The following is a 72089-nucleotide window of genomic DNA, read 5'->3' as shown; positions in this document are numbered from 1 at the left end:
TAGTGAGATATGTTTGTATAGCTTAACGAATAGCACGCTAGCTTACGAGATAGAGAAATGAGTCTAAGAGTTGTTTATAGGCGATTTTTCATGCTACTTTCGCAAATACTAAAATGATTCGCAATCTCCGATTTAGAAACACAAGTAGTTAAATACAATAAGAAACAGAACAAAATTTAAACGATTCACAGAAGGATGGCACACATGTCTTCGCTTCTTTCGGTTAACTGACGACAGTGCAAAGTTAAAATAAAAAAGAAATTGCCCATATTAAAACAGCGGACTCCATACTCTGCGATAAACAGTAGGAAAGTGAGCGAAGGTTAATGCTACTAGTAGAGTGTCATTGTGGGGTCTGACGGGAGCTTCGTTGAAATAAGCATCAGCATTGCTGGAATTGACGACATTAACATTAACTTCCTCGGAAACGCTGACACCAGCACCCGGCGTTCGGAGTATGACATCATTCTCGCAATTTCCTCCCCCTCCTCCTCACCCCTACTGCGAATGGCATTTTGCGGAAACGGCAAGGGCCTGACGGCACCAATGACATGCAAACTCGATCCCCCATCCTTTGAGCAACTTTACTTTATTATAGTTAAATTTGTGCACTGTCAATTAGCGTCTGTAGGTTCATCCAGAATTAAGCGCAACCATGAGCAGCAGCAGGGGTCAGCTGGGAAGAAGAACACTATCAGCAAGTATTAATTTGTCTTTAATTATTATTATTAGTAGTAGTAGTAGTAGTATTATTATTGTGTATGTTTTCACTATACTTAGGGCTTTGTTATTGTTACAGATGAGAGCACGCAGTAGTTCCTGCCTGAACCACAGCAGCAGCAACAGCTGTCACTGTCCAAAGGATGTCTTCCAGATCTTTCTGACCTCATATCATTCGCCTATGTCACAGCACAACCGCAGCAGCAACATACCATAAGTTTATTTTTGTTGTATCAGTGTAATTTCTTTCGCCATGAAAGTTATTGTAGGGTGGAAGCACATTAGAACATGCTCTTTGTAGAATTTCTTTTGTTTACTTACAAACACACACACACACATTATCATTAAAATAGACTTTAAATCTTATATAGAGTACTTTTCTAATAATTATTCTTTTTTTCAAAAAGAGAATACTTATATGCTCTGATACATCACACTTATGCAATTCATTGTTTTTAATACAAGATTAGCTGAATGTGTATGCAGAGATACATCATACTAATGCTAGGATAAAGAGTTAGATATACCATATTTACATGGCTAACAGAAAGGGAATGCTGAGATACATCCACATCTACATGAATACTCTGCAATTCACATTTAAGTGCTTGGCAGAGGGTTCATCGAACCACAATCATACTATCTCTCTACTATTCCACTCCCGAACAGCGAGCGGGAAAACGAACACCTAAACCTTTCTGTTCGAGCTCTGATTTCTCTTATTTTATTTTGATGATCATTCCTACGTATGTAGGTTGGGTTCAACAAAATATTTTCGCATTCGGAAGAGAAAGTTGGTGACTGAAATTTCGTAAAAAGGTCTCGCCGCGACGAAAAACGTCTATGCTGTAATCACTTCCATCCCAACTCGTGTATCATATCTGCCACACTCTCTCCCCTATAACGCGATAATACAAAACGAGCTGCCCTTTTTTGCACCCTTTCGATGTCCTCCGTCAATCCCACCTGGTAAGGATCCCACACCGCGCAGCAATATTCTAACAGAGGACGAACGAGTGTAGTGTAAGCTGTCTCTTTAGTGGACTTGTTGCATCTTCTAAGTGTCCTGCCAATGAAACGCAACCTGTGCCTCGCCTTCCCGACAATATTATCTATGTGGTCCTTCCAACTGAAGTTGTTCGTAATTTTAACACCCAGGTACTTAGTTGAATTGACAGCCTTGAGAATTGTGCTATTTATCGAGTAATCGAATTCCAACGGATTTCTTTTGGAACTCATGTGGATCATCTCACACTTTTCGTTATTTAGCGTCAACTGCGACGTGCCACACCATACAGCAATCTTTTCTAAATCGCTTTGCAGCTGATACTGGTCTTCGGATGACCTTACTAGACGGTAAATTACAGCATCATCTGTGAACAGTCTAAGAGAACTGCTCAGATTGTCACCCAGGTCATTTATATAGATCAGGAACAGTAGAGGCGCCAGGACGCTTCCCTGGGGAACACCTGATATCACTTCAGTTTTACTCGATGATTTGCCGTCTATTACTACGAACTGCGACCTTCCTGACAGGAAATCACGAATCCAGTCGCACAACTGAGACGATACCCCATAGCTCCGCAGCTTGATTAGAAGTCGCTTGTGAGGAACGGTGTCAAAAGCTTTCCTGAAATCTAGAAATACGGAATCAACTTGAGATCCCCTGTCGATAGCGGCCATTACTTCGTGCGAATAAAGAGCTAGCTGCGTTGCACAAGAGCGATGTTTTCTGAAGCCATGCTTGTACGAATACCACCACTGTTGATGTCTATGTACAATACCTGCAGTGCATGGAGACAGCAGCCACATGTGAAGAAGAGCGAAATGCGCATACTCATATTCAGACTCATATACACTATGTGATGAAAAGTATCCGTACACCTGTCTGAAAATGACTTACAAGTTCGTGGCGCCCTTCATCGGTAATGCTGGAATTCAATACCGTGTTGGCCCAGACTTAGCCTTGATGACACCTTCCACACTCGGAGGCATATGTTCAATCAGGTGCTGGAAGGTTTCTTGGGGAATGGCAGCCACAGCCCATTCTTCACGGAGTGCTGCACTGAGGAGAGGTATCAATGTCGGTCGGTGAGGCCTGGCACGAAGTCGGCGTTCCAAAAGGTCCCAAAGGTGTTCTGTAGGGTTCAGGACAGGACTCTGTGCAGGCCAGTTCATTACAGGGATATTATTGTCGTTTAACCACTCCGCCACAGGCCGTGCATTATGAACAGGTGCTCGATCGTGTTGAAAGATGCAATCGCCATCCCCGAATTGCTCTTCAATAGTGGGAAGCAAGAAGGTGCTTAAAACATCAGTGTAGGCCTGTGCTGTGATCGGGCCACGCGAAACAACCAGGGGTGCGAGCCCCCTCCATGAAAAACACGACCACACCATAACACCACCGCCTCCGAATTTTACTGTTGGCACTACACACGCTGGCAGATGATGTTCACCGGACATTCACCATACCCACCCCCTACCTTCTGATCGCCACATTGTGTACCGTGCTTCGTCACTCCACACAGAGCGTTTCCACTTTTCAATCGTCCAAGGTTTGCGCTCCTTACACCGTACCGGTGTTTAAAATGGTTGAAATGGCTCTGAGCGCTATGGGACTTAACTGCTGAGGTCATCAGTCCCTTAGAACGTTGAACTACTTAAACCTAACTAACCTAAGGACATCACACACATCCATGCCCGAGGCAGCATTCGAACCTGCGAGCGTAGCGGCCGCGTGGTTCCAAACTGTAGCGCCTAGAACCGCTCGGCCACTCCGGCAGGCGTACCGGCGTGATGTGTGGCTTATGAGCAGTCACTCGACCATGAAATCCAAGTTTTCTCATTTCCCGTCTAACTGTCGAAGTACTTGCAGTGGATCCTGATGCAGTTTGGAATTCCTGTGTGATGGAGTGGATAAATGTCTGCATGTTACACATTTCGACCCTCTTCAACTGTCGGCGGTCTCTGTCAGTCAATAGACAAGGTCGGTCTGTGCTGTACTTGGCACCTTCACGATTCCACTTCACTATCACATTGGAAGCAGTGGACCTAGGGATGTTTAGGTGTGTGGAAATCTCGCGCACAGATGTGTGACGGAAGTGACACCCAATCACCTGACTACGTTCGAAGTCCGTGAATTACGTGGAGAACCCCATTCTGCTCTCACACGATGTCTGATGACTACTGAGGTCGCTGATATGGAGTACCTGGCAGTAGGTGGCAGCACAATGCACCTAATATGAAAAACGTATGTTCTTGGGGGTGTCTGGATACTTTTTATCACATAGTGTATACAAATACACACAGGGTGCACTATAGAAGTGATATATATACAATTTGCAAACTCCCACAGTGTGCAATCATTCACATACACACAACTATGACAAGTGCCTCATATGTCTATTCGACACACACAGAAGTATACTCACAAACAAACAGAAACACACTCGATCAGTCCTGAGTGAATGTTTTGAGAACCAGTGAGTTCTGATCCCATTCACACAGATGAAATGCTTATTGTCATGGTGTGAAAGACCAACTTTCGGATGCAGTTCAGTATGCTATTCATTATCTCATAACTGAAAGACTACTTGGCACCCCGTATGTGGAGACACATTAGCACCGTGCAGCCCTTCTTACAGTGCTAGATCGTAAGAATCTGTTAGCTCTCACCATGCACACTGAAACCTTCCCGTTTAATATTGGATGAACGTTTGCTTGCTGACTGAACGCTGCGTCTCTTAAAATCTTTTAACTGCTGCTCTGTCAAGACTACCTGCTGATTATTACGACGAAACATAAAATGTGTTGTCGCCGTGGCCCTCAGTCGTTACCTGAAATTATTAAGACTGATTCTTACCTTTAATTATTTATACTGGATCGCCATCTGACTGCTACAGCAAACTGTGGAATGAATATACTTACTTCTCTTTAACATAATTATAAGCTGCTGGTGGAGTTTCATAATACTTTGTGACTGGAATTCTTTAAGTTGAAGTTAATTTAGATTTGATAAAAGCTGAAGCTCAGTTTAGACTTTTCTTTTAAGATAACAATAAATTCCGTAAAGCATTTACGTGAATGATTTTGGGATAGAAAATTCTTAATGCATTTAATCTGTTAGAAGTTAACTATATTCTGAGAACGATCTTGACAAACAATTACAAGGGGTATAGTTCTTTACAAAAATTCTTAAAAAGTAGCGTTGCGCTACATACCTAATTTTCCATCAAAATTACATAACTATATTCTGAGAACGATCTTGACAAACAATTACAAGGGGCATAGTTCTTTACAAAAATTCTTAAAAACTAGCATTGCGCTACATATAGCGAGTGGCTGGCGAGCACACCGCTTCTTTCAAAGTGTTAATTCATACCTCGCTTACAGCGACCTCCTCTCATGTCTCGCTAGCTACGACTGCCTCGTCTCACATCTTACTCGCAACTGCTCGCTTCCAACGCTCAATGCTACAAAAGTGCGGTCTCGCCGCCAACAATGGTTTTTGGTGCAGACAATCCCTGCTACCATTACAGATGTATTACTGCGCGCTGTTTCCCGCTCTTTCTCAAAATGTATCTATGCGCGGTTTCCCGCTCTTTCTCAATAATACACAATGCAATTTAATTAACAAAACAATTTAAATAAGAAACAGTTCAGATAATTACATGCTAAAACAGTTTAAATACGCCTATTACATAATTACATATGCCGCTACTCGGCTTTCTTAAAATTTTACTACGTTGTTGAGTCATATGGACTCAACATAAGTATAAAATTTGATTATAGAAAATAGTTTGAACAAAGTGTATACACAAATGCTGTCATACGAAATGATTTGTCTATCTCTAATAAAGAGAATATGTAAATAGAAAGGGTTTTAGTAGGAATTGTACATCAAGTAAAATTTGGTTCCCTTAAATTTAACAACAAGAATAAGAGTAAATGTGAAAATCAATATACAGATCATATGAAGCAATTGAAAGTTTACATTATGAAACATTTAATTCAAATTGGCATCTCTTAGTACCACAATTAAGGAAGGTACAAAAGGAATTGGATAGCATGGTCAAAGCACTGGCAACTGTCTGTGAATGCACTCAAAAGTCTGTTCCTTTCCCTCACATAGCACAACACCAGGTTTCGCCATGTGGTTCCATCATCGCCTTGCTCCATAGTTTTAGTGTACCCAAACACTAAGTACGTCGTCGAATAGCCTGAGTTGCCGCAGCCACATCAGGATTAAGTTCCATCTCCAATGGTCCATTAAGGTTGGTGGTGTGCATCTTGGTATGCAAACACCTTGTCGAGAACATCATTGGTTGAAGTCACGTGTTTCACAATTCACTGATTCTGTGCTCAATAACCATGGGGATGCACAGGAATTAAGGTACGGGTAAAATTGTTTTGGCAATGGGTTCACGGACATTGTTGGTACCATAATTTGACTACCAAATAATTTTCCCTATGACAAAATATGTTGTGTCGTAATTTGTAACAATATGTAGTTTTAATTTAAGAATTCTTCCAGAAAATTATTCCCATATATAAAAGACATAAAAGTTCCTACTTATTCAGTATTTGATAGTATACAGATTTGTTATAGACAAGTACATTATTACTTATTCTGTATTTACATATCTTAGTTTCTTACATCATTAATTATAAATTTTGTTGACAATGACTTTCTTGACTTACTGTCCTAAAATTTTATCTTCCATTCAGGGGTGTAGTCGTCAGTTATGAGTCGTCAAATGTCAGGTCATAATATACAATAAAATTACTGTCATAAAATTATTTAAAGTATTCTTTTGCAGCTGAAAATTAAGGTAAACATTATTCTGGTTAGACATTGTAATGTGTGGTCCCCATCCATAGTGTTGCAATGTGTCACATGCTAGCAAAATTATTTCTTAACATTATACATTTCTTATATACTAACATAACATACACATTCTTCTTCTGCATCTGTGTCAACTCTCTGCATAACCTGTTATAAACATTCAGCATTAATTAACGTCAGCGCACGGCATGACTTATTATAAAACATTCAGTATTAATTATCGTCAGTGCACGGCATGACTTCAATAAACATCTTCTGGTACTTCTCGTCCGCTCCTGGCATGACCTATAAAACACTTTATCATAATATTAACTGCTGCAAAATCACGTCAGCTCCCGGCATGACCTATAAAATTTCTGTAATGACAATTAGCGTCAGCTATCTGCGTGACCTAAAGATTCACATCCTTATTCTAACTAAAACTACGTTTCATTTTGATGACGTGTGACAACAATGCTGCATTCTGGAATAAAGAGTACATGTTAATGTTACCACTAAAATAATTGATTAATGAACGATCTATATTATCAGTTTAGCTATTGCAAAAATCGACATTTTCTTAAGTAATTATGTCACGTTATAAAAAAAAAATTTCTTTCATTTATGAGCTCTCAGTGCACAAATTCATACGTCGTGTCGTTGTCTGCATGTTCTCTTTAAGTTAGGAAATGTTTCTCGTGTTTTTATTTGTCTTGGCTGGCGTAGCATCATTAAGTACTGCTGTGTTCTTTAAGGTACGGTGAAATATTAGCGGCCCGCTGCGTGTCGCGGCTTTGTTTGTTACTGAAGCGCGCTGAAACTACCATTGTTGCATACTTACGTGTCACGCCGTCCTTTCGTCAGCTGAAATGCAAAAATTTAAGTCAAGAAATGTTTCACGTTGGATACATGATGATTCCCTAATGATTTCTTCTTACGTAGCGTTTCCACATGCACTACATTAGCGTGTGGAATATTACGAACTCTGTAAGGGCCTGCATACAGAAGTTCGAATTTACGGCATCTGTGCTTACCTTTGTTGGAAAGAAAATGAGTGCGAATCAGTACTTTGTCGCCAATCTCGTACTTCTGTAGTCGACTTACCTGCTTCTGTTGTTTCTTCCGCCGATCTGCAGCTCTTTTAGTGTTTGCTAATGCTGTGTCTATTATTTCACAATGTCGAAGCCTACGCGTCTTAGGAAAAGTAATTAGTTCGGTATATAATTATGTTAAAGAGAAGTAAGTATATTCATTCCACAGTTTGCTGTAGCAGTCAGATGGCGATCCAGTATAAATATTTAAAGGTAAGAATCAGTCTTAATAATTTCAGGTAACGACTGAGGGCCTCGGCGACAACACATTTTATGTTTCGTCGTAATAATCAGCAGGTAGTCTTGACAGAGCAGCAGTTAAAAGATTTTAAGAGACGCAGCGTTCAGTCAGCAAGCAAACGTTCATCCAATATTAGACGGGAAGGTTTCAACACCCTCAGCCCGTCATTGGGTCATGGAGTGTAGACATTTTGGAAATCAGTCCCACAAATTCCATAATCTGCAAGCCATTTGCCTCATCTTTCATCAAGCTGATAACATTCTTGTTCTATGATATCATGCTGATTGGATCATCAGCTGCTTATCCAGATGTGTAGAATTCCTCAGGCTTGTACCTAATTACGAGGGGTGTTCAATAAGAAACGCAACACGTTTTTATCGGCCAGTTTCGGTAGTAAAAACGCGAAATTTATTTTTACGCGTCATCGAATAGTCCTTCTTCAGTGGCGCTATACATAGCCCTCAAAATGGCTTTGAAGGTATTCATAGGAACTTGCAGAATTTCTAGATTTCCAGACGGCGTCTGACATGGTTCCCCATTGCAGGCTGCTAACGAAGGTACGAGCATATGGAATAAGTTCACAGATATGTGAGTGCCTGGAATACTACTGAAATTGAAGAACCCATTTCGTTCTCCTCGACGGCAAGTGTTCATCAGAGACAAGATATCGTCAGAAGTGCATACATACACTCCTGGAAATGGAAGAAAGAACACATTGACACCGGTGTGTCAGACCCACCATACTTGCTCCGGACACTGCGAGAGAGCTGTACAAGCAATGATCACACGCACGGCACAGCGGACACACCAGAAACCGCGGTGTTGGCCGTCGAATGGCGCTAGCTGCGCAGCATTTGTGCACCGCCGCCGTCAGTGTCAGCCAGTTTGCCGTGGCATACGGAGCTCCATCGCAGTCTTTAACACTGGTAGCATGCCGCGACAGCGTGGACGTGAACCGTATGTGCAGTTGACGGACTTTGAGCGAGGGGGTATAGTGGGCATGCGGGAGGCCGGGTGGAAGTACCGCCGAATTGCTCAACACGTGGGGCGTGAGGTCTCCACAGTACATCGATGTTGTCGCCAGTGGTCGGCGGAAGGTGCATGTGCCCGTCGACCTGGGATCGGACCGCAGCGACGCACAGATGCACGCCAAGACCGTAGGATCCTACGCAGTGCCGTAGGGGACCGCACGCCACTTCCCAGCAAATTAGGGACACTGTTGCTCCTGGGGTATCGGCGAGGACCATTCGCAACCGTCTCCATGAAGCTGGGCTACGGTCCCGCACACCGTTAGGCCGTCTTCCGCTCACGCCCCAACATCGTACATCCCGCCTCCAGTGGTTTCGCGACAGGCGTGAATGGAGGGACGAATGGAGACGTGTCGTCTTCAGCGATGAGAGTCGCTTCTGCCTTGGTGCCAATGATGGTCGTATGCGTGTTTGGCGCCACAATCAGGACTGCATACGACCGAGGCACACAGGGCCAACACCCGGCATCATGGTGTGGGGAGCGATCTCCTACACTGGCCGTACACCTCTGGTGATAGTCGAGGGGACACCGAATAGTGCACGGTACATCCAAACCGTCATCGAACCCATCGTTCTACCATTCCTAGACCAGCAAGGGAACTTGCTGTTCCAACAGGACAATGCACGTCCGCATGTATCCCGTGCCACCCAACGTGCTCTAGAAGGTGTAAGTCAACTACCCTGGCCAGCAAGATCTCCCTGATCTGTCCCCCATTGAGCATGTTTGGGACTGGATGAAGCGTCGTCTCACGCGGTCTGCAGGTCCAGCACGAACGCTCGACCAACTGAGGCGCCAGGTGGAAATGGCATGGCAAGCCGTTCCACAGGACTACATCCAGCATCTCTACGATCGTCTCCATGGGAGAATAGCAGCCTGCATTGCTGCGAAAGGTGGATATACACTGTACTAGTGCCGACATTGTGCATGCTCTGTTGCCTGTGTCTATGTGCCTGTGGTTCTGTCAGTGTTATCATGTGATGTATCTGACCCCAGGAATGTGTCAATAAAGTTTCCCCTTCCTGGGACAATGAATTCACGGTGTTCTTATTTCAATTGCCAGGAGTGTATATTAACGACATAGGAGACCATCTGAGTAGCCCTCTTAGATAGTTTGCAGATGATTCTGTCATTTACCGACTAGTAAAGTCATCAGATGAACAAACCAAATTGCAAAATGATTTAGATAAGATATCTGTATGGTGCGAAATTGCAATTGACCCTGAATAAAGAAAAGTGTGAAGTTATTCACATGAGTATTAAAAGAAATCCGCTAAATTTAGATTTCGCGATAAGCCGCACAATGCTGAAGGCTGTAAATTGAACTAAATGCTTAGGGATTACAATTACAAATAACCTAAATTGGAACGGTCACATAGATAATGTTGTGGATAGAGCAAACCAAATCAAATAGTTCAAATGGCTCTGACCACTATGGGACTTAACATCTATGGTCATCAGTCCCCTTGAACTTAAAACTACTTAAACCTAACTAACCTAAGGACATCACACAACACCCAGTCATCACGAGGCAGAGAAAATTCCTGACCCCGCCGGGAATCGAGCCCGGGAACCCGGGCGCGGGAAGCGAGAACGCTACCGCACGACCACGAGCTGCGGACAGCAAACCAAAGACTGCGATTCATTGGCAGGACACTTAGAAGGTGCAACAGGTCTACTAAAGAGACTACTTCAGATGGTTCAAATGGCTCTGAGCACTATGCGACTTAACATCTGTGGTCATCAGTCGCCTAGAACTTAGAACTAATTGAACCTAACTAACCTAAGGACATCACGCACACCCATGCCCGAGGCAGGATTCGAACCTGTGACCGTAGCACTCGCGCGGTTCCGGACTGAGCGCCTAGAACCGCGAGACCACCGCGGCCGGATAAAGAGACTGCTTACACCACGCTTGTCTGCTCTATTCTGGCTATTCTGGAGTATTGCTGTGTGGTGTATATCCGCATCAGGTGGGACTGACGGATGACATCGAAAAAGTACAAAGAAGGGCAGCTCGTTTTGTTGCGAAATAGGGGAGATAGTGTCGCAGACATGATACGTGAAGCCGGCCGCGGTGGTCTCGCGGTTCTAGGCGCGCAGTCCGGAACCGCGCGACTGCTACGGTCACAGGTTCGAATCCTGCCTCGGGCATGGATGTGTGTGATGTCCCTAGGTTAGTTAGGTTTAAGTAGTTCTAAGTTCTAGGGGACTGATGACCACAGCTGTTAAGTCCCATAGTGCTTAGAGCCATTTGAACCATGATACGTGAATTGGAGTGGCAATCATTAAAAAAAAAAGCATTATTCGGTGCGATGGGATGTTCTCATGAAATTTCAATCGCCAATTTTCTCCTCCGATTGCGACAACATTCAGTTGGCACCCACCTACATAGGGAGAAATGATCATCACGATAAAATAAGAGAAATCAAGGCTCACACTCTCGCGTGCCTTTCGAGAGTGGAAAGGTAGAGAGATAGCTTGAAGGTGGTTCATTGAACCCTCTACCAGGCACTTTATTGCGAATATCAGAGTAATCACGCAGATATAGATGTAGATGACGTGTGCCAGCGGGCGATGGCCATGTGTTCGAGCGCCACCTGTCGATCTGTGAACCGGTATAATCATTCATTCTACGAAGGCAGCGGAAGTGGCCCCGCGTGGGACATAAGCTCCTGACAAATGCCCGTCAACTTGGGTGCCAGCAACTACTGAAAGGTTCTATAAAACTCCATAGGGCGCCAGTAGGAGCCAGGAAATTTGTTCAACGCTCCTTTACCAAAGGTGTCGATAATTTCGTCTTCCTTAATATCGTTCAATAATTCGTTATGTAAGTTCTGTGGAACACTGCCATAAACCAATCTTGAGACTCCTGTCACCGTCATCGAGTGCGAACATTGAGCAGAATAAAGTCGGGCATAATGGTCACAGCCGTCCACAATGATGGTGGCCTGTAACAGCGCCCGTCTTCTCTGTTTACGTTCTCGAGTAAGGTGGTACGTGATGGGTCATTCCGTTGCTAGTCTGTCACGTGTTCAGGCTCTGATGATCGTCCCTTCGAGGTGTCGGCTAATACGGGCCGATCTGTGCCTTCGCACAGTGCACTGCCATCTGTCGTGCGGATGTGGGCGGCAAGGAGGCACATTCGAGAAGGACGGTGAAATGAAAATCGAGGGTGCGCCGCCTCCAAGCGCTGATCTCACGACCATATTGAAAGGGTACAGTACCGCCCGACATTGAAAATAGGTACAACAACGTTTTTTGTAATAATAACTCAGTTTGACTTAATACACCGAAGCCGGATACCAGTGTAAGAAAGAAGGACAATTTATTTATTTAATTGATAACACGTGTACTCCCACAAAATAAATTCCTACATCCAATTTGGTGAGATCTGTGAAATGAATGAATGTATGGTCGTCTGCTAACCGCAGATAGTGAATGTGCAATATATGAGCATCTTTGAGACGGTCCTTTGGTCACCTTTGGTGGAACCAATGAGATGAAATTTACTTGAGCTTTGAGCGTCTGAAATGTGGCTGACCAATGCGGTAGCAAGGTGCGCCCCAACCTCGACGGAGGTGCGAGCAGACCTGAAGAACGGCCATGTTTCAGCACTCTGCCGCTGGATCTTGTGTTGGTAAGACCTGTCTTAGGTGTGCTCCGTAAAGACAAAAGAGTGGAGATAATGGTATGCATGTGGAATACTTAAGAGTAGTTTAGAATAATAATTTCTCTATTTCAGGAACTTTTGTGGGGACAATTAAATGTCAGGCAGGTAATATTAAGAGGATCGTAGTAATCTTCGGAAGTGACCAACGGTCACAATGAAACCACGTGTAGAAATAAGTTGAAATACTTCTTAGTGGTAAAGTTAAGCTGAATAACTGGCGTGTGTACTATAAGTTGGAAATATTTAAGAAATGGCGTGTGCAGGACTTGAAATTAGAGACGAGTACTTCCATGTGGTGAGTACTGTGTGAGTCTGAATCTGTGTATGAGACAAAGGATAAAGAGAAGTACTCGTCCATGGTATCAGTTGAGGACTCGCGTGTGTGACGAATATGTTCTTAATATTACTTTGCGCGTTATGTCAAACTATGTTCAAACTATAATACTCTGAGAGTGAAGCAAGGTGAGTCAGCCGTCTATCCAGCAACGTCACTTGGATTGAATTGCACAGGAAAACGTGCATATAGCCTCCAGAGTTCATAGTAGGAAAGAAAAGTGACGAAGTGGGGCAGTGTCGTGTGAAACTGGGATGAATACTAATTGAAGTGGGAAAGCTGAAAGTGATGTAATTATAACGTTGTGTTTTATTCCATGTTGACAGTGCGGTTTATTTCATGTAATTTAAGTATGTGTGGTTTGCATGTGAGAGTAGCAAGATAGGTTCAAAGACAGTGGGTTATGCATGTTCCTTTTTGTACCGCTCGGTCTGGAGGAAATTTTCGTGATGATGGGTGTGAGAGTCGCATTGTGAGATATTGCAAAAGATCTACCATCCTATCCAGAAAGTGCACTGTAGTGTTAGATGATGACGAGACCATAAGATAGAGAATTACCTATGTAAAGCCATGCCCACTGGGCGGAGTTTCTCACGTGCAATTGTTGTCGAAAATGTAATGGTGTGTTTAGGTTATAGAATTTATCTGAATAAAAAAGATAGTGAAAAGAAAAAGATTGGTGGCCTTTTCGTTCGAATAGTTTGTTGTCATGATCTTCAGAATTTATAAAGTGTGCGCCATTCATATTCAGTGCGATGGCCACGTGTTGATCGAAGCAGTTGGGTAAGAAAGAAATTGTGGTATTGCCAGAGCGTAGTGAGCAATCAGAGTTGTGTAAATTCCTAATAGTCAAATGCGCGTTATCCGTTTCCGTTGTGTAATATTCAAACAGGAGAATAATTTGTAACTTAATTGTGAGTACTAGAGCTCATGTTACTCGATAAATAAGAATGAATCCACTCGCTTGGCAGACCACTCATCTTGCAGGCCTCACTGCTTGATGCCACAGTATGAGCAAGGCATGTGGGTGCCTCTCAATACGTAATCAAGTTTCTCCGTAGAGCAGGCTGGGCTCAGTTTCACCATCAATTGATCGATGCAGGATACGTTGGGAAGCCGCGAACACACGATCTCCATGTGTCCCCTACGGTGCGCAGGCAAACCGGAAAAGCGAGATGAGTGAGGTTTAACTTCGAGGGATGACGGCTGCACCACACCCGTTGGCGACGAAGGGTGACGGTACATATATAGGCCACGTGATCAGAAAAGGCTACTGGCCACATCTCTGCGTTGGTCACTGTCACCGTGAGAGAACAGGAGACGTAAATCCTATCAAGGCAACTAGACGAGTGACTCTCGAAATGAGTGAATCCCAGTCAATTTCCTTGGACATTTGCACATGATCCCATGTATCCACCAGCCGGAAGTCGCTGATGAATGTTCGAGGCACGATTAATGTCGTAGAAGTTGATCTTTGGGTGCCTGGGTGCTACTGAAATCGCCCCCTAACACCAAGTCATCGTGCCTGTCCTGAAAAAGTGGTACTACTCCTTCCGCGAAGAAGAGCGATCGTTCGCGACGGTGATTCCTTCCAGTAAGGGCGTACACACTGATAAACTGGACGCCTAGCTCCATTACGTCTTTCCTCTGCCATCAGGGAGATATCGCACGTCGTCCGCCTTGAGGGCGTCCCTGAGCAGAAGTGTGACAACTGTTAGTTGGCGAGGAATGGGACACATGAGTCTTATAACCATACATACCTGGGAAATAATCGACGAAGGCCTCTTGGAGAAGGACAATGTCAATGTCTGCTGCACTGAGCATGTCTTGGAGCAGTAACAACTTCCTACGTGTCCGAATTGTGTTACCACTGATGGTCGCTAAGCGATAGGTCTGTAGATAGTCTCCTGTAATAGGAGCCGCCGTCAGCGTAACTCTAAATGTTGAGGCTTGCCATCTGTAGGCCGCGTTCGCGCCGTCATCTGCTACTCGGGAGGAGGGGCCTAGATATGTGGGGAGAAACACCTATCCTCATCCACCATAGCGAGCGCAGAATCGTCTTCATTGTCGTCTGCCCAAGGTCCTTAAGTTAACTGTGGCTGCGGTAGAACACCTGTGTCCTGAGTGACCAAGAGAGAATCTGCAGTTGCTTCTGGCTGTGTACAGTTGGCGGGCACTATTCCTCTGATCTGTTTGCCCCAGAGAGTGGAAACGGCTGTAGCGAAGTCAGAGAAAGCCACAGGAGAGGACAACCCTGTGTCATCCATGTTTCGGCCGTCAACCGGAGAAGACGGCAGCAAGAGGTAATCGTTTGAGGATTTACGACTCGCTTTTTATGTTTCCTCGGTCACCTCTGTTTTTGGACGTGTCCGAAAGAGTGTGTGGTTCCCGCACCGCATCCCCCTCAGGGAGTAAAAAAGAGGTCTATACCACGCCAGTGTCGAGTTCCATTCTTTGGTCCGAATCTCTCTGCAGAGTCAATGGGTGACCTCCTTCAGAGTCTGTCAACTCTGTAATGGTGTCCGTCAATCCTGGACGTTCTACGGAAGTGCAGTCTTTCAACAGGACTCTGAGGACTGGGTACGTCTCGAAAGTGATCCATTTTTCGGTTATGTGACTAATTACCCTCTCATATGATTGGAAAGCTGTGGTAACTGCATCCGGCGGCACTTCGAATGGGAGTTCGAAGACACATAATGTGTGCAGTCCTAGTCCTACATGGTCATAGTTAACCGAGCTGATGTCACCATCGGAGTATTTGAATTTGAGAGTGTTCACACTTCTGCTCACAACAGCGTGGCACAACTCGTCATCGACCATCTTGACATAGTCGAGGGGTACTTGTGATGAGTAGGCTGATACCGACGATGTGCTGTGGTGTTATCTGAACTTAGTCACGAATGAAGCGTTCGATTTCAAAGGCTCGTAGTCTTGAGTGGTTGGGCCAGAAGCCAATATACACTACTCGCCATTAAAATTGCTACACTAAGAAGAAATGCAGATGATAAATGGGTATTCATTGGACAAATATATTATACTAGAACTGACATGTGATTACATTTTCAAGCAATTTGGGTGCATAGATCCTGAGAAATCAGTACCCAGAACAACCACCTCTGGCCGTAATAACGGCCTTCAACGTCTGGGCATTGAGTCAAACAGAGCTTGGGTGGCGTGTACAGGTACAGCTGCCCATGCAGCTTCAACACGATATCACAGTTCCTCAAGAGTAGTTACTGGCGTATTGTGATGAGCCAGTTGCTCGGCCACCATTGACCAGACGTTTTCAATTTGTGAGAGATCTGGAGAATGTGCTGGCCAGGGCAGCAGTCGAACATTTCCTGTATCCAGAAAGGCCCATAAAGGACCTGCATTATCCTGCTGAAATGTGGAGTTTCGGAGGGAACGAATGGAGGGTAGAGCCAGGGGTCGTAACACATCTGAAATGTAACGTCCACTGTTCAGAGTGTCGTCAATGCGAACAAGAGGTGACCGAGACGTGTAACCAATGGCACCCCATACCATCATGCCGGGTGAAACACCAGTATGGCGATGACGAATACACGCTCCCAATGTGCGTTCACCGCGATGACGCCAAACACGGATGCGACTATCATGATGCTGTAAACAGAACCTTGATTCATCCGAAAAAAATGACGTTTTGCCATTCGTGCACCCAGGTTCGTCGTTGAGTACACCATCGCAGGCGCTCCTGTCTCTGATGCAGCGTCAAGGGTAACCGCAGCCATGGACTCCGAGCTGATAGTCCATGCTGCTGCAAACGTCGTCGGACTGTTCGTGCAGATGGTTGTTGTCTTTCAAACGTCCCCATCTGTTGACTCAGGGATCGAGACGTGGCTGCACGATCCGTTATAGCCATGCGGATAAGATGCCTGTCATCTCGACTGCTAGTGATCCGAGGCCGTATGGATCCAGCACGGCGTTCCGTATTACCCTCCTGAACCCACCGATTCCATATTCTGCTAACAGTCATTCGATCTCGACCAACGCTAGCAGCAATGTCGCGATACGGTATCCCGCAATCGCGATAGGCTAAAATCCGACCTTTATCAAAGTCGGAAACGTAATGGTACGCATTTCTCCTTACACGAGGCATCAATACAACGTTTCACCAGGCAACGCCGGTCAACTGCTGTTAGTGTATGAGAAATCGGTTGGAAACTTTCCTCATGTCAGCACGTTGTAGGTGTCGCCACCGGCGCCAACCTTGTGTGAATGCTCTTAAAAGCTAATCATTTGCATATCACAGCATCTTCTTCCTGTCGGTTAAATTTCGCGTCTGTAGCTCGTCAACTTCGTGGTGTAACAATTTTAATGTCCAGTAGCGTAGAGAGTATCTTTTCCGTAGGAATGAGCCATACTGTCTCAATGTCAACGGACGCGAGTACTAGCTGCGGCGCCGGACGGAGTGGCCGTGCGGTTCTAGGCGCTACAGTCTGCAGCCAAGCGACCTCTACGGTCGCAGGTTCAAGTCCTGCTACGGGCATGGATGTGTGTGATGTCCTTAGGTTGGTTAGGTTTGATTAGTTCTACGTTCCAGGTGACTGATGACCTCAGAAGTTAAGTCGCATAGTGCTCAGAGCCATTTGAACCACTTGAACTAGCTGCGGCGACGAAGTAAACAAACTAAGCACGCTGGTGACTCTGGAGACGGGACGCAAACAGCACGTCCTCGCCACTCACTTGCCGAAAGCAGATTGCCATTAGATTATCTGAGCTCGACTCACGGCCATTCGGGGACTTTCACATGTCGTCAACCAGGTCTCTATTGCAGTGACTGTGTTATTCCGAGTTAGGAAGCAATGTTTCTTAGGAAATGCATACATTCCCAAGGGAACAGGCGACTACAGTTGCGAATATGGACTACCATCAGCTGCATACACTTCATGTAATTTATGATGGCTGTAGTCGCCACAGTGCGTGTTCCTTGCGACATGCACTCATGTCCGAAGGAGCTCTACATCGTAATTCGGAATAACCCAGGCACTGCAAAATCGCATTTATGCGTGGAAAACGTGCAAAAAACTTATTAAATGAAATGTCTTCCCTTTACAGGAATATACACAATAGATGTACGAGGATGGGATGGAGACATATGGCTGACGATGTATGCAACTTTGAGTCTGCCCATCAGACGTGATCGAAGAGCCAAATGGTAATGCGACTATCGCGATAAGCAGGAAAGCCGGGTTCGAGTCCCGGTACGGCACAAATTTTCATTCGCGTCATTATATTTTACAGCTGATGGTACTCCATATTCGCAGCTGGGGGTATATTTCATATCCTTCTCCTTCAGTGCACTCGCAACAAGCACAGTCCCAAGCCAGGTCATACTGTGTAAAATATTGATATAAGATCTCAAAAAATACGAACAAAGAAGTCAACATCAACTTAGAAAGTACTAGCAGACTCCGCAAAAGAGACAATTACCTGACTGTAACGCCACTGAGGTTGGAATATAAGCAGATTATCACGACAGGAATAAAGAAACACTACAATCAGCTTTGCAGCCATTCTCACTATAGCCTGATCTGCACGCCCTTGAAACAGATACAAATTGCTCTACTGAATATGTATGTACAGGGTGTTTCAAAAATGACCGGTATATTTGAAACGGAAATAAAAACTAAACGAGCAGCGATAGAAATACACCGTTTGTTGCAATATGCTTCGGACAACAGTACATTTTCAGGCAGGTAAACTTTCGAAATTACAGTAGTTACAATTGTCAACAACAGATGGCGCTGCGGTCTGGGAAACTCTATAGTACGATATTTTCCACATATCCACCATGCGTAGCAATAATATGGCGTAGTCTCTGAATGAAATTACCAGAAACCTTTGACAACGTGTCTGGCGGAATGGCTTCACATGCAGATGAGATGTACTGCTTCAGCTGTTCAATTGTTTCTGGATTCTGGCGGTACACCTGGTCTTTCAAGTGTCCCCACAGAAAGAAGTCACAGGGGTTCATCTGGCGAATAGGGAGGCCAATCCACGCCGCCTCCTGTATGTTTCGGATAGCCCAAAGCAATCACACGATCATCGAAATATTCATTCAGGAAATAAAAGACGTCGGCAGTGCGATGTGGCCGGGCACCATCTTGCATAAACCACGAGGTGTTCGCAGTGTCGTCTAAGGCAGTTTGTACAACCACAAATTCACGAAGAATGTCCAGATAGCGTGATGCAGTAATCGTTTCGGATCTGAAAAATGGGCCAATGGTTCCTTTGGAAGAAATGGCGGCCCAGACCAGTACTTTTTGAGGATGCAGGGACGTGGACTGCAACATGGGGCTTTTCGGTTCCCCATATGCGCCAGTTCTGTTTATTGACGAAGCTGTCCAGGTAAAAATAAGCTTCGTCAGTAAACCAAATGCTGCCCACATGCATATCGCCGTCATCAATCCTGTGCACTATATCATTAGCGAATGTCTCTCGTGCAGCAATGGTAGTGGCGTTGAGGGGTTGCCGTGTTTGAATTTTGTATGGATAGAGGTGTAAACTCTGGCGCATGAGACGATACGTGGACGTTGGCGTCATTTGGACCGCAACTGCAACACGGCGAACGGAAACCCGTGGCCGCTGTTGGATCACCTGCTGCACTAGCTGCGCGTTGCCCTCTGTGGTTGCTGTACACGGTCGCCCTACCTTTCCAGCACGTTCATCCGTCACGTTCCCAGTCCATTGAAATTTTTCAAACAGATCCTTTATTGTATCGCTTTTCGGTCCTTTGGTTACATTAAACCTCCGTTGAAAAATTCGTCTTGTTACAACAACACTGTGTTCTAGGCGGTGGAATTCCAACACCAGAAAAATCCTCTGTTCTAAGGAATAAACCATGTTGTCCACAGCACACTTGCACGTTGTGAACAGCACACGCTTACAGCAGAAAGACGACGTACAGAATGGCGCACCCACAGACTGCATTGTCTTCTATATCTTTCACATCACTTGCAGCGACATCTGTTGTTGAAAATTGTAACTACTGTAATTTCGAAAGTTTGTCCGCCTGAAAATGTACTGTTGTCCCAAGCATATTGCAACAAACGGTGTATTTCTATCGCTGCTCGTTTAGTCTTTATTGCCGTTTAAAATATACCGGTCGTTTTTGAAACACCCTGTATCAAGAGTTACTTTTTATTAGAACTCTGCCTATGCAAAAGCTACTACAGGAAATAAATCTGCAGACACCATTTCACTGAGCTAAACAATATGCTCTGTAGTAACACGAGTTCTGGCGGCGGAAATTTACGCGAGGAGGCCGCCTCTCATAAGGATATGTACTATGATTTACGCAAAAACAAAAACCTAGAGTAATTTTCTAAACGCTAGTCGACACAGTAAATAAATATGACATATTTCGTATACAATGGAAAAGAAATTCACTTCTGTACAACTATACTATTCATGACAAACTGCTGGAAACAATATCTACCGCAAAATACCTAGGAGTAATCACCCAGAGCGATGTCAAGTGTAATGACCACATAAAACAAGTACTAGGAGAAGCAGATGCAAGACTAAGATTCATAGGAAGAATCTTAAGGAAATGTAACTCATTTACGAAGGAAGTGTCTTACAAAGCGCTTTTTCGACCGATTCTTGAGGATTATGCACAAATTTGGGATTCTTACCGGGTGGTATTGTTAGAAGAGATAGATAAGATGTATGAAGAGCTGCACGTTTCGTGACGGGACAGTTTAGTCGGCACGAGAGCTTTACCGAGATGCTCAACGGACTTCACTGGCTGACGTTGTGCATCACGGAGAGGTTTACTATTGAAATCTTGAGACAGCAGTTTCCGGGAAGAGTCAGACAACATATTACTTTCTCCCACATACATTTTGCGTAATGATCACGACAAGAAAATTCGAGAAATTAGAGCTAGTACGGTATCTTATCGGCAATCATTATCCCCACCGCCCACTCCCGAGTGGAACAGGGTAGGGGGGATCAGTTGGTTGTAACTGGAGTATCCTCCGCCACACACTGTTAGGTGGGCTGCAGAGTGTGATGTACACGTTGATGGATAAGAAAATGGTAATAAGAAAATTCACTTAAAATATGAGAGGGAAGACAGTCTATGTAGCTTGTCTCCCTTTCCTTTGGGTTTCGTGGTCTTGTTACGTAGCTCCTTAGGTTGCGCTTCGTCATCGGAAAGCTGAGAAGAACCTGCGACGGTAAAGACGGCACTGCCATGACTTACAACCAGAGTCGCACTGTGTGTTTCCTCAGGAATGTAGCCGTGTGGTCTCAGGTGCCTTGCCACGGTTCGGGCGGCTACCCCCGTCGGAGGCCATCAATGTGGAAAAACCACGTCCTTTCTTGGTTCTCATCAGCTTTGGGAATAGAAAGAAGCCGCAGGGGGCCACGTCTGCCGAGGCAACATAATGGTTTTGTTTTCTGCCAAAAAATCACGAACAAGCATTGATACGTGAGCGGGTGCATTATCGTGATGCAATTTCCACGAGTGGAACTGCCACAATTCTAGTCTTTTTTTCGGATTTCTTCACGCAAACAGATCATAACTTCCATGTAGTATTCTTTATTGAGCGCATGGCCACAGGGCAGGAACTCATGACGCACTGCCCCACTGTAATCGAAGGAGCCAGTGAGAAGAACCTTCTCATATGGTCGTATTGTCGGATTTGTTTAGGTCTTGGTCCATCAAGCAGTTTCCATGGGAAGACTGTGCCTTGGTTTCGGCGTCGTACCCGTGTATCCATGTTTCAGCATCTGTTATAACCTCTAGAACTTCTGGGACGTTGCCGACTTCATTCAACGATTTCTGAGCCGTGTCTAAGAGACGACGTTTTTGCTCGAAATTCAACAATTTCGGAACAAACTTTGCTGCTACACGTTTCATGCACAAAGCATCCGATAAAATTTCTTGGCATGGTCCAAAGGATATGCCGAGCTCATCAGGAACCTCTCTTACTGTGATTGGGCGATTTTCCAGACCATTTTTTTTACTTCTTCCACTTTTTTTACTTCGTGCAGGGCGGCCGTCGTCTTCAACATTTTATCTACACTCCTTGAAGCGTTTATACCACTCGTAAAGTCTTGTCTTACTCATAGTACATTCGCTGAAAGCCACAGGCATCATTTCGAATGTGGTGATGCATTTTATTCCATTTTTCAAGCAAAATTTTATGCAAATTCTTTGACCCACGTTTTTCTAAAGCAAAAATTTCCCGAGCACTCGAAAATACGTATATCCTTTTCGATTGTGAACAATAAACCGAATATTCAAAACAGTTGAGAATGCAAACATACTTCAGGTACATGTGTACCAAAAAGATAAAAAAATTGAAAATCGGATTCATGAAGCTGATGAAATTAAAAAATTCACGATACTTTTTGATCACACGTCATACTAAACACACACAGCGGCCGTGGTGGTGGAAGGGAAACCGCTGCCGCATGTACGCTCGCTAACCAACTGACACTCACTGATTGCTATAATTGGTAGTGAAGAGCACGTATTAACAGCAGGCGGGGTGTGCGGAAGCGAATGAATCCTGTGAACTTTGTTAAGTTGCTGCGTGGAAAGCTATGTCGAATTTACACCGTGGACAATGCAGATGTAATTGCAGTTAGCGTGCGTGCTGCAATATATTACTGCGATGTGTGCTGCATGCAGGGAGCATTTCATGGCTGGCTGCCGGCCTGAGACCGAGCGAGGTTGCGCGGTGGGTAGCAAACTGCCCACGCCATCGAGAGGACGACAGTACAAACCCCCGTCTGACAACTCAGATTTAGGTTTATCGTGATTACTCTAAATCGCTCAAGGGAAATGCCTGGGTGGTTACTATGCCGATCTTCTTCCCAATCTTTCTCTAATTCATGCTTGTCCTCGTCTCTAATGACCTCGTTGTCGACGGGACGTTGAACTCTGATCTACATCTACAAACATACTCCGCAAGCCACCGTAAGATGCGTGATGGAAAGTACTCTCTACCACGTGTAATAGTTTCCTTTCCTGTTCCACTAGCAGACAGAACGAGATAGAAACTGCTACGGTCGCAGGTTCGAATCCTGCCTCGGGCCTGGATGTGTGTGATGTCCTTAGGTTAGTTAGGTTTAAGTTGTTCTACTTTCTAGAGAACTGCTGACCTAAGATGTTAAGTCCCATAGTGCTCAGTGCCATTTGAACCATTTTTGAACCTCCGTATGATTCCCAATTTCTCGTATATTATCTTCGTGGTCCTTACTCGATATGTATACTGGCGGCAGTAGGATCATTCAGCAGTCAGTTTGAAGGGCTGGTTCTCTAAATTTTCATGGCAGTTTCTCGAAAAGACTTGGGTGTTGTTCGAACCTATCAGTTCTTTCCTTTTCTGTTCGCTGGTGCACTTCGAGGCACAGCGCTCGCCTGTCCCGTTCCTCGTCTGTGTTGCACAGCGTGCAAGTCGCGGAGCTCGGGTACGATTCTTGTCGTCGTGTATTAAAGAATCTTCAAGGGATAGACCAGGGTGAAGCTCGATTTTGGAACAGATATTCACGATTGTTTTTGGATCAAATTACAAACAAATTACAAAACTGACTTTAGACTCCGGATAGAAAAAACGACCGGTTAAAACGGATAACGAAATTTTAATTCTGAATAACCGGTGTTTTTCGGTACTTGTTACGTCTCGATCATAACAGGCGAGGCCCGCAGGGTAGCCGTACGGTCAGGGGCGCCTTGCCACGGTTCGCGCAGCTCTCCCCGTCGGAGGTTCGAGTCCTTCCTCGGGCATGGGTTTGTGTTGTCCTTAGCGTAAGTTAGTTTAAGTTAGATTAAGTAGTGTGTAAACCTAGGGACCTATGGTTCAAAATGGTTCAAATGGCTCTGAGCACTATGGGACTAAACTGCTGGGATCATTAGTCCCCTAAGAACTACTTAAACCTAACTAACCTAAGGACATCACACACATCCATGCCCGAGGCAGGATTCGAACCTGCGACCGTAGCAGTCCCAGACTGCGCGCCTTGAACCGCGAGACCACTGCGGCTAGGGACCGATGACCTCAGCAGTTTGGTCCCAATGGAATTTAGCACCATAACATGCGTTTTTTATTTTTTACTAATAACGGAGTAAAAAAAGCGAAATATCAATTAGCTATAGCAGCAGGAACAAAAATTTTGTTTTCCAAAAAGTCCTTTTTTAAAAAAAGAGTAATTCTTATTCGTAAAATTTGCCTTGTTTCGAAAACTTGTGTTATTTTAGAAAACGAGGAAAAGCGGTCAATGGTATTTTAATAGCAATGCCGACAGAAACGAGCAAAAAATACACGGAGCAAGAATTGGTACAGCATTGCTGAGACACTAATGTCCCTGCTGACCGAGTGCCGTGGCTTAAGCTACGCGTGTACTAGTAGTGTGCAGGAGTTGCCCCCACCTGATTAGACGGTAATTTCTCCCTTTCGTCGCCAGCCATCCGCTGTCTCACAGAATAGCACCAAACCTAGCCTGGAGACATTTTTAAGAAGTGACGTCGCAATGAAGTACACTCATCAAAAAAACTTTTGCAGCACCTCGGTTCCGAGAGTTCTGGAACCTGTACAGAAAACTGAAATAGAGATCAACATAGACATAATTTTCGCCTTTTTATTGCTCATGAAAAATGTACATTGCATGTTGTGCCACCGGCACCTCTAATACCCAGTAGCACGTCCTCTTCCATTGATGCATGCCTGTATTCCTCGTGGCATACTATCCACAGTTTTATCAAGGCACTGTTGTTCCAGACTGTCCCACTACTTAACGGCTATTTGGAATAGATCCCTCATAGTTAATGGTGGGTCACGTTTTCCATAAATGGCCCTTTTCAATCCATCCCAGGCATGTTCGATAGGGTACATGCCTGGAGAACACTGTAGTCGTGCGATGTCGTTGTCTTGAAGGAAGACATTCACAAGATGTGAACGATGGTGGCGTGAACTGTCGTCCATGAAGATGAATGCGTCGCAAATATGCTGTCGATATGGTTGCACTATCGGTCGGAGGATATCACGTATCTTACTGTCATGACGGCGCCCTACATGATCACCTGCGGCGTACGTCGGCCCCACATAATGCCACCCCAAAACAGCAGGGAATCTCCACCTTGCTGCACTCGATGAACAGTGTGTCTAAAGCGTTCAGCCTGATCGGGTTACCTCCAAACACGTCTCCGACGATTGCCTGGTTGAAGGCATATGCGACACTCACCGGCGAAGAGCACGTGATACGAATTCTGAGCGGTCCATTCAGCATTTTTTTGGGCCCATATGTACGGCGCTGCGTTGTGTCGTTGTTGCAGACAGACCTCGCTATGGATGTCGGGAGTGAATTTGCGCGTCATGCAGCCTATTGCGCACAGTTTTAGTCGTAACACGACGTCCTGTGGCTGCACGAAAAGCATTATTCAACATGGTGGCGTTTTTGTCACGGTTCCTCCGAGCCATATTCCGTAGGTAGCGGGCATCCACTGCAGTAGTAGCCTTTGGGTGGCCTGAGTGAGGCATGTCATCGACAGTTCCTGTCTCTCTGTATCTCCTCCATGTCCGAACAACATCCCTTTGGTTCACACCGAGACGCCTGGACACTTTCTTTGTTGAAAGCTCTTTCTGGCACAAAGGAACAATACGAACGCGATCGAACCGCAGTATTGGCCATCTAGGCATGGTTGAACTACAGACAACACGAGCCATGTAGCTCTCTCTTGGTGGAATGACTGGAACTGATCGGCTGTCGGACCTCCTCCGTCTAATAGGCGCTGCTCATGGATGGTTGTTACATCTTTGGGTGGGTTTAGTGACATCTCTGAACAGTCAAAAGGGACTGTGTCTGTGATAGAACATCCACAGTCAACGTCTGTCTTCAGAAGTTATGGGAACCAGGGTGATGAAAACTTCTTTTGGTGTGTATATGATGTTTTATTTGATGTAAGATATTAAAGAATTGTCTGCAATTTCTATTAAATAAAAAAGTAGGAAGGAAATAACGTTAACAATAAAAATTAAGAACTTAATAATTCATTCACAGTATACAATAAAAATAGAAAGTAGTTGACCTGCTGTGTGCGTCTACATAATACACTCCTGGAAATGGAAAAAAGAACACATAGACACCGGTGTGTCAGATCCACCATACTTGCTCCGGACACTGCGAGAGGGCTGTACAAGCAATGATCACACGCACGGCACAGCGGACACACCAGGAACCGCGGTGTTGGCCGTCGAATGGCGCTAGCTGCGCAGCATTTGTGCACCGCCGCCGTCAGTGTCAGCCAGTTTGCCGTGGCATATGGAGCTCCATCGCAGTCTTTAACACTGGTAGCATGCCGCGACAGCGTGGACGTGAACCGTATGTGCAGTTGACGGACTTTGAGCGAGGGCGTATAGTGGTAGTGGGCATGCGGGAGGCCGGGTGGACGTACCGCCGAATTGCTCAACACGTGGGGCGTGAGGTCTCCACAGTACATCGATGTTGTCGCTAGTGGTCGGCGGAAGGTGCACGTGCCCGTCGACCTGCGACCTGAGACCGGACCGCAGCGACGCACGGATGCACGCCAAGACCGTAGGATCCTACGCAGTGCCGTAGGGGACCGCACCGCCACTTCCCAGCAAATTAGGGACACTGTTGCTCCTGGGGTATCGGCGAGGACCATTCGCAACCGTCTCCATGAAGCTGGGCTATGGTCCCGCACACCGTTAGGCCGTCTTCCGCTCACGCCCCTACATCGTGCAGCCCGCCTCCAGTGGTGTCGCGACAGGCGTGAATGGAGGGACGAATGGAGACGTGTCGTCTTCAGCGATGGGAGTCGCTTCTGCCTTGGTGCCAATGATGGTCGTATGCGTGTTTGGCGCCGTGCAGGTGAGCGCCACAATGAGGACTGCATACGACCGAGGCACACAGGGCCAACACCCGGCATCATGGTGTGGGGAGCGATCTCCTACACTGGCCGTACACCTCTGGTGATCGTCGAGGGGACACTGAATAGTGCACGGTACATCCAAACCGTCATCGAACCCATCGTTCTACCATTCCTAGACCGACAAGGGAACTTGCTGTTAAAACAGGACAATGAACGTCCGCATGTATCCCGTGCCACCCAACGTGCTCTAGAAGGTGTAAGTCAACTACCGTGGCCAGCAAGATCTCCGGATCTGTGCCCCATTGAGCATGTTTGGGACTGGATGAAGCGTCGTCTCACGCGGTCTGCACGTCCAGCACGAACGCTGGTCCAACTGAGGCGCCAGGTGGAAATGGCATGGCAAGCCGTTCCACAGGACTACATCCAGCATCTCTACGATCGTCTCCATGGGAGAATAGCAGCCTGCATTGCTGCGAAAGGTGGATATACACTGCACTAGTGCCGACATTGTGCATGCTCTGTTGCCTGTGTCTATGTGCCTGTGGTTCTGTCAGTGTGATCATGTGATGCATCTGACCCCAGGAATGTGTCAATAAAGTTTCCCCTTCCTGGGACAATGAATTCACGGTGTTCTTATTTCAATTTCCAGGAGTGTATGCCTTTACCTGCTTGTAGCCCCTGAAAACGGAAATTATAATGAAAAATAGAGTTCTTGGTTCTCAGTTTTCAGCCTTTAGCAGTGACTGTTCGCAATGCCCAAATAGTGGTATGAGCCTCGATTATAACACGAAATTTGAGCAGAGTTTCAAAAAATTAGAATGAGTAGGGAATACTGGTGATTTCTCGTAATTGAACCACATTTTACTTTTCGAACGGTGGAACGACTAAGTTTTCTTTTGCTTGTCTATTTTGTTTAATTTTTTGATTGTACATACCTTGGAACTGAGTTAGTCAAAAATTTTTATCTTTGATTTCTGCATTTATTACAGAAAACAATAGAAACAAAAAACCGAAAATAAGTCATTTCAGAAACTGGTTATACTGGCCAGCTTCTACGGCCATGTTAAACTGACGTTGTTTCAGCGCTATCCCTACTTTCGACCGCTGAACCTTAAGATGATGTGTATTTTTCAAGTAAAACTCTTGCACCTCAGAGAACACTACACGACACCGACGAGAGGCATTCGCGGAGAGTGAGGGCGGTTGGTGAGAGGTCTGGACTCTACAATTTTCAACCTAGAACAAAATTTCAAAAATTTCAAAATTTCAAAAACCAAATCCCTGATCGTCGCTCTCACCGCGTGATCCAGGCTCCGGAAACAGACAATCCACTGATGGCGAAATGCAGGTGAACGAGCAGTCCATACCACCGACTCAAGGATGGAACCCCAGGCTACTTGACAACAGCGGTCTAGCGACTGGTCACGGAAGGTAGAAAAGGGAAAACATTAAATTTAATTTTTGTCGCGCTCAGCGAGCCATACAGTGCAAATTCGTGGAAATAAACTGTGTCTGCTAATAATAATTAATATAAACAGGATAAATCCAGGAGTAAAATGAAATGGTTTGATGACGTTTTAAACTACACTAGCACAGATGGTCAGATGTCAGTGTAACTTGCTACACGTACACATCATCGGCGTGTTTGTAAATGATAAAGAGCTGCAATTCTATGTGACAAGCAGAATGGCCACCAGTGTGCATTAGTGCTGTTCATGTTTAGTGTTGTTACGATACCTGGTATGGTACACAGGATGAATCACCTAAAACTTGCACCGCAATTATTGTGGAAATGGAAAGTGCTATTGATGTGCGACTTTCGCAGTATGCGTTGCTAGTCAGGGGCTTGCATTGTTAGCCAATCAACAGATTGTAATAATACATAGAAAATGTGTTTTTTGTGCAAACATACACTTTTTTGAATGGAACAATGTCTGTTGACATCAACATACCAATAGTACAGTAAATTAGAGTAACTGTAGTGTCTGTTACAGGTTTCTAGTGCGAGCAGTTTACGAAACATTTAATTTTGAACAATTTTCACACCGACACTTGCTTTTGCCATTCAACCTGCGAAATTGCTAAGTACCATGTTATTATGTACGCTTACAGTGTGCTTACGTGTTTCCTGAGTGCATTGCGACTAGCTAGTCAGTTAATGTGTGACATTCCAAGCAGTAGCTCGTGAGTGGACGATGGGATTTACCAACGCAGAAATAGCCGACATGCTCACGGTGTATGGAGAGAGTAGGTAGAATGCAGTTCGTTCTTGAACAGTAGATGCGGCAAGGTGTCCCAGTAGACGTCAACCATATCGGTAGTTATTTATCAACCTGTTACGTGAAAGTGATGGGGCAACACCTAGACAGCGTAACAGAAGGAAACAAGTGACGACAAAAAACGAACGAATTAATGTTCTTGCTGCTGTTGCAGTTGATCTACATCTACATCTACACCCATACTCCGCACGCCACCTGACGGTGTGTGGCAGAGGGTACCCTGAGTACCTCTATCGGTTCTACCTTCTGTTCCAGTCTCGTATTGTTCGTGGAGAGAAGGATTGTCGGTATGCTTCTGTGTGGGCTCTTATCTCTCTGATTTTATCCTCATGGTCTCTTCGCGAGATATACGTAGGAGGGAGCAATATACTGCTTGACTCTTCGGTGAAGGTATGTTCTCGAAACTTTAACAAAAGCCCGTACCGAGCTACTGAGCGTCTCTCCTGCAGAGTCTTCCACTGGAGTTTATCTATCATCTCCGTAACGCTTTCGCGATTACTAAATGATCCTGTAACGAAGCGCGCTGCTCTCCGTTGGATCTTCTCTACCTCTTCTATCATCCCTATCTGGTACGGATCCCACACTGTTGAGCAGTGTTCAAGCAGTGGGCGAACAAGCGTACTGTAACCTACTTCCTTTGTTTTCGGATTGCATTTTCTTAGGATTCTTCCAATGAATCTCAGTCTGGCATCTGCTTTACCGACGATCAACTTTATATGATCATTCCATTTTAAATCACTCCTAATGCGTACTCCCAGATAATTTATGGAATCAACTGCTTCCAGTTGCTGACCTGCTATTTTGCAGCTACATGATAAGGGATCTATCTTTCTATGTATTCGCAGCACATTACACTTGTCTACATTGAGATTCAATTGCCATTCCCTGCGCCATGCGTCAATTCGCTGCAGATACTCCTGCATTCCAGTACAATTTTTCATTGTTGCAACCTCTCGATACACCACAGCATCACCTGCAAAAAGCCTCAGTGAACTTCCGATGTCATCCATCAGGTCATTTATGTATATTGTGAATAGCACGTTAGCTCCCGCGCAATCGCACGAGGAAGTGGCATGAGCCATTCAAGTGCCCTATCCATTCTCCATCGACATACGCTCCATCCATATCACGTCTCTCCTTACCAAGAGCTACATGGAACGATTATGAGAATCGTGTTAACTTCTGTATATGGGCATTAAGAGAGAATGGTGATGAAGCCACGTTTACCAGTCACGGCCAGGTACACCACAGTAACATTCGCTATTGGTCTGTTGACAATGCGCGTGACTTCTTTAGGTGGAACGTCAGCGTCTATGGAGTGTACACGTGTGTTATGGAATAGCGAACCATCAGTTAATAGGCCCGCTTTTCATGGAAAAAAACTCTGAATGGAGCACAAGTATTGCAGCCTCCTAACATATCATCTTCCATGGATGCTAGAAGACGTTTCTCTGCAGACTAGGAGGAACCTGTTGTACCAACATGGCGCCTGTCCATCTCATAGTGCACGAAGTACTACAGCACGTCTTCACCAATAATATCCAAATTGTTGTATTTGACGCAGAGGACCTGTACCTTGGCCTGCCTGTTACCCGGATTTGACACCTGTAGACATTTTTCCCTGGGGAAAACTGAAGTACGCTGTGTACAAGGACATACGAAGTACACACAATGACGTGTAACGACGTATTACTGCAGCGTTCTCGGACATCTCTGCTGAAATGCTAGCACGTGTGCAGCAGTCGTTCAATGTCAGACTGGAAGCGTGTACTACCGCTGCCTGTGGTCACTTTGAACACAACCTGCGACAGTCAGTTGTCTCGTTACCGGCCATATTCCTTGTAACTAGTGTATGCACTTGTGTTATTCTTTAGTGTGTGCTACCACAAGTATTTTATAAGTGCCGGTGTGGGAACTTTTCAGAATTCGATATCTCATAAACTAATCGCATTAGAATCCTGCAACAAAGACCACTGACATCCTAATTTACCCTAACCTTCGTCTGCTACTGTCAATAGGCGTTGATCCATTTAAAATAGTGTATCTTTGCACAAAAAATACACTGCATAAGTGTTGTTATAAGCTGTTGATTGGCTTACAATACGAGCCGCTGACAATCCTTTCTGTAAAAATCACACTTTCAGTCTCAGCAATATTTGTCGTGCAAATTTTAGGTGATTTACCCTGTATATGGAGCTTGAACTGTGTCAGAAGTTGAGTGATGACTGTGAAGGACAGGGTGTGGTTTTGCTGTTGTACATGTAAAAGAATTGATATAAGCATTAATGAAACTTCCTGACAGATTAAAACTGTGTGCCCGACTGAGACTCGAACTCGGGACCTTTGCCTTTCGCGGGCAGGTGCTAAACCAACTTTTTTTTTTTTTTTTTTGTAATCTCATTTTGTTCGTTATTGTTCATTTCAATTGTTCGTGGCGGACGTCACCTGACGCCCATTAAAGTTCGTTACTGATCCATTCACTCAGTTTTTTTATTACAAAGGGCAGCTAACCCTCTGACCGAACACGCTGAGCTACCGTGCCGGCGAGGCCATGCTAATCTTCTCTGTATCGTTCCAATTTTAGTATATGTACTGCCGAAGCAAATACGTGATCCATTTAAAATAGTGTATCTTTGCACAAAAAATACACTGCATAAGTGTTGTTATAAGCTGTTGATTGGCTTACAATACGAGCCGCTGACAATCCTTTCTGTAAAAATCACACTTTCAGTCTCAGCAATATTTGTCGTGCAAATTTTAGGTGATTTACCCTGTATATGGAGCTTGAACTGTGTCAGAAGTTGAGTGATGACTGTGAAGGACAGGGTGTGGTTTTGCTGTTGTACATGTAAAAGAATTGATATAAGCATTAATGAAACTTCCTGACAGATTAAAACTGTGTGCCCGACTGAGACTCGAACTCGGGACCTTTGCCTTTCGCGGGCAGGTGCTAAACCAACTTTTTTTTTTTTTTTTTTTTGTAATCTCATTTTGTTCGTTATTGTTCATTTCAATTGTTCGTGGCGGACGTCACCTGACGCCCATTAAAGTTCGTTACTGATCCATTCACTCAGTTTTTTTATTACAAAGGGCAGCTAACCCTCTGACCGAACACGCTGAGCTACCGTGCCGGCGAGGCCATGCTAATCTTCTCTGTATCGTTCCAATTTTAGTATATGTACTGCCGAAGCAAATACGTGATCCATTTAAAATAGTGTATCTTTGCACAAAAAATACACTGCATAAGTGTTGTTATAAGCTGTTGATTGGCTTACAATACGAGCCGCTGACAATCCTTTCTGTAAAAATCACACTTTCAGTCTCAGCAATATTTGTCGTGCAAATTTTAGGTGATTTACCCTGTATATGGAGCTTGAACAGTGTCAGAAGTTGAGTGATGACTGTGAAGGACAGGGTGTGGTTTTGCTGTTGTACATGTAAAAGAATTGATATAAGCATTAATGAAACTTCCTGGCAGATTAAAACTGTGTGCCCGACTGAGACTCGAACTCGGGACCTTTGCCTTTCGCGGGCAGGTGCTATACCAACTGAGCTACCGAAGCACGACTCACGGCCGCTCCTCACAGCCTTACTTCTGGCAGTATCTCGTCTCCTACCTTCCGAACTTGACAGAAGCTCTCCTGCGAAGGGCAAAGGTCCCGAGTTCGAGTCTCGGTCGGGAACACAGTTTTAATCTGCCAGGAAGTTTCATATCAGCGCACACTCCGCTGCAGAGTGAAAATCTCATTCTGGAAACATCCCCCAGGCTGTGGCTAAGCCATGTCTCCGCAATATCCTTTCTTTCAGGAGTGCTAGTTCTGCATGGTTCGCAGGAGAGCTTCTGTGAAGTTTGGAAGGTAGGAGACGAGATTCTGGAAGAAGTAAGGCTGTGAGGACCGTGCGTGAGTCATCCTTCGGTAGCTCAGTTGGTAGAGCACTTGCCCGCGAAAGGCAAAGGTCCCGAGTTCGAGTCTCGGTCGGGCACGCAGTTTTAATCTGCCAGGAAGTTTCATATCAGCGCACACTCCGCTGCAGAGTGAAAACCTCATTCTGATAAACATTAGTATTTTACAACAATTAGACACATACAAAATTACATTCATTACAATAGAATCATATTGATCGGGCCCCAAAGTAGCATGCCCGTGTGAGAGAGCGTTATCAGAACCTTACAGTGCCTTAAGGAGACCTCAGCGTGGGCCTCCATTTGGCCGGCTGGTCGAATCCTGTAATATCCAAGTATATGGGCCATTTCCATGTGGCTGTGGCGAATTGTTGGACTGTATGAGAAAGTGAGGGCTGGCATACTCGTCATGAAGGTTCTGGCAGACCACGTTTGACCACCGTAAGGGAGGATCGTCGTATTGTGCAACGAGCACAATCGCTTCACATCTACGCCTGCTATTCGAGAACAAGTAATGAATTTCTACGACATTCTGAGTCATCCGACATCTTTGGTCATAAACCAGCAGCAGGCACACTACGTAATTATCTTCCCATGCTTAGGTCGCCGTTAACAACACAACACCACTCTAAACAGTTGCGTTTAGAGTGTTGCTACGATTTGGAAGCAAGGACTGCTGATGGATGGCCTCGCGCTGTTGTTCAGCGATGAAGCACGGTTCTGCACCACCTCAGGTGACCATCATCGGTGAGTACGGCGGCGACCTGGGGAAAAGGTCCCATTATTCCACTGTTTTTGAGTAGAACAGTGGTGTTACTCCTGCAGCCGGGGGCCATCGGGCATAACTTCTGGTCGGAGCTGATTAGGACTGTGGGAGCTCTGACCACACAGCAGTCTTTTACGAACATCTTGCATTTTCATGTGTTACCTCACATTGGACAGTTACATGGTGCCATTTTTCAACAGTAAATTACCCGTAAATACAAGTTTCATGTGTCTATGAACTGTGTGTGGTGTTGAGGTACTCCTGTGGCCAGCAAGGGCCAAAGACCTGTCCCCAATAGAGCATATGTGAGACTATCTCCAACACCAACTCTGTCCCGCTGATGAATTCTTCTCGGGTTATCAGCCGAGTGGTGTCGTCGTCTTGTCGCAACGTTTCAATGAGTTTTGTACCCATGATCTTCTTGAAAAGTGTCGGAATGCTTCTCTCTGCTCTCTGGTATGGACAGACTCCCCTTAGGTGGTCTACAGTATAGGAGTCTGTTGCCTGTTGACATTTATTCCACAAATACCTGGTGATCAAAAAGTCAGTATAAATTTGAGAACTTAATAAACCACGGAATAATGTAGACACAGAGGTAAAAATTGACAGACATGCTTGGAATGACATGGGGTTTTATTAGGAAAAAAATACAAAAGTTCAAAAAATGTGCGACAGATGGCGCTTCATCTGATCAGAATAGCAATAATTAGCATAACAAAGTAAGACAAAGCAAAGATGATGTTCTTTGCAGGAAATGCTCAATATGTCCACCATCATTCCTCAACAATAGCTGTAGTCGAGGAATAATGTTGTGAACAGCACTGCAAAGCATGTCAGGAGCTATGGTGAGGCACTCGCGTTGGATGTTGTCTTTCAGCATCGCTAGAGATGTCGGTCGATCACGATATACTTGCGACTTCATGTAACCCCAAAGCAAATAATCGCACGGACTGAGGTCTGGGGATGACGAAAGTGGCGGCTGAGCACACGATCATCACCAAACGACGTGCTCAAGAGATCTTTCACGCGTCTAGCAATATGGGGTAGAGCGCCATCCTGCATAAGCATCGTACGTTCCAGCAGGTGTTTATCAGTCAGGCTGGGGACGATGCGATTCTGTTAACATATCGGCGTACCTCTCACCCGTCACAGTAGCAGTTACAAAACCAGAATCACGCATTTCCTCGAAGAAAACAGGCCCGATAACGGTAGATGTGGTAAATCCAACCCATACCGTGACTTTCTCGTCGTGCAATGGAGTTTCCACGACAGTTCTAGGATTTTCGGTACCCAAATTCTGCAGTTGTGGGCGTTGACAGACCCTCGCAGCGTGAAATGAGCTTCGTCGGTCCACAACACGTAGCTCAATCAATCGTCATCTTCCGCCATCTTTTAGAACGCCCACACCGCAAAGACCTCCGCTTCCCTAAATCACCAGGTAGCAGTTCATGATGCCGACGGATTTTGTACGGATAGCATCGGAGGGTACGCCTAAGTGCTAACCAAACAGTAGTGTAAGGAATGCCGGTGCGACGTGCGACTGCACGAGCGCTGACTTCCCCGTCCATAGACGAACCTGCTACAGTCTCCATTTCTTCCTGAACTGTCTCAGCAGCATTACGCCTTGTGTTCGGTCGGCCACTACGGGGTCCATCGTCTGAACAGCCCGTGGCTTCGAACTTCGAAATCATTCTGGCCACAGCTGCATTTGTCAACGGACCTTTACCTGTTCGAATCCCCTTCCTATGGCGATAGGATCGTAACGCTGAACTAGCACATTCCCCATTCTGATAATACAGCTTCACTAAAAGCGCCTTTTCAAGTATCGTCAACATGCTGCGACTGCTGGCGCATCTGATTCTCTCTCTAATTACAGCTCCTTTTATACACGATTGTCATGCGCAGTCACTGACGTTTTGCTGTCCAGCGCCATCTGTCGGACATTTTGTGCACTTTGATTTTTTTTTCTTTTCGGTCATAATAAAACTCCATGTCATTCCAAGCATGTGTGTCAATCTTTACCTCTCTATCTACATTACTCCGTGGTTTATTAAGTTCTCAAATTTATACTGACTTTTTGATTTTCCGGTGTAAGATAAAATTGACTGGGATTAAAAGGAGTAGCTAAAACTTGTCCGAGCTCGACAGGATAAAATACTGTGGTGCTAGTAAACAAGCGGTACGAGAAAGTGGAATGTCTCTTCTTCTGCTTCTGCTTAACTCTTGGAATAGCAGCGATTATGCGTTGCCAGCCATACTTGGTAAAAATAGGGAAGCGGTTTATAATATCCAAGTTCCTCTTAGGAACGACGGCGGTTAGATTTGCAATTATCCAACCGAAATCATAAGGCTTGTGGGGTAGAGGTGGTTTAGGAACACTGGAGTCGGTAAAAGGGTAGGGGTATTGTGATGCGCGTACGTCTTGTCACGCAATGATATTGCGACCATCTTCAGTAGTCCTGGCGCAGTCATCTCTGTCTCTGCTGGCGGCGCATTGACTACCGCTTCTGTGTCTTTTTCTTGGATGGGCGCAGCAGTTGCTTTCATCTGCCAGCAGCGGCTCTTGCGCCTTGTTCTCGGCAGGGCAGGCGGGTGGTTCGACGTTTTTGGCCACGTCGTCCCGTGCTGGTGGTGAAGCTGGCTGGGAATCTTGTTTCCGCAGGCCTTCCCATTTCGAGGAGTTGGTAGACATCTCTATCGCCACATCCGTGGGCACCTACACAGCGCCCTGTGTTACCGAACGAGCAGGGAGAGCGTCCACCTGCGTGGCGATGGTGACAGTCGTAACGTCTCGCCCCTTGCGAGACTTGCAGGTCAGCAACTCGCGGAGCTGCGCGAGCTGAAGGCGCATCTCGTCCACCTCAGCCAGAAGTGCAGCCCTCTCCCCTGCCATGGCAGATTTGAGAGCGGCAACTGCGTTGGCGGCAGCACCTTCGATGTTGGGAATGCTGTCGGGACTGCAGCAGCACGGTCCTCCACTCGCGCCAACACCAGCAGAAGTGCAAATGGCATGATGCGCGGCCGGAGCCTTTACCGCGCCTTGGTTCATAGCCACCTCCTCTTGCGCGGTGATTCGCCGTCGGCGTGTGTTCCGCCCCTTCCCGCGTCCACAGCTCTCGAGATAACTGCAGCCACGGTAGTTGGCGGCGTGTGCGCCGCCGCAGTTGGAACGTGTAGCGGCGGCGTCCCTAGGCTTCCTGCACTCGCGAGTGAGGTGCGACTTTGCACACTTTAAACACGCGACTACGCCAGTGCAGTCCGCGGCGAAGTGCCGCAGCTTCTGACAGCGGAAGCACTGTGCGGGCTTCTTCCTCTTCTGATTGCTGTCCAGCCCGAGCGCTTGGCCCAGGAGGCTGACGATCGCGACAACTTGTTCTCCTCGTGTTGCCTTCGGGCGTCCAGGCATGTTGGCGCCGCGAGCGAGAGTAGCAGCGAGCAGCAGCGATGTGACCCACACTGAGTCAGCAGCAGAAGTCATCGGGATGCTGTCTCTGCTCCTTTTTGACTTTCCTCTCTGTGAGGAAGCTCAAGTGGAAGTTTGTGGCCTGTTGGTCTTTACTCCCCTAAGAATCATGATGAAACTTGTTTCTTGGACTATTCGATTATATCTGGAACTGGCAAGAAGTGCCGAGAATCTATTTCTTGTTCTTGTCGATGTGACGATTTTTCTTTTTCGTCTTACTAGTGACTGAGGACTGTTCCTCGGCGTTGGCTTGATACGTAACGTATTCTGTCTTAAGTTGTTCTCCGTAAATCAGAGAAATGGTTACACAATGCATCCGCAGGGCAGTGAAGATAGGGTAGGAATTAATCAGCTCATAATCCTCCCTAGAAAGTCGTGTAAGGCCTTCTGGATAGCTAACTGGTTGATGTGGGAGTGGCGGTTTCGGATGGTTTGGTGGGACAAAAGGATAGGGATTTTCGTGGTTGGGGTATGTACCGTCGCGAAGCGAATTATCAATCTTCTTCAGTACAGCAATTGCACTGTACATGTCTGAAAGCGGGAGGAATGGTACTTCTTCCCACTCTTATTTCTCTTGTGCACCTGCTTCGGTGTACTTTTGCTGTGTCGCCTCCCCTTCGGCAGTCTCGTCGGTTTGCGTGGCCACGTTGCGAACTCCTTCTCTCGTGCAGGAGTCGTCTGGGTGGCGGTGTCTTCTCTGGTGGCGGAGTCTTCTTTGGCTGAGTGAAGTTTCTGCGTCCGCACAGCAGTCTGACGTCGAGCCTCGCCCAGTTCCGCCAACATGGCTGCCCTCTCTTCCGCCATGGCGGATTTGAAGGCGGACATGGCTTCTTGTACAGCGTCCTTTAGACGCCTGGAGACGACGTCTCCTGTACAAGAGATCACCTCTTCATGTGTTGTGGCCACTTGCTTCTGCGTCGTCTTCTTATCCGGTCCGCGCCAATTACTCTTGCTGGCGCAGTAACGGGCGTTCGCCTCGTGTGCGCCGCCGCAGTTGACGCAGTGGCGCGATCATGTGCTTGCGAACACTTCAAACGCTGCAGTTCTTGACGACGTGGCCAAGCTTTTGGCACAGAAAGCACTGAGCTACAGTCTTCTTCTTCCTGTTGCCGGACGTTCCTGCTAGCGTGAACAGCAACTCCGCTAGGGCTGTAGCTTTGCGTCCCCTTCCGCGTCCCGACATCTCGAGCAACAACAGCGTTAACACCGATGCGTACCTCCCCGCAGCCTGAGCGGGAATGATCGGGATGAAGTGTTCTGCATATCTATATAGCTGCTTAACCGTCGTCTGCTACTGTAGGTCGGCCAATCACGTTCCTCCGGAATGGGGCACCGTGTAGGTAGTGGTGTGTGTGTGTGGGGGGGGAGGACGGCACGACGTTGCCTGGCTTCGAGACCCGCTGGCTATCCAATTTGTCTGCGGACGCAGCTGCCTTCAGATTGGAGCGTTCCTGACGTATTTTGTCATTTGTGGGATTCCACACTGCACTGAGCTGAAAACTGCTATCCCTGTTTACTAAATTGTTGTGCAAACGTATCTCCACTGCCTCTTTGAAGATCGAGTCCCAGAAACCGTTAGCGCTGCACAGCTTCTTCGTTTTCTCGAATTCGAAGGTGTGTCCCTCGATAATGCTACGTTCTGCTGTCCTAGTCGTACGTTCCTGATGTGTTCAGTACAGCGCTGGGAGATACATCGTTGTGCCTGCCCGATATTTCCATCCCACATTCGCACTCAATACTGTAAATGCCCGGCGTCTGCAACCTCAGCTGGTCTTTGGTTGAGCCAAGTATATCATTTAAAGAAAGCACGAAATAACGACCACCTTTCGATCCCTGAAAAAAGTGAAAGATATACTTGAAAGCAAACATTGTTGTCGCTTCCTAAAAAAGAAAAAAGTTGTGGTGTTGGGGGCCACGACATGGAGGAGGAGCCGAAACGAGATGATCGCTCCGGCGAGACGCAAGGTATGGCAGATGACGGTCCAGGGGAGGTTTCCCGGTCGACGGTAGCGCCTGATCCCCCACCACCGACGAAGACGACGAGCGAGAGTGATGCGCGCGCCCTCCGGATGGACGTGGAAATTTCCGCGAACGTTCGTCGCCACGCCCGCACACTCTCAGGACGGAGACGACGCATAGAACAACCGATCCCCTTGACAAAGGAGGAAATTACCGACGGCATCGCCAGTCTGACCCCCGAGGAGAGTTGCATTTACATGCAACGTTTGGCGCTACGGTCGCAGGTTCGAATCCTGCCTCGGGCATGGATGTGTGTGATATCCTTAGGTTTGTTACGTTTAAGTAGTTTTAAGTTCCAGGGGACTGATGACTTCAGATGTTAAGTCGCATAGTGCTCAGAGCCATTTGAACCTTTTTCTTTTTTTTTTTTTTGCAACGTTTGGCCATGGGTACAGAAGAGGAGAGGAGGAGGTGTTCTCGAGACTCCGGTCATTGGTACCCGCGGGTTGCATCATCCAAGCGCATGTCGAAGCTGCCACGACAACTGCCGCGCCAGCAGTCGCACCAGTTGCGCCGGCTGCAGAAGTCGCCACCCCTTCGCGAACGTGCAGTCTGGCAACTCTGGACAAGCCAGGAGAAGTCGAGCAAACCTCGAGGAAGCGCCCAACCGCGGCCGTAGAGGACACTCCCTCCCCCCAGGCAAGTTACGATCGCGCCAGGCGGAAGAGGAAGAGGGTGCGTCGAAGGACGAATGCATCGCCGAGGAAACACGATGAAGAAGGCTTGATCGCGCCCTCCTAGCGCCACACAGCGATAGCCAGGACGTTCAACTGGTGACGCCGGAAAAGGTCCAGGCTGCAAACCGGTATTCAGATCTATCGGAAGTAGGCGAGACTGACAGGGACGGGACCACACCGACTACGGCGACGAAGCCTCCAAGTCGCCCGCCGCTGATGACCATCCAGTGGCGCGAGGGCTATAGTAAGCTGAGAGAGAAGCTCTCCTCGGCCGTGGCCGGTGTAGCCGGGCGGTTCTAGGCCCTTCAGTCTGGAACCGCGTGACCGCTACGGTCGCAGGTTCGAATCTTGCAACGGGCATGGATGTGTGTGATGTCCTTAGGTTAGTTAGGTGTAAGTAGTTCTAAGTTCTAGGGGACTGATGACCACAGATGTTAAGTCCCATAGTGCTCAGAGCCATTTGAACCATCTACTCGGTCGTAAAAGCGCGAAAGATGACGGCGGGGACCGACAAGTACAAGGTTAGAGGAGAATTCATAGAGGACCACGCGAAACTCATGCAGCTCTGCTAAACCGAGAAGTGAAACGCAGGGCACTGAACAGATGAAGCAGTTGAAGGTCGTCTTTCGCCCCCTGCCGCTCAAAAGATGGAACCGGCGTTTCTACAGCGGCAGTTTCCAGACCCGCCACGTCGGCCTGATGAGGTCGCCCAGGACCTACAGGGACATGCCCTTGTTCCTAGTGGTATTGGTTGACAACGTTGACAACTGGAAAATATTTCAGGTTGACAACATTGCCGACTTCGACGTAAAAGTAGAAACACTCCGTGCGAAGAGCAGACGAGCCCAGTGCTTCAACTGCCAGCAGCGCAGGGACCAGGTAGCAAAATATTGCAGGGTCCCTGAGCGCTGCTGCAAGTGTGCCGAGGAGCACCAGTCGCAGGACTGCCCGAAGAAGAAAGAAGACCGCCCGAAGTGCTGCAGCTGCGACGGGGAACACGTCGCCTGTTATCGAGGATGCGTCGCATTCGAGCGCGGGAAGCGCGCCAGCCGCGTAAACCAGACCCGCAGTTTCGCGGACGTCGTTAAGGGAAAGCCGGCCGCCCATTCCCGAGCCGCTCGCGGGGGAGACCGCACCGGCACCGCAACCGTCGCAGCTGCCCTCGCCGGCGACGCCGGCTGCAGTCAGGGGAGACGGCCAGCCGGCGCCCGCGACCGCGAGGCGGGTTGCCGCCAGCGCAGGGCGTTCCCAGCATACCGCTCCGCTGCCGACTACGGGACTCTACGGGAAACGTGGAGAAGGAGTCAAACCTTCCCGAAACATCGAAGGAAGACACTACCGAGCTGATTGCGGTTCTGCTATCGCTCAACCAGCTGATGACTCAGCTACCGGTGCTCGTGGGAGCAGTGACGGCGGCCCTTCAGGCCACCGTCGGGAGAAACCAGCCTTAAAATGGATAACGACCATATTTATGGGTTAACAATTTGCACGTTCGACGCTAAGGGCCTCCACCCCGAACAGGGCGAATTTCGCCAATTCCTACGGGACGAGGCGGTCGACATCTGGCTTGTGCAGGAGACCTTCCTCAAACCCGGGGTCGACGTGCGAGCAGCAATTTTTTTCTGTTACCGAGATGACAGAGCCACCCACGGGGGCGGCACTGCCATCTACGTGAAGAAGTCACTGCGCCACCACCGCTTTTAACTGCCGGCTCTTAATGCGCTGGAGGCTACAGGAGTGGCTATCAACACCACCGCCGGGAAGATTCTTCTCGTGTCGGTGTACCGGCAGCCTGGCAGACCACTAGACGAAGCTGACTTCGACGCCCTGCTGTCGTTGGATGGGCGAGCTTTCATTGCCGGGGATTTCAATGTGAAACACACCGAATGGAACTCACGAACTGTCAACCTCAGCGGGCGCTGCCTCTCCCGCACTGTTCACAGCAACGGCACGATCACCGATGGGGCCGTTTGACCCCACGATCTTCCCTGTATAGGACAACCGGACGTGCTCGATATTGCTGTTCTCAAGCGCATCGGGCAATTCGGCCACGTAGGGTCATTTTTGCCTCGACGTGCTTCTCTTCCAGAGAGCCGTCCGAGCTATAGCAGACTTTACGTCGAGCGCTCTCATACGAAAGCCCTCGAACTGCTCGAGGACGTTCCACATCCCACTGAGGTAGGAGCAGACGCCGCCCTAGCATTCTCCACCCGAAGAATACTCCGAACAGCAGATGAAGCCACGACGAGACATCGCCAAGGGCCACGAGACTTCTCTCGACAGCTACCGTGCCCTATTCTGGACGCGATCTCAGAGAAGAACCGAATGTTTAGTGAATGGCAGCTCACTCGCCAACCAGACACGAGGCGTCGCTTAAACCGCATCAGACTGGAAATTAAGGCAGCAGTCGAGCAACACCGGAACCAGGAATGGGCGGACCCTGTGTCTACCCTCAGTCCTGAGGATCGTAGAGCATGGAGGGTGGTAAAATCCTCCCTACGCCGGCGGCAGCGAATACCGCCCTTACAGGTCGGGAACGACTTTGCCAGCGACCCGGACGCGAAAGCCAGCGCTCTGGCTGATGCATTCGCAGCGAACTTTACACCGGGGGCCGACGTCGTCGACGTGAAGCACATACGGGGAAACCAAGAGCAACTACCAACATTCCGCGTCGCAAGGGAGAACGGCGACTTTATCGTGCAGATAACGGAGGGAGAAGTTGCTGTGCAGCTTCACTCGCTGAACCCCAAGAAGGCTGGAGCCAGCGATGGCGTCACAAACCTCCTGCTGAAGAACCTTCCCCCGGGACTACACCGGCAACTTGCCGATGCTTTCAACGAGATCCTCCAGTTAGGTGTCTACCCCTCTCCATGGAAACACGTGGAGGTTGTGGCCATTCTGAAATCTGCCAACGACCCACGCCAGGTATCCAGCTACCAACCCATCAGTCTGCTCCCGTCCCTCTCGATGGCTTTCGAGAGGCTGTATACGAGAAGACTGATGCGGCAAGTCGCCCAGAGGGCATCATCGCGGAGGGGCAGTTCGGATTTCGGGAAGAACATACAACTTCCCACCAGCTCCTGCGAGTGGTAGAAGCTGCGATAAGGGCACTGGAAACAAGGGAATACGTTGAGGCAGTGTTCCTCGACGTCTCCCGAGCGTTTGACTCGGTGTGGCCTGACGGTCTCGAGTTCAAACTTTTTGAACAAGGGATGCCGACGTCTCACATGATGCTACTGCGGCCATGCCTGTCTGAACGAACCTTCCACGCGAGGGCCGACTGCGGTACTTGCAGAGACAGGCAGATACGTGCAGGAGTGCCGCAGGGGTCGGTACTCGGCCCCTCGCTGTACTCCCTGTACGCTGCCGACCCCCCTAAAGTGGCAGGAGTTGAAGTTGAGCTGTACGCGGATGATAGGACCCTGTTCACTGTCAACATGAACGCCCAAATGCTGAGAAACCGCCTCCAACGCGGATGCGACGCCTTGGGCTCATGGACAACAAAATGGCGGCTGAAATTCAACGCCACAAAGAGCCAGGCAGTTGTCTTCATCTGAAGACTTCTGCCCCCAGGGCTTACGCCAGTCGAAATCGTGGGAGAACCTATCCCATGGGGTGGGACGGCAAAATACCTAGGGGTCACACTAGTCCGCAGGCTCACCTGGAAGCATCACATGTCAAAGGGAGAGCAATAGGACGCCTTCGCGCCCTGTATCCGCTACTAAACCCGCAGTCGTCATTGCCACCGCAACACGGCATCACGCTATATCTAACATTGGTCTGCAGTCTGGGGGAAAGCCGCAGGTACTCACATTGTGACGCTGCAGCGGATACAGAACCGCGCCCTGAAGACTTATATGCATCTTCCGAGGACGCGCCAACTCCACGAGGACACCGGGATCCTACCTCTCCGAGACAGGTTTCGCGCCATCACCAGGAAGTTCTACTAGGAAGCGGGACACTCCCGCAACTGGATCATCCGTGGACTGGACCAACAACCACAATACAGGCCAACCACTCGTTGGCCTGACTTGCTGAGGGATTAAGTTTTACTAATCCCCCATCAGAGTGTGTCTTTCTCTTTTTCAGGCTCCACCAGCAAAGATAACTCAACAAGAATGGTAAGATCTATTCTCTCTCCCCTAGGAACCGCAGGAATGACAAATTTTTGTCTAGACTGCATCATGTCGAGCCAAGGACAGGCTCGTCTTTTCAGCGTTAGCGTCACCCGACACTTTGCCAGAAGATGATGGGTACGAAACTCATTGAAACGTTGCGACAAGACGACGCTAACATTCGGCTGATAACACGAGAAGAATTCATCAGTGGAATACGCCGAGAAAGACTGCAATCGCATATAACTCTGCTCATATCGTTGCCTCCTTCCGTTCCGTGTGCTTCCACTTTTTACCAAGCAGTGTATAGTCACGTCTGCCTCTGTAACTGAGTGGTCATCGTAGGCGGCTGCTATATGGAGGACCCGCATTTGATTCCTGGTATTGCCAAGGATTTTTCGTTGTGGGACGACTGGTACAGGGTATACTCAGAAATGTGATGACAACTGAGGAGCTACGTGACCGACCAGTAACGGCTCCACGGCCTGGAAAGTCTGCTAGGAGAGCAATGTGCGACTACATGCCTCTCCTTACCGCAGCCACATGCGCCACAAGATTGAGGAAGAGATGGTGGTCAGTGACATCCCTTGGGCCTTCACGATCTGGCAAGGAGCACGTGTTTAGTGTATTCGCAAATCGATATTGTAATTCTACAAGAGGTTTCAACTAAAAATAGGTTTCAACTAAAGAAGTGTAAAAGATACTAGGCTATCGATCGATATTCAGTGTCGATGCAGAATCAAAGTGGAGTGATGAAAAGGGCATGGGAACAGAAAGCTCCCAGACTTCGTGACAGGACATCTCACAGTAAGAATCTCGCAGAGAAGGTGAAATGATGGCCGTACACCAGTCACCCTTAGTAGTGGACCACACTGCATGTGAGGCCACTTTTGGCCCCATCCACGTGTGCATCGCAGGGTAAAGGAGAAAATGCCTATTGTTGCCCTTATGTAGCCAGTGCAACCACTTGGCCTTGGCCTCACATCACTCACACTTGCTCTTCAAAATGTAAACAATAACAACTAGTACGTCAACAAACTGCCCACTTGACTGAACTGCTTATATAAACAATGACATCACTTATATAAAACAGAATGGTCACTTATACTCTTATCGTTTATTTATTTAAGACCCAGATGTTTATCCCCTTTCAAGCTGCCAACTCCCTCTACTCGCCCCACGAGCCACACTCCTCTAACCCAAATGGGTGACACATATAAATGGCATGGCACGCTGAATGACTATGATTTATTATGTCAATCGCTTTGACAGAAGAGTGTTTGTGTGAAAAATGATTAGGTTTTATTCCTATTAATTATGCCGCAGTATGCTATTCCACTTACCTTAATTAACATGTTTTATCTCCAATATCAAAATAAAGCTGACTCTATATTTCCATCATTCTTATATTAGTTATATAATGACCCAAAAGATGACATCAGCTCCTTGAACAGCACAGTGTCCGCTGAGGTGAAGAAAGTCATGGGAAGCATTGCACATAAACAGATAGAGGTAGTATAGCGTTCACAAAGCATAAAAGGGCGATGCACTGGCGGATCTGTCATTTGTACTCAGGTGATTCATGTGAAGATCTTTCCGACGTGAATATAGACTCACGACTGGAGTTAACAGTCTTTGAACGCATATTGGTAGTTGGACCGAGACGCATGGGACACTCCATTTCGGAAGTCGTTATGGGATCCAATATTCCGAGATCCACAGACTGTGCCGAGAATACCGTGTTTGCAATACCTCTCACCACGGACAACGCAATGGCCGACGGCCTTCACTCAACGACCGAGAGCAGCGGCGTTTCCGTAAGGTTGTCTTTGGTAAGAGACATGCAACACTGCATGAAATAAGAGCAGAAATAAACGTGGGATATACGTCGAATGTATCCGTTAGGACAGTGCGTCGAAATATGACGTCAGTGGGCTATGGCAGCAGGCCACAATTATTCGCGATTGGTTTGAAGAACATTCTGGACAATTCGAGGGAACGATCTGGCCACCCAGATCGCTCGACATGAATCCCATCGAATATTTATTGGGCAGAATCGAGAGGTCAGTTTATGCGCAAAATCCTGCGCCGGCAACAATTTCCCAATTATGGACTGCTACAGACGCAGCATGGTGGAATCAGAGCTAACTATTTGTAGTATCGTTCCCAGAACCGATCGTGGTCCTCTGGTTTGGAGCCGAGTGGAAGGCTTAAACCAGAGGCTCAGACGATTCTGCGGAGAGCTGGGGTGCAAATTTCTCGACCTCCGCTATCGGTTGGTGAAATGTAGGGTCCCCCTGAATAGGTCAGGCGTGCACTACACGCCGGAAGCGGCTACGAGGGTAGCGGAGTACGTGTGGAGTGCACATGGGGTTTTTTTAGGTTAGAGAATTCCCTCCCTAGGCCCGACAAGACGCCTCCTGAGACGCGGCAAGGCAGGAGTAGGCAAAATGCAACAGGGAATAACAATATTAATGTGCTAATAGTAAACTGCAGGAGCGTCTATAGAAAGGCCCCAGAAGTGTTCTCATTAATAAACTGTCACAACGCCGATATATTACTAGGGACAGAAAGTTGGCTGAAACCACATGTAAACAGTAATGAAATCCTAAACTCAGATTGGAATGTATACCGCAGAGACAGGCTGGACAGTGAACGGGGAGGCGTGCTTATAGCGATAAGAAGTGTAATAGTATCGAAGGAAATTGACGGAGATTCGAATTGTGAAATGATTTGGGTGAAGGTCACCGTTAAAGCAGGCTCAGACATGGTAATTGGATGTCTCTATAGGCCCCCGGGCTCAGCAGCTGTTGTGGCTCAGCACCTGAAGAATAATTTGGAAAATATTTCGAGTAGATTTCCCCACCATGTTATAGTTCTGGGTGGAGATTTTAATTTTCCGGATATAGACTGGGAGACTCAAACGTTCATAACGGGTGGCAGGGACAAAGAATCCAGTGAAATATTTTTAAGTGCTTTATCTGAAAACTACCTTGAGCAGTTAAACAGAGAACCGACTCGTGGCGATAACATATTAGACCTTCTGGTGACAAACAGACCCGAACTATTTGAATCAGTTAATGCAGAACAGGGAATCAGCGACCATAAAGCGGTTACTGCATCAATGATTTCAGCCGTAAATAGAAATATTAAAAAAGGTAGGAAGATTTTTCTGTTTAGCAAAAGTGATAAAAAGCAGATTACAGAGTACCTGACGGCTCAACACAAAAGTTTTGTCTCAAGTACAGATAGTGTTGAGGATTAGTGGACAAAGTTCAAAACCATCGTACGATATGCGTTAGATGAGTATGTGCCAAGCAAGATCGTAAGAGATGGAAAAGAGCCACCGTGGTACAACAACCGAGTTAGAAAACTGCAGCGGAAGCAAAGGGAACTTGACAGCAAACATAAACATAGCCAAAGCCTTGCAGACAAACAAAAATTACACGAAGCGAAATGTAGTCTGAGGAGGGCTATGTGAGAGGCTTTCAATGAATTCGAAAGTAAAGTTCTATGTACTGACTTGGCAGAAAATCCTAAGAAATTTTGGTCTTATGTCAAAGTGGTAGGTGAATCAAAACAAAATGTCCAGACACTCTGTGACCAAATTGGTACTGAAACAGAAGATGACAGACTAAAGGCCGAAATACTAAATGTCTTCTTCCAAAGCTGTTTCACAGAGGAAGACTGCACTGTGCTTCCTTCTCTAGATTGTCGCACAGTTGACAAAATGGTAGATATCGAAATAGACGACAGAGAGATAGAGAAACAATTAAAATCGCTCAAAAGGGGAAAGGCCGCTGGTCCTGATGGGATACCAGTTCGATTTTACACAGAGTACGCGAAGGAACTTGCCCCCCTTCTTGCAGCGGTGTAACGTAGGTCTCTAGAAGAGCGAAGCGTTCCAAAGGATTGGAAAAGGGCACAGGTCATCCCCGATTTCAAGAAGGGACGTCGAACAGATGTGCAGAACTATATACCTATATCTCTAACGTCGATCAGTTGTAGAATTTTGGAACACGTATTATGTTCGAGTATAATGTCTTTTCTGCAGACTAGAAATCTACTCTGTAGGAATCAGCATGGGTTTCGAAAAAGACGGTCGTGTGAAACCCAGCTCGCGCTATTCGTCCACGAGACTCAGAGGGCCTTAGACACGGGTTCACAGGTAGATGCCGTGTTTCTTGACTTCCGCAAGGCGTTTGACACAGTTCCCCACAGTCGTTTAATGATCAAAGTAAGAGCATACGGACTATCAGATCAATTGTGTGATTGGATTGAGGAGTTCCTAGATAACAGAAAGCAGCATGTCATTCTCAATGGGGAGAAGTCTTCCGAAGTAAGAGTGATTTCAGGTGTGCCGCAGGGGAGTGTCATAGGACCGTTGCTATTCACAATATACATAAATGACCTGGTGGATGACATCGGAAGTTCACTGAGGCTTTTTGCAGATGATGCTGTGGTGTATCGAGAGGTTCCAACAATGGAAAATTGTACTGAAATGCTGGAGGATCTGCAGCGAATTGGCGCATAGTGCACGGAATGGCAATTGAATCTCAATGTAGACAAGTGTAATGTGATGCGAATACATAGAAAGATAGGTCCCTTATCATTTAGCTACAAAGTAGCAGGTCAGCAACTGGAAGCAGTTAATTCCATAAATTATCTGGGAGTACGCATTAGGAATGATTTAAAATGGAATGATCATATAGAGTTGATCGTCGGTAAAGCAGATGCCAGACTGAGATTCATTGGAAGAATCCTAAGTAAATGCAATCCGAAAACAAAGGAAGTAGGTTACAGTACGCTTGTTCGCCCACTGCTTGAATACTGCTCAGCAGTGTGGGATCCGTACCAGATAGGGTTGATAGAAGAGATAGAGAAGATCCAACGGGGAGCAGCGCGCTTCGTTACAGGATCATTTAATAATCGCGAAAGCGTTACGGAGATGATAGATAAACTCCAGTGGAAGACTCTGCAGGAGAGACGCTCAGTAGCTCGGTACGGGCTTTTGTTGAAGTTCCGAGAACATACCTTCACCGAAGAATCAAGCAGTATATTGCTCCCTCCTACGTATATCTCGTGAAGAGACCATGAGGATAAAATCAGAGAGATTAGAGCCCACACAGAATCATACCGACAATCCTTCTTTCCACGTACAATACGAGACTGGAATAGAAGGGAGAACCGATAGAGGTTCTCAGGGTACCCTCCGCCTGTATGGATGTAGATGTAGATGCAGATGGCTCACTATTTCTGCAGGGGACTTCCTACGACTTGTTGCCATCCCACTTCGGGTTGCTGCTCTATGCAGGGCAAAAGAAGGTCCGACAAAATGTGAGGAGGTATCGCATGGCCTTTGACACCGCACTGTACATGGTGTATTATCCTGTCGGATGAATACTATAACTGAATGATGTCTTGGCTGTTAAATGGCATTTTCTGAAACTTATGACCGCCATCCATCACATTTTTGGGGCTATTTGTTACAATTTTGCTTATTTTCTTTCAGTATTCCAAGTACCCAGTTCTTAAATTCGTCGTCCAAACATACACACAAATACGAGGCTTTAAATGTTTAACAATTATCACAGTGCAGTATTTAAACTCGTTATACTGATATCCTATGATTATAGCTTTCAATGTTGTTAGTTATAAAACTCATCCATTGCAGATCACACGCATGATATGGAAAATATGTTTAATCAAGTTCCCCACCACTTCTGTTTCTACCATTACCACCACTATGGTGTGAATAGGACAGGTATGCATTTTACTTCAAATAAACAAAATTGAAGGAGAATTTCTACGGTTATACCTGTCTCTGCCAGTACTCCTTCTGAGCTCCACTATTGTGTTGTTGTTCAGAAAGGACTTCCTGATAGTCAAAGCTATATTCGATTTTAAAAAAAGTCTCTTCTTCAGGAACGCTTTTCTTTCCATTACTAGTCTACATGTTATATCCTCCCTACTTCGGCCATCGTTAATTATTATGCCGGCCGCTGTGACCGAGTGGTGCTAGGCGCATCAGTCCAGAACCGCACTGCTGCTACTGTCGCAGGTTCGAATCCTACCTCGGGCATGGATGTGTGTGATGTCCTTAGGTTAGTTAGGTTTAAGTAGTTCTAAGTCTAGGGGACGACCTCAGATGTTAAGTCGCATAAAGCTTAGAGCCATTTGAACCATTAAGTATTATGCTACCCAAACAGCTAAAGTCACCAACTACTTTTAATGTCTCCTTTTCTAACTTAATTCAATCAGGATCAAAAACAAATAAACAAACACCTTGAGAATAGCCCTTTGAGGGCCCAACGCTACCGGCTAGTCGCCATGTCATCCTCAGCCCTTAAGAGTCACCGGATGTGGATACTGTGGGGCATGTGGTGAGCACACCGCTCTCCCAGCCGTTTACAGTTTCGGCGGTGCTACTTCTCAATAAAGTAGTTCCACAACTGGCCTCACGAGGGCTGAGTACACTCAGTCTGCCAAGAGCATTCGGCAGACTTCGACGGTGAACCATCCAAGTGTTAGCCAATCCCGACAGCGCTTAATTTCGGTGATTTGATGGGAACCGGTGTTACCATAACGGGAAGGCCGTTGGCAATTCCATCAGCATCACCTGATTTTAGTCGATTACTTTCCTTTGTCTTCGTTTTGCTTTTGTAGATGTTCATCCGACATCCTCCTTTCAAGATGCTGCCTCTGACAGAATTAAAATGTCATTATTATTTCTTCTCCTTGAACTTATATTCCTTCTCCAAATATTACACTGATTTCTTTTACTGCTTTCTCAATGCACAGACTGAATAACTGCGGAGAGGCTACAACCATGTCTCATTTCCTTCTTAACCACTGTTTCCCTTTCATGCCCTTCGACTCATATCTACTATCTGGTTTCTGTACAAGTTGTAAATAGTCTATCGCTCCCTGGATTTTGCCCCTAATACTTTCAGAATTTCAGAGAGAGTATTTCAGTCAACATTTTCAAAAGCTTTCTGTAAGCCTACAAATGCTGTAAATGTAGGTTAGTCTATTCTTAACCTATCTTTTAAAAGGTCGGTATTGCCTCGCGTGTCCCTACATTTTTTCGAATCATAACTGATATTCCTCGAGGTCGGCTTCTACAACTTTTTTATTCTTCTGTAAAGAATTAGTGTTAGTATTTCGCAACCATGACTTATTAAATTGATTGTTCGGTAATACTGACACCTGTCAACAGCTGTTTTCTTTTGAATTGAAATTATTATATTCTTCTTGAAATTTTCTGTTATTTCTCCTGTCTCATACATCTTGCACACCAGATGGAAGAGTTTTGTCACTGCTGGCTCATCCACGGCTATCAGTAGTTCTGACAGAATGTCGTCTACTCTCGGGACCTTGTTTCGATTCAGGTCTTTCAGCGCTCTGTCAAATTCTTCTCGCTGTTTCGTACCTCCCATGTCATCTTCAACTACGTCCTATCTTTATCTGCGTATACTTCCATTTGTAAAACATCGCCCTCAAGTACATCTCCCTTGTATAGATCCTCTATGTATTCCTTCCACCTTCCAGCTTTCCCGTCTTTGCTTAGTACGGTTTGTCATCTGAGCTCTTGATATTCAGACATGTGCTTCTCTTTTCTCCAAAGGACTTTTTCCTTGTAGGTGGTATCTGTCTTTTCCCTAGTGGTATATGCTCCTAAATCTTTACATTTGTGCTCTAGTCGTATCTGGGTAACCGTCTTGCACTTCTTGTCGATCTCGGTTTCAGACGTTTGTATTTCCTTTCACCTGTTTCATTTGACGAATTTTTATATTTTCTCTTTTCATCAGTTAACTAAAATATCTCTTGTGATATCCAAAAACTTCTGCTCACCATTGTCTTTTTACCTAATTGATACTCTGCTGCCTTCAATATTTCATGCCTCAAAGCTACCCATTCGCCTTAATTCCTTTCCCCTGGTCTAGTCAAATGGTTCAAATGGCTCTGAGCACTGTGGGACTTAACACCTGAGATCATCAGTCCCCTAGAACTTAGAACTACTTAAATCTAACTAACCTAAGGACATCATCACACACATCCATGCCCGAAGCAGGATTCGAACCTGCGACCGTAGCAGTCACGTGGTTCGGGACTGAAGCGCGTAGAAGCGCTCGGCCACCGCGGCCGGCTGCTCTAGTGAATTATTGCCTAATGCTCCCTTTGATACTCTGAACAACGTCTGGTTCACTCAACGTATCCAGATCCCATCTACTTAATTTACTACGTTTTGCAATTTATTCATTTTAATATACAGTTCATAACCAAGAAATTGTGCGCAGAGTACACATCTGCCCCTGGAAACGTTTTAGAATTTAAAATCTGGTTCCGAAATCTCTATTTTACCGCTATACAATCAGTCTGAAACCTTCCGGTGTCTCCAAGTCTCTTCTTCGTGTACAGCCTTCTTTTTATAATTCTTAAACCAAGTTTTGGAGATGATTAAATTATGCTCTGTGCAACAGTTTTCCAGGCGACTTCCTGTTTCATTCCTTTCCCCCAGTCCAAATTCATGCATTATTTTTTTCTTCTCTTGCTTTTCCTACTTTCATACTTCAGTCCCCCATCGCTATTAAATTTTTGCTTCGCATGACTATCTGAATAATTTCTTTTATCTCGTCATACATTTCTTCAATCACTTTCTCATCTGTGGAGCTAGTTGGCATACAATCTAGTTGGCATATAAACTTGTATTACTGTGATGGATGTTGGCTCCGTGTCTATCTTGGATACAATAATGCGTTCACTATGCTGTTCATAGTAGCTTACCCGCATTCCTATTGTTTTATTCATTATTACTCCTACTCCTGCATTACCCCTATTTGATTTTATATTTATAATCCTGTTATCGTCCGAGCACAATGCCGTTCCTCCTGCCACCGAATTTCACTGATTTCCACTATACATAACTTTAGCCTATCTATTTTCTCTTTGAAAGTTTCTATCCTACCTGCTTGGGTGAGGGATCTAACATTACACGTTTCGTTCCATAGAGAAGCTATTTTGTTTGGGCGACATCCTACTGAGTAGTCCCCGCCTGGAGATCCGAGTGGGGGACTGTTTTACCTCCGGAATATTTTACCCAAGAGGACGCTATCATCATTTAACCATACAGTAGAGCTGCATGCCCTTGGGAAAAATTACAGCTGTAGTTTGCCTTTGCAGTACAAGTACAGCAAGACCATTTTGATTGACGTTACAAGGCTAGATCGGTCAATCACTCAGACTGTTGCCCCTGCAACTACTGAAAAGCCTGCTGCCCCTCTTCAGGAACTATACGGTTGTTTGACCTCTCAACAGATACCCCTTCGTTGTGGTTACACCAACGGAACGGCTATCATCTGTATCGCTGAGGAACGCAGGTCTCACCACCACGACAGCCGGCCGGAGTTGCCGAGCGGTGCTCTGGAACCGCGCAACCTCTACGGTCGCAGGTTCGATTCCTGCCTCAGGCATGGGTGTGTGTGATGTCCTTAGGTTAGTTAGGTTTAAGTAGTTCTAAGTTCTAGGGGACTGATGACCTCAGAAGTTAAGCCCCATAGTGCTCAGAGCTATTTGAAGCCAACACGACGAGGTCCATGGTTCATGGGGGACAAGTCATTTTCATTCACATCGCAAATTCACGAGCAACCATGGCTACATGATGAAGATTAATAAGTTTTTTTCTGTTTTATTATTACTGGTATTATTATTAAACACAGAAATGTGTGTTAATAATTTGTACCCACTACCTTTTACATGCAACCATAATAGAAATTCTTCTGCAGAACAGAAAAGGTTGTAACAACAACGACGCTGTAATATTGTACATATAAGTAATTTTTTTCCATCTGATTTTTCGATAAACTTGTGTAATTGATGTTCTGATTTCAATTTTTTGGTTTCATGCCATTGGGTTAAGAAAAGTGTAAATAAGTTTCAATGTGAATATTAATGTTGATGGCAAATGTCAACAGAATTGAAATGTAACAAATTTTGAGACTGTTGTAAGATGTTTAAAATTGTAACTGTGCGTCTGGTCCTTACGTAGGCAATGTGTTAGGATATGTAGAATGCAAAACCTCGGGTGAATATCCTGTCTGTAAGGGAGCGGTAAAAGGTGGATGGCAGGCGAGCGCGGGAAAATGCACACGGGCACTGCACGGCACAACGGGCTCAGTTGTTCGATTCTGGCGTTGGTTTGAGCAACACCTTCTGGAGCGAGGAGGCTCTCCTGGAAGACGTAGCTTCACTGAGCCTCGGGTATGCCGTTCCAATGCCCACACTGCATGGAAAAATTCCATAGGCACTAAATGGAAAAGTATTGCGACGCTAAGAAGAATTAAAGTGCCGATACGTCAAGAGCCATAGCTGTGGTTGTATGTGTGCTCTGTTCCTCGCCGTCTTGCCGCACGCCAACCGCCGCATCGATACAAGCAGGTTGAAACTTTTAGTACTGTATTCGTGTGGATCAGAGAGTGAACTGTGTTTGTTTGGTGCAATAATAACCTAAATTTTACCAGAACGTTCCCATCATTTAATTATCCTCACAACTAACCTAGACAGGGCCCTTTCCAAATGTTGTGCAATCCGAGCGTCCCGAAATGAAAAGGAAAATTTGTGTTAATACTAATTATTTGCAAGACTAGCTATGTTAGAATGTTGTTTAAATAAATGTTTTGTTAATGAACCAGTAAATGAATAACGAAGGTCTAACAAAGTAGAAAGATAACTTCAGTATTGATATAGTAATCTACATGACTACTCTGCAATTCACATTTAAGTGCTTGGCAGAGTTTATTATTTCGAGACAGATTTAAAGGCATTTAAATGAGCAGTAAATAAGATGAAAAGAGTACTAATATATATACTGGAATATACGGGAATAATAAACTCAGTAATCAATTTTTTAAATACAGCGATCATAACAGTTTCAGGGTCCCCCCCCCCCCCCCTCTCATTCATTTGAATTCTGATGTGTTCTAAATCGGTTTGAAAAAAAAGTTATATCTTTATCAAAATTAACATTTTGTGTGTGGCACGAAAGTGCAATTTCTAGGGTAACCTATGCCCGATTTTAACTGGATTAATCGACAGTATAAAGTTTTGTAGTATACATTATAGTGTAGTGTTATGTATTCATCCATATCAGTACAGAACGTGAAACTATCAGTTCAATAGATTTTCTGATTCTAAAATTTGACTATATTATGCAGTGTTACAACCTGTTGTTTTGCATGAATATATACCAACTTGTATTGGGAGGAAACTCAGTTAATGCCTATTTAGGCCTCAACCGTATTATTATCTAATTAGTAGCATCTTCTGGGTTGCTTTTGATAATTCCTGGCGTGTAATTGCATTTTGAACTTACTTGACGGATCATTGTTATTACAGAGTGGATGTAAGTCTGATTTGCCACCATTCAGGTACACGCGGTCGATATCTATACGAAAATCCTTTCTCATAAGGTGAATCCCGCTCACTTACCGTAGCACAGGCTTTAACGCGTACTGTGTCACGGAGGTTACAAGGTTATCAAGGAGAAACATTTTCCTTTTCGTTTCAAATTTTACTTCATTTTCTATCAGGGAAAGTGGTAAAAAATTTTAGTTGCAGCATTGTACACCTCTTTTTGTGGTAATCATCATCATCGTCAGTGTTCTGCCTAAAGTCAGGTTTTCACATGGTAGCATGCACGGCATGTTACAATGTCCTCCCCCTCAGCCAGAAATGATCTATTTATACATTTCTTTAAACGAAGTGAACCCTTCCGTTTTTCTTCTCAACAGAACTCAACTACGCTATTTGCATGTGAGCGTACTCTTCGATAACGTATATTTGCTCGATGATTATCGATCTCAGCAGACGCTAAGAATACGCTGAAGTAGTAACGCACTATTAACGTACTATGACTAATGTGACTGTAGAATGCCGAGCAACGTGCGTGAAGCGTATACTGTTGGTACAGTCGGGCGCCTTCTGTCCATCGCTGCGGTCGCAGGTTAGAATCCTGCCTCGGGCATGGTTGTATGTGATGTCCTTAGGTTAGTTAGGTTTAAGTAGTTCTAAGTTTTAGGGGACTGATGACCTCAGATGTTAAGTCCCATAGTGCTCAGAGCCATTTCAACCATTTGAACTTCTGTCCATAAACAAAGTTTAGTGTGTACTGCAATTGACAGTTGTAAAGTGAAGATTATATATATAAGGAGTCGGGGCACACGCCTTCCAGTCTTTCTCCACGGGGAAGACCACTGTACTTCTCTATGCTCTATGATTGATCGCTGTTGGCGTGTATGGCGTGAAACATCTGAAAGCAAGCAGGGAGGGACTGTTATGGTCTGGGGATTGTTTTCATGGCATTCCATGAGCTATCTTGTCAATGTGGAAAGCATAATGTGTTAACGCCGATATGCTTCCATCCTTGGGGACCATGTCCTCTCATAAGTGTAGTTTGTTTTTCCTCGTCATTACAGCATCTACTAGCAGAACAATGAGCATGTCACACAGTTCGCAGTGTACGTGTATGTTTTGAAACGTTTCTAGGATGATATGGATTTAATTTCACTTTGGCCCGATTCCGAGAGTAACTTCAGTCATTGTGAAAAGAAAACCAATAAAATTTCACCCTTTTCTGATTATTTTCAAATTCCTTCGGATACTAAGCCGTTAATAGAAAGAGTTAAGGTTACCAGAATTGTAGAACATAAAACTGTGCATCGATTTAATAGCAATACTTTGTTAGCTGATCAAAGTTTCCTATAGAAAACTCACATCAGAAAACGCAGTTTTTCTCACTATTCGAATAATACTCGTTTCTTAGCTATAAGACGTGTAGCATTTGATAACTGGCCAATTTGGAGCAAACTTTAATAGGATAAAAACTGTGTTTTCAAAAAATCAAAGTGGCAAGAAACCAAGCTGATAACCTAACATCGCCATAAGTCACTTGTAAAGAAAGCACATGCTTAACAATCAACGTCAGCTTTCTACGAGGTGCATTAAAGTTCTAAGGCCTCCGATTTTTTTTTCTAATTAACTGCTCACCCGAAATCGATAAAACTGGCGTTACTTCTCGACGTAATCGCCCTGCAGACGCACACATTTTTCACAACGCTGACGCCATGATTCCATGGCAGTGGCGAAGGCTTCTTTAGGAGTCTGTTTTGACCACTGGAAAATCGCCGAGGCAATAGCAGCAAGGCTGGTGAATGTGCGGCCACGGAGAGTGTCTTTCATTGTTGAAAAAAGCCAAAAGTCACTAGGAGCCAGGTCAGGTGAGTGGGGAGCATGAGGAATCACTTTAAAGTTGTTTTCACGAAGAAACTGATGCGTAACGTTAGCTCAATGTGCGGGTGCGTTGTCTTGATAAAACAGGACACGCGCAGCCCTTCGCAGACGTTTTTGTTGCAGTACAGGAAAGAATTTGTTCTTCAAAACATTTTCGTAGGATGCGCCTGTTACCGTAGTGCCCTTTGGAACGCAATGGGTAACGATTACGCCCTTGCTGTCCCAGAACATGGACACCATCATTTTTTCAGCACTGGCGGTTAGCCGAAATTTTTTTGGTGGCGGTGAATCTGTGTGCTTCCATTGAGCTGACTGCCGCTTTGTTTCTGGATTGAAAAATGGCATCCACGTCTCATCCATTGTTACAACCGACGAAAAGAAAGTCCAATTCATGCTGTCGTTGCGCGTCAACATTGCTTGGCAACATGCCACGCGGGCAGCCATGTGGTCGTCCGTCAGCATTCGTGGCACACGCGTGGATGACACTTTTCGCATTTTCAGGTCGTCATGCAGGATTGTGTGCACAGAACCCACAGAAATGCCAACGCTGGAGGCGATCTGTTCAACAGTCATTCGGCGATCCCCCAAGACAATTCTCTCCACTTTCTCGATGATGTCGTCAGACCGGCTTGTGCGAGCCCGAGGTTCTTTCGGTTTATTGTCATACGATGTTCTGCCTTCATTAAACTGTCGCCCCACGAACGCACATTCGACACATCCATAACTCCATCACCACATATCTCCTTCAACTGTCGATGAATTTCAATTGGTTTCACACCACACAAATTCAGAAAACGAATGATTGCACGCTGTTCAAGGAAGGAAAACTTCGCCATTTTAAGTATTTAAAACAGTTCTCATTCTCGCCACTGGCGGTAAAATTTCATCTGCCGTACGGTGCTGCCATCTCTGGGACGTATTAACAATGAACGCGGCCTCATTTTAAAACAATGCGCATGTTTCTATCTCTTTCCAGTCCGGAGAAAAAAAATTGGAGGCCTTAGAACTTGAATGCACCTCGTACTTTCAACTGAATGATTTTTTCCAATTTCATTTTTAAAATTTTTCTTTCTGGTAAATAAGACTTCACGTACCCATTATTGGAATAATAGTTTCGTAAATTACGAAAGTTACGCGAGGTTAAATAGTAGTTTATAAAAATAGTTAATCCCGAAACTCATCAAAAAGTTATCTCTTTGAAGTCTTGAGGCGCGAGACAATTGCGGCCTGCAAACAAGGCTACATCGAAGAAAAAGAAAAATTCCACGAAATTCTGAGACAATGGGGAAACCTGACAGAACTCACTCGTTTAGTTAATTAACAACACTTTTACGTGACTGAGTAGCGAAATACAAAATGTAGGAGGAAAGGGAGTAAATAATTTTACTTCTGTTCGCGACACGCTTAGCACGAAAAAGATCATAATCCTCTTGGTGTAGATGGAGAGCCATAAATCTACTGCAAGAAGTCTACCGCGCGAAATTAGCTGAGCGGTCTAGGGCGCTGCAGTCGTGGACTGTGCGGCTGGTCCCGGCGGGGGTTCGAGTCCTCCCTTGGGCATGGGTGTTTATGTTTGTACTCAGGATAGTTTAGGTTAAATAGTGCGTACTCTTAGGGACTGATGACCATAGCAATTAAGTTTCATAAGATTTCACACACATTTCAACATTTTTTTCCAATAAGTCTCTGTAAACGACGTCCCAGAACTTGTTGTTCTCTGTAAATATGTAGTGATAGCTGAATACCCAGCATTGCCCAGATATGTATTTATTTCAATCTTCTATTAGTGCATCTCTTCCTACCCCTTCTCTCTGCCTCTGTCTCCTTCTTAGCCCCCTCTCTGTCCATCTCCTCCACCTCACCTGCCGTCGATCTCCTCCTCCCCCTCTGTCCATCTCCTCCTCCCCTCCCCCATCCAACTCCTCCTACCGTATAACGTGTCCTCTTCCTCCACCCTCCACTCTCTGTCCATTTCCTCCTCTTTCTGTGTCCATCTTCTTTCCCCGTCCATCTCCTCCAGTTCGTTTTTCTGTCGATCACCTCCTCTCTTTCAATTTCTTCCTCCTCCCTGTCTTTGTCCATCTCCTCTTCCCCACCCCCATATGTATCCATCTCCTTCTTCTACCTCTATGTCTCTTCATCTCCTCCTTCTCCCTCCACGTTACCACCCCATCTCAGTGGGAGTCTTATCCCCATAGTATTTATTTCCAGATCGTAACTATAAGAAGATTCAAAAGGTTTCCACTCAAAGGATGTACAGCCCAGAAAGGGTATGCAAACCAGGCACAATCGCTGTGAGCACTGAGGTAGTCATCCCATCGATGCACCAGGTAGAAGCTACCAGTTTGGTAATCCAGTATGTCCAGCTGCGCCAGGAAGTCTGTAATTGCCTGCTGCACATCCTCGTGTGACAGGAATCGTCAACCCTTCAAGGCGTTTTTTAAGGGATCGAAGACATGACGATCGTAGGGGATGGGTTTAGAACCGTAGGACCGGTGTTCAAGTGTCTCCCCACTTGAGCTGACGTAACTTCTGCGTTAGGACATTTGTGATATGGGGGCTATGTTACCATGAAAAAGAATCACGGAAATTGGCGCACCATTCCACAACAATGGTCTCCGACAGACATGGTACCCTATGCACGTTTCTCTTTCTCCAATGGATGTCTACTGGTGATTGCCCTCTGACAGGCAAGAAAAGAACGACAGCACGTTGGTCCTGTTTGAACACATTTGGTGATGACGTCGCCATATAAGGAGAGTGGGAATGGAAATATGTAAACTGCTTGAAATCATATTTCATGATATAAACCAAATATTGGCACTGATTAATACTCGCTGGGTACATGATACTACCAGAAAGCTTTCCTTGTGTTCTCCCCCCCCCCCCCCTCCCGCGATCAGTCCCTTTAACCCTACTACCTTTCCCTCTTGTTCTTTGCCTGCTGTCGAATTCCGCTAACGCGTCGTAATTAAATTTTCGTCTCTCCTAACTATCTGAATAATTCATTGTACTTCATCATACCTTTTTCTTCAGTCTGTTCGTCGTTTGCAGAGCAAATAGGAATATGAAGCTGTACTAGTTTGCTCGGTGTTGGTTATGGTAAAGTATTCACTATGACGTTCGTACTAGCTCGCCTGCAATTTTATTTTGTATTTATTATTATATCTATTCGTGCATTATCGCTATTTGATTTTGTGTTTTCAGCCTTGTACTTAACCTGATCAGAAGACTTTGCTTCCTGCCACCGCACTTCACGTTCCACACTCCGACGTGTAGAGCACCAGTTCTGTTCCCCCTGATGGCGTCCTCCTGAGTAGCCCTGCCCAGAGATCCAAATGAGGGACTGCTTTACCTCCGAAATATTTTACCCATGAGGATGCCATCATTATTAGACCAACGGTAGAACTGCTTACAACAGTAATGGTTTCTCTTTGCTTTCAGCGCTTTGCGATACCAACATAGCAAGGCCACGTTAGCTGATGATACAAGACGAGAGAGATTGTTGCCCCTGCGTCTACTGAAGAGGCTGCTGCTCCTCTTCAGAAACCAAATGTTTGTCCACCTCTCCACACATATCCATCCAATGTGGTCGCACCTACTAGAAGGTCGTCTGCATCGTAGAGGAACGAGAGCCACCCGTCCTTAGTAAGGTCCTTGTTTCATGGGTGGGGGTATCTATTTTACTGTAATAATTTTTCCCCTTTTTGCACTTTATAGACTTCACGTTTTGCCTCGTACTGATGACAATACTGGGTTGGTTGACATGTTTACATTGCCTGTCCTTGACGACAGTTTAAATTCCTACTGATGATAGAGAAGGGCAAAAATTTCGTCAAGCGGAGAGAAAGAAACATTGTCTGAAAATGACTGAATCAACAGTTACGAATTCAAACGTGTTTGGTGATAAGGTCTACACAATTGCAATCTGTGTTTGCAAGGTGAAGGGTGAAGGTCATAAGCTCTAGTTACATGGGGTGCTAAACAGTTACGGAATTTTCAAAAATGATTATTCGCATTACAAATATTTGGAGATTGTGAGGACACTGATGAGTTGTATCGGGCCAACTTCATAGTTAGGAGATGGTCTTAAGTCCGATTACAATAAAGTAGTTCTTTCCCTTGTATTGATTTTTCCTGTAGAAACCACTATTCGAAGGAACTTGGCCCACAACGAATAACAGCCAACATCTCGAGTTTAGCGTAAGCTAAATCAGCTTATAAACGAGAACAATCTTCTGATATTGAAACTGTCGGTTCTCATCATATAACATTTTTAATAGAAGCTGGCTGCTTTTTTATCTTCGTGTAGGAATCAGCCTGTATATTTACACATGTATACTATCACCATATCAATTCTCGACAAAACCGCAGTGTACATTCTGCTTCTGAGAAAAATACTCTCCACTTCGAAGGAAATTATCCCACTTGATTTTCGTGATGGCTTGTGGTACCCGGGACCCGCAGTTCTTGTTGGTGAACACCTGCCTAAGATGTCCCTATTTTGCGGCCAGTTCTTTCATCAGATCTGTCCACACGTGATTTCTTCTTGTAGTGTGTCCACTCCTGCGTATGAGGCACCTGTCGAAAGCGAAGGGGATCTCCTGGACAGAATATTATCTGCCGGTGACACTGGATGCCCGAATATTTCCTATGGATTCTACAGAACTTAGCGTCATAGCTCGGTAGAGGGCCGGTAACGACAGTAGCAGCAGCTGATGTAAGTGTAGCGACTTGTCAGCATCGTGCTCATAAATAAAATTATTACAAAAAGTGTATAACTGAATCTTCATCATACGGCTAAAGGGAGTCTTTAGAAATTTCTAATTTTTGTTTATAAATTTGGACCCACTTGCTTACAGACGAGGATTTCCTATCTAAAATTGACCAATTTACCCTGCTTCATCTTTTTCGACTCGGCGATTTCCCACGTCCGGGTTCCCGGGTTCGATTCCCGGCGGGGTCAGGGATTTTCTCTGCCTCGTGATGGCTGGGTGTTGTGTGATGTCCGTAGGTTAGTTACTTTTAAGTAGTTCTAAGTTCTAGGGGACTGATGACTATAGATGTTAAGTCCCATAGTACTCGGAGCCATTTGAACCATTTGAACTCGGCGATTTAGTTTTTTAAATATCTCAATATAAAATAATTTCGTTCATACGAAGATTGGGAAATTTCCTAGATCCAGGGAAGGGATACACAATGAGTTTTTGTACGTTATCTAGAAACGTAAGAGTCCAGTACAGCCAGAAGCAAAGGAACAAAGTCGAGAGAAGATGTTAAAAAGGTAGTAACATGTCCCAATGACACGCCAGTTACTCTCCTGTCTGGTTTGCAGTTTCAACTCACGCATGGAAATTTGCGTACGAAATATATAAGTCAAGAGTTAGATACTGACGAAGACATTTTGAAAAAAAAATCTTAAGTTAATACTACTTCCCAATTTTGGCAATCTGAAAGTATTGTATACCTACTCCATGTCACATCTGCATAAGCAATACTCATACCTCATACATTATGGATTCCAGGTATTTTATTTTTGGCAATTTTGGTTAATTTGACCATTCACACAGTTTGAAATTATCCTGTAAATATCTCATTATTTAAATCTCCCATTTTTACCTCTCAGATACTGTATTTTTGTGCACTTCACGTCTATTGCGCACTTCTTAACACAGTTTTAACTGTGGCATCTTCCTTGTCTACAACATTTTCTGCGTGGTTCCTCCACTTTAAGCGTTTCTGAGCCTACAACCCTCGATATTTTATAGTTCTAACTGATTATCATCAACCGTGTTGTTGACAGAATCACAAGCATTGGGTGTAGATTAGTTGGTATGCTGAGGAAGTTTATAATAAATGGGAATATTCTAATGGAATTGATGTCGAGCTATTGTTTCCTTCCGCCAGGTAAGTTTAGAGCCCTTCTTATGCCTATGAAATATGACCGGTAGATAAAAAAATCTAGGTGTAGACAAAATTCCCGATTTCTGTGGGAAGGCTTTTGTTGGGCAGACTATTCCTACTTTTCATCAAAGGTGGGTGCAAGACTACATTTTTCGGGGAACTCCACCGTGTCATTGATTAGTTGAGAACCTCGGAATGAAATACGAGGTGGCACATTTCACTGCCACTACGTCCGGCATTGACAAGTGAACGAAACTAACATTTCACAATAACGGAAGGAAGGGCTTACTATTAAAATACAGCTGTATCTATGTACACATTTTCACTCTGTGATCCACTATGAAATGCGAATCATATATAACCAGGAAACCCAAGCGAATCTTTTGCACTTTTATAGTTTTAAATAATGAGTCTCTGGAATGCGTCTAGTAGTTGGGATAAGGGAATGCCACCTCTCTCTCTCTCTCTCTCTCTCTCTCTCTCTCAGCAGGTATTTGAACTGCAGCCTCCCTTTTGGAGCGAGGCTTCTCATTGACATCTTCTAACGTTCTTTCCCTTGCTATCAAAAATTTGACATTTATTGTTTATGACAGTAGGATTTACACCACACTGTTGTTAACAAAAGCTGATAATTAATGAGGAAATACAAACAAAAAATTAAAAAAGTAAAGAAATGTAACTGACTGTCATCAGTAATTTCGAACTTTCGACCATACTATTCACATTTACTTCCTGTTGAAGAGAAGTTTAATGAAAAATACGAATATAAACACAAAGAAGTAAATAAACGCGAAATTTATAGAGTATAACGTAGTGTTAGCTTCTTACCAGGTATATTACTAAGGCTACAATAACTTCCAATCCTATTTGGAGATTTTAATAGCATTTAGTATCTTATGTAAGCCGAAAAACCAATAGGTAAATCACAATTTAAGGCGACAATAACAAATATGTTTGTCGTGGTCACGATTATTATCTGTAACAACGTTGTATACAAATAATCCAGTTAATAAGTACTTTAAAACAAATGAAATGGTACTTGTAATAAGATAATATGAAAAGGAGTCCCTTATTTGTGATTAATGAGTTAGCTTTATTTGCAAGAAGATAATACGAAAAGGAATCTCTTATTCGTGATTAATAAGTTAAACAAACACCGCCCGAACGGATGGTGAAGGCTCAACGGTACCGACCGGCCGCCGTGTCATCCTCAGCCCATAGACAAACCGGATGCTGATACAGATGCCTATGATAGTTACAAGTCTACTTGATGGTAAAATTTTCCACAAATAGTAAGAATTAGAGCAAAATCGGTGCGCAATGTCAGAAGCCGGTTAAAAAACTTTTCTTACCACAATACCTGTACTATTAGTATGTGTTCAGAAAAAAGGATGTTGACTTCAGATATAACATATATGATATCACAACCCGTTTCATTTGTGCAAGGAGCACGGAAAGAATGACTTCTGTTATTTGTCAAATTTTGTATGCGCAACCTCACAGGAGTAGATTGGCAACAGCTTGAAGTATTTTTGTAATTTCTGATCTGAAAGATTGTTCGTGAAAGTCTATAAACAGGCTGGCCAGAGAAACGTGGTGTCTTTCATTGGGTGTCTACCAGAGAAGATTTACCAGTATATCTGTTACACTTTCTCGTCAGACAAACAAATCTGTGACAACCAACACCCTCCCCTCACCCTTATTTGTATGTACTTAATGTGCGCTTCACAGAATGTAGAAGGGTGGTACCCTTTGATTACCGGATTAACGAGCCACAACTCGAGTCAGACATGTGACACAAATACTGTACAGCGTGCATCAAAAAGAATCATCCGATTTGGCACGTCTATATTTCAGAAACTAACAAACATACACAGTGTATTTTGTTTTTTGATGAACTGGAAACTCAAAAAGTTTTTTTGATGCCTTTCCATAGGTGTTCAATATGCACCCCTTGCGATGCACGACATATGTCAATGCGTTATTCAAGTCGTTCCCACATTGCAGCGAGCATGTCTTGAGTTACACCTTCCAAAGCTGTAGTTACGCGTTGTCCCAGTTCATTCATTGTTGTTAGTAACAGAGGCACATAAACAGAGTCTCTTATAAACCCCCCAAAACAATAATCACATACAGTTAGGTCCGGTGACCGTGGACGCCAGTAGCCAAGAACGAAATTACCGAACTCCACACGTTGTTGTTTGTCACCTTCACGAAGAGCTTGCAGTAGCTGAAATTCGTACAGTTTCATGTGTAAACGTCGACGCAACACACGCTAGACGGACGTCGGAGGCATATTGAGCTGTTGAGCTGCAAAGTGAACGGATTTCTGCTGACTTAACGACGGATGCGTTCGACGTCTGTGTCAGACACTCTAGGACGTCACGGCGATTTGCCTATACACAAACAACCTGTTTCTCGGAATTATACGTGACATCGTCTAATGCTCTGTGCTGTAGGTGGACCCACACTATACCTGGTACGAAAGCACACTGACCACTTATTACTGACCCGCACTGCGCAAAACGCCTTCTATTGTCCCGACACCATTTTTACTAGAACTGAAGTGGGCGCACACTGCTGCTACCTGTAGGGAACCATGGGAAACTCGAGAGTTTGCTCTTTCCAAAAACACATTGTTCACGCACATATCTCAAAGAACATAATAGTTATGATTTTTTAAAAATCAGATGATTCCTTTTGATACACCCTGTATTTTGGGGTAAAAGTGTCTGGAGATATTAGGCGAGACGACCACAAAGGATAAGTTGTAAATAAAGAAAATGTCACACTAGGATTAACTGGTAAGATATTAGGACACTGCTGTTTGTATAAAAACCAGATTGCGTATAACGCAAGATTAATGTTCGAAATTAATATACCGTATGTGATGAAGAATTACACGCTATCTTGAGCACGTTAGAGTAGATGAAATACATTTGTTCTATAAAATTCCTTATCTGCTCTGACGAAGGGTGAACTTCAGGCTACGCAACATTTGTGATCAGCAGAAGAAGTAATCCAGAATATACATGAGATCCTAGTCTTCCTGGAATTTCTGGAGAAGACAGTTGCATTCTGATGTGTACCGGGGCACATAGGAATTCAGAAATCAAATCATCAGATATGGTGGCCAAAGATGTATACAATGATTGTAAGGTGGTTCAATATGACGTAATCCAACATGCTATTACCTCGGTGTTTAAATTGGAAGTAGAGTGTTTGGAAGTGATAGTTAATAAATTACAGCTGGAATAGTCAACAACGCACATTTCATATACCTCCTTACTTCCATATAGACGAGATGGGAACCTCCTTACTCGCCACTCGTCTGAAAGTAGGAAACAGTCAAATGATCCAGCATAAACACCTCCACGGTACAGTGCTTATAGCATACAACTTACAAAAAAAAGTGGTTCAAATGGCTCTGAGCACTATGGAACGTAACTGCTGAGGTCATCAGTCCCGTAGAACTTAGAACTACTTAAACCTAACTAACCTAAGGACATCACACACATCCATGCCCGAGGCAGGATTCGAACCTGTGACCGTAGCGGTCACGCGGTTCCAGACGGTAGCGCCTAGAGCCGCTCGGTCACACCGGCCGGCATACAACTCTCAGTGCACCACATTTTCATTGACTGTCGTTTGTATTCAGACAAGCGGGCAGATGTTAGTTTACCTACAGATCTGTTCTAGATGACACTGATATGAAAGTAGAACAAATTAAATTATTTTGTGAAATGTTGGATATGATCCATTACGAAGGAATTTTTTATGTGTTATCAGTTCAACTGGCTCATGCGAACTTTATGTAAGTGGTCAAGAAGACACATAATCATGTTTCATCATTTTAGCTTCTTCTGCTATTACAGACGTTTTAAAAATGTACAGCAGCCGGCCGTTGTGGCTGAGCGGTTCTAGGTGCTTCAGTCCGGAACTGCGCTGCTGCTACGGTCGTAGGTTCGAATCCTGCCTCGGGCATGGATGTGTGTGATGCCCTTAGGTTGGTTAGGTTTAAGTAGTTTCTAAGTCTAGGGGACTGATGACCTCAGATGTTAAGTCCCATAGTGCTTAGAGCCATTTTTTTTTGTTGTACAATAGTTGATCAAAAATACATTCCTTACGGGTAAACAAGGTTGTAGTTTATCCTTCTTTAAGGTTTTATACATTGTAACCACATTTACTTCTAGCTATTCTAGTAAGGATACTGATAACCTCGTAGTTAGCGTTCGTGAACTAAAACACAAATACACTCTTAAGAGATGGTCTCTTATGACTTCTATATTTAGGGCCGAAAGAATACCAACGCAATCCAAATAACAATCACTCTGCCTTCCTTCCGATTCTTCTGAGAAGTAACATTACTATCATCAATGTTCTTCTTACTTGTCACAAACGATGTCAGGTAATGTCACATTAACAATACGAACACAGTGTCAGTGATTTATTATTGTTACCTTACTGTGTAAGACCGTCTCTGAGATTAAATAAAATGATGTATGATTGTCATACGAGTTTTTTTTAAAGAGTCCTCAGTTTACAGTAATACTTCTTTTGCTTCTTATTTTACGTATATCGTGCCATAGAGGGTAGGTATTAGTAGAAGAGGCGATTTTGGGGAACGTCACTAATATTGGTTTCTGTACAAATCACCAAATTTAATTTTTTAATAAAAATGGGAGTGTTGATGGAAATGGTGGTGCAGATTCTGGATGTCTTTTGTGTAGTCGTAGGGACCAACATTACCCATTGGTAATGTACTTTCACCAGCAAATGACGATAAAATATGGTAATATTAATTCTCGAGTAGATGAGCGATAGCCGTAAAACCATCTAAACCAAGAATTAGAATTGACGCCTTCAGAAGTTGCTCTCTTATCTCACTCGTCAATGTTTGTGGAAACGTAAGAGAATAGCGCTGCATGGAGGTATACCCAGAAAATCTGAGAATGCTTCGAAGGTGAGACCCTCAAGGTGGCGCGTGACGCTATATTTAGACGGCGATGTAGCCAGCTCCTGCTGCAATGCGGCGGCTTGGATCTGGTGCCTGCGAGGCTAATGCACATGCCTCGCTAAGTAATTGCAGAGGAGGAGCGACCGGCCGCATTGCCCACACGGGATTCCTCTCCGTCTCCAGAGGCCCTGCTCGCTTGAGAGGTGAACCAGAATCCTGGTCAGTCTCACTTACGCTGAGCCACGTCGCCGACAATGCTGTCCTTACAGACTGATCCATTTATTTTACTTTTAGGTCACTGTACGAGAAACGCTGAATGTTTCATAAGTCTATATGAAACTACGTATTGCATACGAAAAAAATGTGATTCGTGGATCTTCTAGGCCCGCTCATCCTTTCATCTAAATTTATGCTCCGCAGGTCACTTTCTTGTGTGTGGCGAGGGGTGCTTCTGCTACCAGTATCCCCCTCCCCCCTCCCATTGCCTGTAACGTTTCCGAAGGGCACGAGGAAAGAATCTCTTTATCAGCTCTAATTTCTCTGATTTTCTCCTTGCGGTCATTTCGCGACACGTATGTTGGAAGAAGTAATATCTAGCTCGATTCTTCTCGGAACGTAATCTATCGGAATCTCAACTGTAAACTTATGCGTGATCCATTACCTTTCTCTCGTAGCGTCTGCCACGGAAGTTCATCGAGAACCTTCGTAATACTATCGCACCAACTAAATGATCCTGTGACAAAACGTGTGCAAAAGGTGTTTGTTGCGAACATTCAGTTACTTGGCGCCAAGGCAGCCAAACGACGTCTTTGGGAACGACGTGCAGTTGTTATGGTGGCCAAGCAATATGAAGTAAGAAATATTCAGTACACCGATGCTGTAAAATACGCCCACCACCGCTTTTGAAAAGTGAAACTGAAATACCCTTCGGCTACGACGCGGCGTTCAGAGGACCTGACCGGACAAATACGGGTGAAGTCACTATGGTTTCATGGTTGCAAGCGAGTGCTCTAACTTCTTTTGGACTTCAGACTAAAGCGCTGGCGATAGAAAAAAACCTGCCGGCCTGGTAAGCGCAAATAGTAGAAGGGGCGATCAAAACTTATCCGTGCGACGGTGTTGCTGCAGCATATATGCAAGGTAGTGCGATTTCGATGCTGGTATACGGGATGGGTCACTAATTATTGCCACCAAGAATAACTTCGAAACTATGATAGGAGATGAAAAGTTTGTGGGACAAAAGTTGCATGTGGCAACGGGGGCCATAATATCACGTTGTTTTTTTTTTTTTTTGTTGCTGGGTAGGGTCGCTTCAGAGATATGAAGATCAACTTTGTTTTTTTTAATGGGATGCTATAGTTTGATACTTATTTTCTGATAGCGGTTATCGAGACGAATCAAAATGGTTCAAATGGCTCTGAGCACTATGGTACACAACATCTGAGGCCATCAGTTCCCTAGTACTTAGAACTACTTGAACCTAACTAACCTAAGGACATCACACACATCCATGCCCGAGGCAGGATTCGAACCTGCGACCGTAGCGGTTGCACGGTTCCAGACTGAAGCGCCTAGAACCGCTCGGTCACACAGGCCGGGTCGAGACGAATCCAATGATGTCTAACATTAAGGTCATTGAAGGTCAGCGAAGGCCAAAAAGGTGCCACGGGCGTCTATTTACAGGAGGTGTTCGAAGTGATGACCATTGGTATCAATGCAGTGCTGAAATCTTCTTATCATGGATTGAATGGTATTACTTATCACTTCAGCACTTATCGAAGCACATGCTCTGACAATTCTCTCTCGTATATCTTCAGGTGTAGTTGGAACATCTTTATAAACAATGTCTTCTACGAATTCCCACGAGAAAAAATCCAGAGGCGTCCAGTCTGGCGTACGAGCAGGCCAAGACACACCTTCGCTTCCAATCCAACGATCTGGGAATTGTCTCTGCAACTCATTTCTACCCATCAGCGAAAAATGTGCTGGATACCCATCGTGTTGATACTACATTCTGTTCCTTGTTCCTAAAAGTATTTCTTCCAATAAAAGACCTAATGTTTCTTGCAGGAATGTGGTGTACGTCCTACAATTAAGATTTCCTTCGATTAAATGGGGGCCTATATTTTTGTCCTCCAGGATCCCTTACCATACATTCACCGGCCACGGTTTTTGGTGTTCAACTTTCCGCAGCCAACATGGATTTTCAGTTGCCCAATAGTGCATGTTATTCAAATTAACATTTCCATGGTTCGTGAATGTAGCTTCGTCAGTAAATAAAATCAAATTAATAAATGTGTCATGCCTCTGAATCTGAAGTTGAGCCCATCGGCAGAATTTAATGCGACGCATGCAATCCGTACCAGTTAATTGTTGGTGGAGACTGATATGGTGGCGATGACATTTATGAAGATGCAGAACACGAATTATACTACTATGGCTCATGACAACTTCCCTTGCGATTTGACGCGTACCAACACAAGGATCTCGAACCTCAGCGGCAAGAGTACAAATTTCCGTTTCCAAGTTAGTAACTTTCCATTGCGGGATATGTTTCCGATACGTTAAAGATCCAGTTGTTCTCAATTTATCATACACATATTTCAAAGTACGACGTGTAGGGCGAGTACGTTGAGGATATATTTCAGCGTGTAAGTCTCTAGCTCTCACTGAATTTCGTTGGCAATTGCCTTAAATGAGAAGCACATCGGCTTCTTCTTCGCTTGATTCGACGATACTACACTACTGGCCATTAAAATTGCTACACCACGAAGATGACGTGCTACAGAGGCGAAATTTAAGCGACAAGAAGAAGATACTGTGATATGCAAATGATTAGTTTTTCAGAGAATTCGCACAAGGTTGGCGTCGGAGGAGATACCTACAACGTGCTGACATGAGGAAAGTTTCGAACCGATTTCTCATACACAAACAGCAGTTGACCGACGTTGCCTGGTTAAACGTTGTTGTGATGACTCGTGTAAAGAGGAGAAATGCGTACCCTCACGTTTCCAACTTTGATGAAGGTCGGATTGTAGCCTCTCGCGATTGCGGGATACCGTATCGCGACATCGCTGTTCGCGTTGGTCGAGATCCAGTGACTGTTGGCAGAATATGGAATCGGTGGGTGCAGGAGGGTAATACGGAACGCCGTGCTGGATCCCAATGGCCTCGTATCGCCAGCAGTCCAGATGCCAGGTATCTTATCCGCATGGCTGTAACGGATCGTGCAGACACGTCTCGATCTCTGAGTCAACAGATGGAGACGTTTGCAAGACAACAACCATCTGCACGAACAGTTCGACGACGTTTGCAGCAGCATGGACTATCAGCTCGGAGACCATGGCTGCGGTTACCCTTGACGCTGCATCAGAGACAGGACCGCCTGCGATGGTGTACTCAACGACGAACCTGAGTGCACGAATGGCAAAACATCATTTTTTCGGATGAGTCCAGGTTGTGTTTACAGCATCATGATGGTCGCATCCGTGTTTGGCGACATCGCAGTGAACGTACATTGGAAGCGTGCACTTGTCATCGACATACTGGAGTATTACCCGGCGTGATGGTATGGGGTGCCACTGTTTACACGTCTCGGTCACCTCTTGTTCGCGTTGACGGCACTTTGAACAGTGGACGTTACATTTCAGATGTGTTACGACCCGTGGTTGTACCCTTTATTCGATCCCTGCGAAACCCAACATTTCAGCAGGATAATGGACGACCGCATGTTACAGGTCCTTAACGGGCCTTTCTAGATACAGGAAGTGTTCGGCTGCTGCCCTGGCCAGCACATTCTCCAGATCTGGTTTACATGTAAATGGCACGTTAGAGGGATGCGTCGTATTCGACGAATATTTACTATTTGCACGGTATACGAGAAAGAATCGTCAGTGCATGTGCTCCTATAAGCGCCGAAGTGATAAGGAATACCATCCAATC

The 72089-nt window shown here is 45.3% G+C and overlaps 2 pseudogenes; both read right to left on the bottom strand.

Annotated features, from left to right (window-relative positions):
• Positions 1-31600: 31600 nt before the first annotated feature.
• LOC126300068 (U6 spliceosomal RNA) lies at positions 31601-31663 on the bottom strand (annotated as a pseudogene).
• Positions 31664-32189: 526 nt separating this feature from the next.
• Positions 32190-32252, bottom strand: LOC126300067 (U6 spliceosomal RNA; annotated as a pseudogene).
• Positions 32253-72089: the final 39837 nt, after the last annotated feature.

The sequence above is a fragment of the Schistocerca gregaria genome, chromosome X (assembly GCF_023897955.1).
Source record: "Schistocerca gregaria isolate iqSchGreg1 chromosome X, iqSchGreg1.2, whole genome shotgun sequence".
Classification (NCBI taxonomy): domain Eukaryota; kingdom Metazoa; phylum Arthropoda; class Insecta; order Orthoptera; family Acrididae; genus Schistocerca; species Schistocerca gregaria.
Note: the sequence above shows the minus strand (reverse complement) of the source record. Positions and strands in the feature narration are given on the sequence as shown.